General features: G+C 33.7%; 1 protein-coding gene across 1 annotated transcript; it reads right to left on the bottom strand.

Moving 5' to 3' along the window:
• Positions 1 to 16,581: 16,581 nt before the first annotated feature.
• LOC127850003 (gem-associated protein 6-like) lies at positions 16,582 to 62,654 on the bottom strand. Its single transcript, XM_052382737.1, has 2 exons — positions 62,607 to 62,654; positions 16,582 to 17,127 (listed from the first exon to the last, which is right to left on the bottom strand). The coding sequence occupies exons 1-2, from the start codon at positions 62,652 to 62,654 to the stop codon at positions 16,645 to 16,647; spliced, it is 531 nt and encodes a 176-aa protein (XP_052238697.1). The 3' UTR covers positions 16,582 to 16,644.
• Between the last annotated feature and the right edge of the window lie 9,435 nt (positions 62,655 to 72,089).

Below are 72,089 nucleotides of genomic sequence, written 5' to 3'. Positions count from 1 at the left end.
ATAAAATATGGAAGTATAATAGTACAAAGTATGCTGGGCATGGTGTTAGTAGTATAAAACGTACGGAATAACGCAACATTTACTGCAACCCGTGCCATAAATCATCGCGCCACTGATACTCCTCCCATTACCAATTATAAATAAGCGAACGATGCTCTTCTAAAATATTTTACCGTTGTTTTCACGCAAAAGTGTGTACATAGACAGAACATTAACAGAACGTATTATTGTCATCGCTACGATTTATTGAAAAACAAGAGCAGTCATCTTAAATACCGAATCTCCCAATTTCGTACATATAACGTTAGTTTATTGTCTATACTCATAAGTACCAGCCCTTACTTCACTAGTGATAGTTGGAAATAGGAAAAGTAGTTTTTTTATATCGAGTAAAGCAACATCTGAACTTTTCCGCTACACCAGGCGACGGCCAGGACTGGTACACTTCGGGGTTTCGTGATACCAGGGTTTATACCATCTATCCGAGCCCGGGATTAACATTACAGGTAAGTCACAAATTAATAAATGTTGTTTAAACGCCTGACAATATCTACCATTTACTTACTGGTAATGAAAGGATGAACGCAAAAGAAGAATGTTTAAAGCAAGAGCCTAGGAACTGCCGACAGTAAGACTGTACGCGGGCATATGCATGTTTGTATATATGAATTAACATGTTTAATTTATCTTGCATATATAAACGGATCTGACGCGGGACATACATGCCTCAAACTAAATTGCCAGTATTGTACATAGTGAATAAACTTTGTTCCATGAGTCCATTTAACGTGTTTATGCATCTCGTGTACGCACAGGTCAGGTGTGACATGGAGACGGATGGAGGAGGGTGGACGGTAATACACAGACGGGTGTCCGACAGCGACTTCTACAAATCTTGGGCCGAATACAAGGCCGGGTTCGGCGATGAACAGAACTTCTGGCTCGGCAATGAGAATATCTTTGCACAGGCTCAGGGGGTTACAGACTACGAGTTGATTTAACAAGAGTAGGAGGAGAAACCAGGTTTGCGTCATATCAACAGTTTGCAGTTGCAGGGGAGAATGATATGTACAGATTGTCTTTCGCACATTATAGTGGAACTGCGGGCGATAGTCTGTCAATTTCGAACAACATGGCGTTCACAGTTAAAGATCGTGATAATGATTTGTATTCTGATAACTGCGTTGCGTTTAATCGAAGCGCGCGGTGGTTCAACTATTGCAGCGACGCAGATTTAAATGGGCCTTATGGGCCCTTTACAGGATGGCGTAGGGGACTAATTTTGGTTCATTGGCTTGGCTATTCGAAGACGTGAGCAAGTACGGAAATAAAAATACGGAGAAGATAACTGATTGAGAAGGAATATATTGCATCATACTTGTAAAGCCCGAACCGTCAACTTAATTGAAATAGTATACTAAACATAAGATGTTTAATTTATTTGTTCAAAAGCATAATTAGTGACAGTGTACAGCTACTAACTGAATTTACGAATCTTAAATTTGTAATCGTTGTGGTTGCTTGTGTACATTTTATACTTTGCTCAGTGAGTTAATCGTAGGTTGGTGTTCCTTTATTGATTGTACTGTGAAATATCATATGTCTTATTATATCCAGTTATCTTGGTAATTGCAATGCTGTTCGGTGTTCTATAAGACACACATTAAGTTGCGTACAGCTAAATGAAACTTTAACTGGTGTGGAGCGCATATGAGTTTTACTGAACAAACAAACTGGATTAGTTGAAAAGAAAAATTTATGAATGAATGAATGTATATTTATATAATAAAGCACGTAATACAAGTTGAATATAACCTAGGCATAGGCGTAAAGAGGTTGCACTTTTCGCAGAAATTCAAACTCGGTAAATTAGACAAGCCCTTTTAAATGTAATATATTTTTTTTTGAAAACTTATATGCTTTATCGCACACGACTTGTAACACATTTGCCGGTCTATGAGTATTTGTAAATACCATATTCATAATTAACTCAAGTTCATTTAAACTCTGGAAAAATTCAGAGCATAGGGTATTCTTAAGACATTTTTGCCGCCAGTGTATTAAAATTTTAGGAATCTTATTAATCGGGCTGGTTGCATTTTACTCGAACTGGATTCATTAAACTAGGAATGTCAGCGTTATACTCGGACTGGGTGCATCATACTCGGACTGGATTTATTAAACTAGGAATGTCAGCGTTATACTCGGACTGGGTGCATCATACTCGGACTGGGTGCATCATACTCGGACTGGGTGCATCATACTCGGACTGGGTGCATCATACTCGGACTGGGTGCATCATACTCGGACTGGGTGCATCATACTCGGACTGGGTGCATCATACTCGGACTGGATGCATCATACTCGGACTGGGTGCATCATACTCGGACTGAGTGCATCATACTCGGACTGGGTGCATCATACTCGGACTGGGTGCATCATACTCGGACTGGATTTATTAAACTAGGAATGTCAGCGTTATACTCGGACTGGGTGCATCATACTCGGACTGGGTGCATCATACTCGGACTGGGTGCATCATACTCGGACTGGGTGCATCATACTCGGACTGGGTGCATCATACTCAGACTGGGTACATCATACTCGGACTGAGTGCATCATACTCGGACTGGGTGCATCATACTCGGACTGGGTGCATCATACTCGGACTGGATTCATTAAACTAGGAATGTCAGCGTTATACTCGAACTGGGTGCATCGTACTCGGATTGGGTGCATCATACTCGGACTGGGTGCATCATACACGGACTGGGTGCATCATACTCGGACTGGGTGCATCATACTCGGACTGGATTCATTAAACTAGGAATGTCAGCGTTATACTCGGACTGGGTGCATCATACTCGGACTGGGTGCATCATACTCAAACTGGGTGCATCATACTCGGACTGGGTGCATCATACTCGGACTGGGTGCGTCATACTCGGACTTGGTGCATCATACTCGGACTGGGTGCATCATACTCGGACTGGGTGCATCATACTCGGACTGGGTGCATCATACTCGGACTGGGTGCATCATTCTCGGACTGGGTACATCACACTCGGACTAAGTGCATTATACTCGGACTGGGTGCATCATACTCGGACTGGGTGCATCATACTCGGACTTGGTGCATCATACTCGGACTGGGTGCATCATACTCGGACTGGGTGCGTCATACTCGAACTGGGTGCATCATACTCGGACTGGGTGCATCATACTCTGACTGGGTGCATCATACTCGGCTTGGGTACGTCATACTTGGACTGGGTGCATCATACTCGGACTGGGTGCATCATACTCTGACTGGGTGCATCATACTCGGCTTGGGTACGTCATACTCGGACTGGGTGCATCATACTCGGACTGGGTGCATCATTCTCGGACTTGGTGCATCATATTCGGACTGGGTGCATCATTCTCGGACTGGGTGCATCATACTCGGACTGGGTGCATCATACTCGGACTGGGTGCATCATACTCGGACTGGGTGCATCATACTCGGACGCGCATCATCATACTAGGACACACGGCCGTTAATCATGCGCGCCACCTCTTTTTTTAGATGTTTTTAAATGTCATTGATAATTTTACGGGGTGATAAGGTTTTATATATTTTTTAAACATATTTCGCATTATTTTTTTAAACATACATTCTTAATTCACGAAATAAAGATAATATAATACTTCTTCTTATAACGATGATTTGTGTCCCTTAATCCAAATGCATAATTTACTAAAAGGCCAAGGTCAACGAATCTTAATTAGGCGCATATATGTTGTTATTCCCAACTTTTATCAACTCCAAAAAATGAAGATAACTCGGTATTTTAATGTTAACCTTTTTATATAATACATGTTAAATGTTCTTTTCTTACAAAGACGAACGTTTAAATCCGTCAAAACGTTATTATAAAACTACTTTTTCTAATTAAAAAACGCACGTGACTCAAATGTGCTGAAGTAGTCAACTCACACAAAATCATGTAAGTCTTGTAAACATAATAGAAACCATTACATAAAATATTTAACTTTAATTTAGCTATAAATGTACATTTGTGCCACCTCTTAAACTGAGCGCTTCCTCCTTGGCATTGGCCCAATCTCTTTTTGAAAAATGCAAATTTATCCATTAGAGCGTCTAGAAGCCGATGTTTTTGTGCACGCATTAACTAGTACAGGTTTAAAACAATCGTTTTATGAAATGAGCCATTTAATTGGCTGGGAACTTGCTCGTCACAAAGACATCGATTTGATTTTACGAATTTTACCATGCCACAACATTGAATTGTGATCGTGTGTTTATGTACACCTTTGGGTGAATTTATAATCGCTGGATCGCACTACATTGGCCGATTTAAAAAAAAAATCGAAACATGTTGAAAAAACATATAAAACCTAATCACCCTGTAAAATTATCCGTTAAATTTCAAAACATCCGGGTCTGAGCGCCACCTCGGAAGTAGCATTGACTCATTTAGTAATGCATCTCCAAAAGGATGTGACACGCAAGATTCACGGCCGTGCACATCATGTAGAGTACAGTTGACTCTCATTATGCCGAAGTCAGATATATCGAGCTAATGGAAATTTCGAAAATAAAAGTGCATGCCCTTCTCAGATTTGGGACACAAGGTTTTGATTAATTGAAAACGCATGAATGCATTTACAAACTTAAAGACAGCTACATGCACGTTAAAGGTAATGCTGGAATCTCCTACTGGAGACCTGTAATCATCGTTTTTCACCTGTATCTTGTTATAACTAGTCAAAAGTGTACATAATATAAATCGGGTTAATCGAATATCTTTTATCTCGAAATTATATGCATGGTTTATGAACTTTGACATTTCGAGATTTCACTGTACATTGAAGGAGGTTGTCAAATGTGTGTGACATGCGTTGTACTTTATTATTATCTTCTACCCTTTTCTTTAATAGCGATGATTATGTCAATACTCTTATTACGAGCTAACTTTTGATCCATATCGGTTGCGGCTTTCTTTCAAGGTAGTTATATTTGGAATTTAAGGAACATGGATAATGCATATGTGATTTGTCGTCGTATGACTGAAAATAGTTGAAACTGTATAAAACTCACACATTTAAATAAATTAACAAGTTAAACATTAAATTATCACGCAGCTGTCTCCTTTCAAACAAAGTACAAATCTCTCGTCGATATCTCTTGTATGATATACTGCTTAAGCTATTTAAAAATACAACACATGATGTATTTCAGGTACACTATTAACTTATAATGGACCCCTTTAAGTGCTACTATTGCATCGCTACAGCTGCATTGTTCCCAGATATTATAACCCATTTAGTTGAACATCACAATTCACTGTGTCTTAAATACAGAGAATATGAACTTGACAGTACAACTGGGGTATTTGGTTATCGGACAAAGGCATATCCGAACATAATTCCGGATGACGGAGAAATCTATGTCACCGGCGACAACAAATTTGGTATATTTAGAGAGCGAAATCTAAATTTGTTTAAAGACCAAAATAAATACTCCAGTAAAATGATTCGTTTATACCACACACAGCATGTACTGATAAGAACAAGAGGGCCTGAAAGGCCCTAAGTCGCTTACCTGAGATTCAAAAGAACTGACCTGTTCTGTGCAGCCCAAGATGTCATTAGAACAAATGTTCTAACCAACTTTCATGATTAGTCAACACCCTGGCAGCCACGTTTTTCAACAGACCAGAACCAATTTCATACACATCCAAAATATCTTTTCAACAAATATTCTGACAATGTTTCATGAAGATACATGAAGTCATATAAGGAAAAAATCTCCCATTCCTGGTGGCCATGTTTTTCAAGCAACTAGAACCATTTTCGAACTTGTCCAAGATGTCACTTGGACAAATCTTCTGATCAAGTTCCGTGATGATCGGACAATAAATGTGGCTTCTAGAGTGTTAACAAGGTTAAACTATAGGAAAATAAGGAAAAATGCCACGCCCCCTTGGCGACCATGTTTTTCCACCAACCGAAACCATTTTCGAACTCACCCAAGATATAATTGGGATAAATCGTCTGACCAAGTTTCATGATGATCGGACAGTAAATGTGGCCTCTAGAGTGTTAATAAAGTTTTACTAAAGCCATATATAGCAATATAAGGAAAAATGCTCCGCCCCCTGGTGGCCATGTTTTTAAAGCAACCGAAACCATTTTCGAACTCATCCAAGATAACATTGGGACAAATCTTCTGACCAAGTTTCATGAAGATCGGAAAATAAATGTGGCACCTATCTTCAGAGTGTTAACAAGGTTTAATATAGCCATATAAGGAAAAATGCCCGCCCCCTGGCGGCCATGTTTTTCAACAAACCGGCATCATTTTTTAACTCGTCCAAGATGTTATTAGGATAAATCTTCCGACCAAGTTTCATGAAGATCGGACAATAAATGTGGCCTCTAGAGTGTTAACAAGATTTTACTATAGCCATATATCCATAAAAGGAAAAATGCCCCGCCCCTTAGCAGCCATGTTTTTCAAGCAACCGAAACCAATTTCGAAGTCGTCCAAGATATCATTGGGAAAATCTTCTGACCCAGTTTCATGAACATCGGAAAATAAATGCTGCCTCTAGAGTGTTAACAAGGTTTTACTATAGCCATATAAGGAAAAATGCCCCGCCCCCTGGCGGCCATGTTTTTCAACCAACCCGCATCATTTTTGAACTCGTCCAAGATATTATTAGGATGGATCTTTTGACCAAGTTGAATGAAGATCGGACAATAAAAGTGGCATCTAGAGTGTTAACAATATTTTACTATAGCCATATATTAATATAGCCCAATTAGGAAAAATGCCCCGGCCCTTGGCAGCCATTTTTTTTCAAGCAAACGAAACCATTTTAGAAGTCATCCACGATATCATTGAGACAAATCATCTGACCAAATTTCATGAAGATTGGACATTAAATGTGACCTCTAGCGCGTTAACAAGGTTTTACTAAAGCCATATATAGCCCCGCACAGTGGTGGCCATGTTTTTAAAGCAACCGAAACCATTATCGAACTCGTCCAAGATGTTATTGGGACAAATCTTCTGACCAAGTTTAATGAAGATCGGAAAATAAATGTGGCCTCCAGAGTGTTATTAAGGTATTACTATAGCTATATAAGGAAAAACTGCCCAGCCCCCTGGCGGCCATGTTTTTCAACCAAACCGCATCATTTTTGAACTCTTCCAAGATATTATTGGGATGAATTGTCCGACCAAGTTTCATGAAGATTGGACAATAAATGTGGCCTCTAGAGTGTAAACAACAAGTAACCATTTATATGACGTTCATTTCAGTTATGTGATTGTATATGCCAGACCCATGTCGTACAAAAGACTTAAACTAGAATTAAACCCCTGCTTAATAATAACTGGTATTTGTCCCTTTTTTCAGAAACATATATCGCATTGAAGAATTTTTTAATATTGATCGTATATTTTAATCGGATCAATTTGCTAAAATCGTGCGACCCTCCACCTCTCAGTTTTCAGTTGAGTCTAATTTAAGAAAAAGCGAACAACTGCGTTGTCCTCGGCGCTTTTAATTTTAGGTAGTAACAGAGTGTAGTGTGTTTCTTTCAATCTTAAAGTCCGGTACAAAGTAAAAGGGGAAAAGGTTATACAATATCAGAAAATATAGACAAATATTAAGAAAACGCGGACAGTATGACAAGCAAGTCATATATAAATAGCACAAACAGCATACGATATGAATAATACAAATAGAAGGAAGCGAAGACGATTTAAAAAAAAAGAGTAGAAATACGCAGGAAATAAGAACAAGAGGGCCTGAAAGTCGCTCACCTTAGATAACAAGATATGATTGGGACAATAAATGTGACCTCTAGACAAATCTTCTGACCAAGTTTCATGAAGATCGGAAAATAAATGTGGCCTCTAGAGTGTAAACAAGGTTTTACTATAGCCATAGAAGGAAAAATGCCCCGCCCCCTGGCGGCCATGTTTTTCAACCAACCGGCATCATTTTTTTAACTCATCCAAGATATTATCATGATGAATCTTCTGTTCAAGTTTCATGAAGATAGGACAGTAAATGTGGCCTCTAGAGTGTTTAAACAATTTTAATATAGCCATATAAGAAAAAAGGCCCCGCCCCTTGGAAGCCATGTTTTTCAAGCAAACATAATTATTTTCGAAGTCATCCAAGATATCATTGGGATAAATCGTCTGACCAAATTTTATGAAGATTGGACAATAAGTGTGGCCTCTAGAGTGTAAACACTCTAAAGCCATATATAGCAATATAAGGAAAAATGCCCCGCCCCTGGTGGCCATGTTTTTAAAGCTACCAAAACCATTTTCGAACTCATCCAAGATATCATAAGAACAAATCTTCTGACCAAGTTTCACGATGATCGGAAAATAAATGTAACCTCTAGAGTGTTAACAAGGTTTTGCTATAGCCATATAAGTAAAAATGCCCCGCCCCCGTGGTGACCGTGTTTTTCAACCAACCGGCATCATTTTTTAACTCTTCCAAGATACTATTGTGATGAATCTTCTGACCGAGTTCCATGAAGATCAGACTATAAATGTGGCCTCCAGAGTTTTAACAAGATTTTACAAAAGCCATATATTACCCTTTAAGGAAAAATGCCCCGCCCCTTGGCAGCCATGTTTTTCAAGCAAAGGCTACCATTTTCGAACTCATCTAAGATATCGTTGGGACAAATCTTCTGACCAAGTTTCATGAAGATAGAAAATAAATGTGGCCTCTAGAGTGTTAACAAGGTTTTACTATAGCCATATAGGGAAAAATGCCCCGCCCCCTGGCGGCCATGTTTTTCAACCAACCGGCATCATTTTCGAACTCGTCCAAGATATTATTGGGATAAATCTTCTGATAAAGTTTTATGAAGATAAGACAATAAATGTGGCCTCTAGAGTGTTAACAAGATTTTTACTATAGCCATATATAGTCATTTAAGGAAAAATGCCCCGCCCCTTGGCAGCCATGTTTTTCAAGCAAACGTTTCCATTTCCGAACTCATCCAAGATACCATTGAGACCAATCTTCTGACCATTTCATGAAGATTGGACAATAAATGTGGCCTCTAGAGAGTTTACAAGGCAAATGTTGACGCCGCACAACGCACGACGCACAACAGACGACGGACAAAAGGCGTTCATAAAAGCTCACCAAGAGCACGTTGTGCTCAGGTGTGATTAAAACAGAAGAAAACGCCGACACTATGACATATTTAAAAAAGGAGAAAATTCAAACGCAAAACTTTGCAAACGGATATGGTATTGAAAGAACACGCAGACAAAAAATGAAAAACTGTTCCACAACCTGACAGCTATGTTTTAAAGGGATTTTAACCATTTTCGAATTCCACATAAATATCAAGACAACGAAGGAACCTCCTTGGCAAGTCCCATGATGATTAGGAATAAATGTCACATGTAAAGTGTGTGCAAGCTTTTGAAGTTCAAGTACTGAAAAAAATAAACCTGTATTGAACTCAGTAAGTTAGTAGTCATATAAAAACCAAATTGTATGTTCTAACCAAGTTACAAAATAATCGGCATATATTGTGGTATTGAACCAATAACTAGACGTGTTCTGGAATCATTCTTAAAATGTTCTACAATGATTACAGAACAGTTGTTGAACAAATAAATGACAATAATTTCTTGAACAATTGTTCTAAAACAGTTCTAAAGGTTTGTTCTAGAACAATTCTTCAACCATTGTTCTAAAACTATTCCATAATTGTTCTTGAATAAATTTTCAGAACTGTTTTAGAACATTTGTTCTAGAGTTTTTTCTCATTCAATTTTAACCTTCTGCATCTGTTCCTTAATAATTCTAGAACACTTTCAGAATGATAACAGAAGTTCAGTTCTAGTTGATGTGTTCCAGTACAATTCTAGAAAAGTTCCGAAGGTTAACTTCAAATATTAAAGACTGAAACCAACTTTCTAGAAACCAAATCCCATGCAGACAGCCAGTATCCAAGTACTGAGCATAGTTAATAATAATACATAACAAATTAACAACTGTTGTAAATTTGTTATTTATTATACTATGCTCAGTACTGTTGAACATGGACTTTATTCAATTATCCAAGTTTCAAATTCCTTAATTAAAAAAAATTAAATTAAGACAAAAAACAAACACAAAATACAATTCACAAAATAAATAACTGGTCTTTTTTATACAAGAAGTAACCAAAATAAAACATGTCACCAGCCACAGACTGCCAGGCTTAACACAGAGGCTAGTTTTAAAAATGTTTGTCCAAGTCTTCCACTGCCATTTTCCTTTTTTTCTGAGAATATTGATCACCAGTCACTACCTCCGGGTCCTTTTTGGTATGAGGTACATTATATACTGCTCACATGTGCTCTACAGAATAAAAAATCATAAAAATGTCTAAAGTAAAGTGTTATTTACATTCAAACTATAACAAGAGATTGCCAAGCAATATGGTCCCCTACCTGTGAAACTCCACTATTTTAAGTTTTTTTAAATATATTTGTTGCCATAGCAACCAGAATTCTTGCATTATAAACAAAATGAAATGACGTGCAAAATGTCTTTATTGTCATCTGTTCATGTTTCAAGTTTCATGAAAAAATATTTAGAACTTTTAAAGTTATCCCAGGATCCAGAAAAGTGTAGCTGACTTAGACCAATATATTGAATTCCAAAAAGACAAAATACTTTCAGGTGGTTAACATTAAATAACTTATCTAGCTCAGGGCATGACAATATTTACCATGAATTTGTGGCCCTGTAAGTCCTCTAGGTAAATGCGCCTAAAGAGCCGCTTTGCTGTCTTGGATTATTTCCCTGCCAAACTCTGCAGTATCTTCCATTAACTGGTCAATGGTAATTAAAGCACACAATGAAAATGTATAGGGAACGTTATTCATGTATTGTTTTAAATATTTAGTTGTTAAATGGTCTTTAGAAAGAGAACTAAAAACGAAGTGAATACATCGCAAAGCACTAAGCATAACTTAATTTGTTGGTATGATTAGTACAAATTTATTATTGCTATAATTAGAATGATGTGTAATTCTATTGGTATGAAAATGCACACTCAGATACCTAAAAACAAATTCTATTGGTTTAATTTTTTATTTAAAAGCAAATTAGTTGAATTGATATCCCCCGCCAAGATGCTTCTGGACACAAAAGTATTATATTTGACACTCAAACAAGCATTTTTTAAAGATACAAAGGGCCATAACCCCGTTTTTAACAGATGGTGTACAATGCAATTTGGCGTGCATCATCCTCTTATCCATATATATATACTCGTACCAGGTTTCAATGAAATCCGCCAAAGCACTTCCAGGATATGGCCTTGGACACACAAAAAGCATTTTTTTTTCAAGATACAAAGGGCCATAACTCTGTTATTAACTAATGGTGTACAATGTCATTTTGCATTCATCATCCTCTTATTGATATACATACTCATACCAAGTTTCAGTGAAATCTGCCAAAGCACTTCCAAGATATGGCTGCGGACGAATGGAAAGACGGACAGACGGAAGGATGAAAGGACGGACGGGCAACGCCAAAACAATATCCCTCCGCCTATGGCGGGGGATAATAATAAACATTAACACCATTAATTAGCATTGAGTGCTCAACATGCACAGTACAAAACTCCCTTAGCCTCAGTTCCATAACCTTGCATGATGAAATTCCGATACTACATTCAACGTTATTAATTTCTCCACATAGGTCTTATTACTTCCTTTTTCAAGCAACAAACTCCACTTAGTGAAAATTTGGGTGACAGCTGCTTTTAAACTAATATTTGCCATACTAAAACCTTAAATATCACATAAAAAGGTCTACAGTAATGTCATAAGAAGATTAAATTTAAAGGAATATTTAGAAATAATATAAATCACAAACCTTCAGTTATTGTTCTATTCCTAGACAGACTGCTCAAACACTGTATGCATCACTCTTTAACAATATTTCATGTCATTTTCCAAATGATATAAATACATAAGTATTTTCAGAACGTGTTTTTAATGGAAAAACTAATTAACTCTTCTGTTTGTTCAATTTCTTTAACTTTATTTTAACAAGTTAAACCAGTACATTGTCCACCATGTCTTAACTCCAGTGTTTCAAACTAACAGGTAAACTTTCTGTATTTGAATTCAGCCAATTAGAAAAGGCTGTTATATCTTATAACCAATAGATTTGCAGCAAACATACCCAACATCTGATGCACAGCACATGCTGGGCTTATCAGATAGATTGTTATTTGACAACCTGGACCGGCTGAGTTTGATATTGAGAAAAAACAGTGTGTATACCACTTGGACAGGGTTAAGGAATTTAAACTTGTAGAAATTGCTTTGAAAGTAACTACTACTATTACTTCTGCAGAACTACTACTTTGTTTACTACAGCAACAACAACACCACCACCAACAACAACAGCAACAATAACAGCAGCAACAACAACAGCAACAGCAGCAACAACAACAACAACAGCAGCAACAACAACAGCAGCAACAACAACAGCAGCAGCAACAACTGCTACTACTGCAACAACTGCTACTACTGCTACTTCTATTGCTACTACTATTGCTACAGCAACTGTTAATGCTATTACTTCTACTACTACTACTACCACCACCACCTCTACTGATCTAAAAAAACACAACTGCTACTGTTACTACATCAATTACTACAACAACAACACCTACTACAACAACAACAACTACTACTACTACTTATACAGCTACTACATCTACAACTACTGCTACTACTGCTGCTGCTGCTGCTGTCGCTACTATGAAGTCTATTTGGCTAGTTGTAATTGTAAGGTGTTCTATATGTGTTCTTATTCCCCGTTAGAACTTTTGTAGAACTTTCTGGTTCTTAAAGCGTTCTAGATGTGTTCTAGAACTACATTTTAAAACATTTTTAGAAATTTCTTGACCTTATTTTGTCCTTGAAATGTTCTAAAAAAGTTCTTGAATATTATTGGAACAGTTTCAGTCATAAGCCATTTTCCACAAATGTTCTTGATTTATTCGAAAAAACTGTTTTGGAACAATGCCAGAACATACGTTTAAGAACACAAATATGGAACAGTTCCAGAACTGTTCCAATTTCTAGAACAAAATTTTCTTTTAGATACAATATACATAATGCAAATAAATTCATACATGTATTAAACTACAAATACATTTCAGACAACCAGCAAAATTTATTCAAAGTTATTTTCCATTGATTTCCATCCAAGAAAATGTCTATGTTATTTTCCATTTGATTTCCATTGAAATAAATGGCTAAGTCCAACTTTCTATAGTGTTTTCCATGTACTAGTATTCCGTAGAAAAGCATGGAATTTTAGGAGAGATTCCATGGAATTCCATAACAGCTTCAGATGGAAAATTGGCCAATGGATGGAATCCATCAAATTTCATAGATTTCCATCGATTTCCATAGAATTCCATATCATGTTCTATAGAATGTCATAAAAAAGTGCTAATCACTATGGCAGATCTACAGACGGGTCAACAGATCAGAAACATTTATTAACTGACCTGAGATAAAATGAAAGTACATTTTTAAATACAAAGTTCTGAACAAGTTTCAAGCAGATTAGAAAAACCAGAGAGTTCACACGTGTTCACAATAGCCATACACAGAAAACTACCCAGACACCTGGTTGACATGTTTTTCAATGTTCTCGAACCATTTCCAAACATTTTCGAGATATCAAATGTACAAACATTCTTACCCTATTGAATGATGATTGACCAGAAATGTGACTTTTCAAGTGTTAATAAGGTTTTAACTATACATATAGTTATATGAAGAAATCTGATCTACCATTTGGCCACCAGGTTTTTCATTGTCAAATCATCATCAGAACAAAAGTTTTGAGCAAGTTTCATAAAGATTTCACTTAACATGTGACTTCTATACACTTTGTGTTTCAGTGAGCCAAAACACATGAGATAACTGGGGCTTATATACAGAATAACCTATGAGCAAGAGGTACCTTCAGTTACCACTTTCTAACCAAACATCTCATTTTAATCCCATTACGGGTAACATTTTATATGAAGCCGATCAAATAAATTACTAGAATATTGTGTCTTAAATACAGCTTGTAACAACTTTGAAGATTAAAGCTAACAGTCATTAATTGTAAAGAAAACCAGGGATGTTTGTATAACATGCATTCCCCCTATATGGGCTTTCAGTTGTAGTGGCAGCCATTATGTGAATATGGTTTTTGTCACTGTGACCTTGACCTTTGACTAGTGACATGAAAATCAATATGGGTCATTTGCCAGTGATGATCAATGTACCTATGAAGTTTCATGATCCTAGGCCTAATTATTATTGAGTTATCATCAGTAAACCATTTTACTGTTTTGAGTCACTGTCACCTTGACCTTTGACCTAGTGACCTGAAAATTAATTAGGGTCATCTGCAAGCCATGATCAATGTTCCTATATATTCTCATGATCCTAGGCGAAAGCATTCTTGAGTTATCATTCGCAAACCATTTTACTGTTTTGAGTCACTGTGACCTTGACCTTTGACCTAGTGACCTGAAAATCAATAGGGGTCATCAGCCAGTCATGCTCAATGTACCTATGAAGTTTCATGATCCTAGGCGTAAGCATACTCGAGTTATCATCCGGAAATTATTTTACTGTTTCGAGTCACTGTGACCTAGACCTTTGACCTAGGGACCTGAAAATCAAGAGGGGTCATCTGCCAGTCATGATCAATGTACCTATAAAGTTTCATGATCTTAGGCGTAAGCATTCTTGAGTTATCATCCAGAAACCATTTTACTATTTTCAGTCACTGTGACCTTGACCTTTGACCTAGTGACCAGAAAATCAATAGGGGTCATCTGCCAGTCATGATCAATCTTCCTATGAAGTTTCATGATCCTAGGCCTAAGCATTCATGAGTTATCATTCAGAAAACATTTTACTATTTTGAGTCACTGTGACCTTGACCTTTGACTTAGTGATCTGAAAATCAATAGGAGTTATTTGCCAGTCATGATCAATATTCCTAGGAAGTTTCATGATCCTAGGCCTAAGCGTTCTTGAGTTAACATCCGGAAACCATTCTACTATTTCGAGTCACTTTGACCTTGACCTTTGACCTAGTGACCTGAAAATCAATAGGGGTCATCTGCGAGTCATGATCAATGTACCTATGAAGTTTCATGATCCTAGGCGTAAGCGTTCTAGAGTTATTATCCGGAAACCATTCGGTGGACGGACGGACCGACGTGCAAAAAAATATTCCCCCTCTTCTTCGAAGTGGAGCATAATCAGGTTATAGAAATGCTAAGTTATACCTTGAGAAATTTGTATAATAGGATAATAATTGCAAAAGCACACCTTCAAATCATAAGGAAAAAACGCATATACATTAAAAATTGTATCATTGCTTCCAACAAGTTTGTGCTTAGGGACGGACGAATAGACGGACGGACAGACAGACACTGTGAATCCTGTAAAGCCTCTCCATTTGTCTGCATGGAGTAATAATACTCCATGTTCAGAGGGCAGCATAATCTTCCAAAGGTACAAGCGTGCAATCTTTAAATGAACTATCAGACCAGAAAATATGCACAGACAGATGTTTATTTTTTTAATGGAATCAATCAAGTTGTATTCACATTTATTTGTGACATTATCTACAACACATACGGAGCACACTTAAAACTAACGTTAAGAAAATTTTCAATGAACGGGTATTGTTATTGAAGATTGTTGTTACTGAAAGAAAAGTAGCAAACCTGACAACCCCCGATTCCTTATCAGTTCAATGGGAGAAAAGCAGAAAAAACAATACCACTCTCACTTATTGACTTAATGATCAGTTTAACAATTATTTTATTATGTAAAGCAAACTGTTTAATCGCTCCATGCATATACATTTCATTGTTATTTCAAAATGATAAGCAAATATGCTGTTAATTGAGAAATATTTGGGCAGAAATATCCTAATCGCATTTTAACGATTTTCAGACTACATGTACTTGCATAAACATGTGTGTGTTTACAATACAACTGCAGATATATCCAACATTACGAGTATTTACAAGATTGAAGTCATCTTGTTCACTATAAATGAACTTTTTCAAAATTATCATAGGGCCACACTTAACCAAGAAAATTGTACCCAACTTTGACGTTAAATAAAATGACTAACAAAAGATTGAACAAAATGTTGAACCTAGTTCTAACAACTTGAAAGTCTAAATTTAAACGTTGTTCCTTAATATCAATAAAGCAGACTGTCTTTGTTACTCCTTGAAAGCCAAATATATGTCTAACACATAATTAATGAAATGATTCTTACACTGCATACATGATACACATCTTCATTTTATAACAAGCTCTGTCTTTATGTGCAACCTTCACGTTATAAGAAACTTAAAGCCCATGTCCACATATCCAAAACAGCTCACATACACTCAGATATTCTCAATAAAACTTAACACTACCAATCAGCAAATGACTATTGAAAAGTATTTTTGCACAATCTTCACATTCTTGACACACCATTACTTCAATCCAGAGTTCAACAACTTTAGTTGAAAGACTCACACCTAAAGTCCAACTTTATAAACTTCACTCAGCAATCTACCATTCTTGCTGGTCAGCAGGCATGTTTTAATGAGACCCTGAATCTTTCCTAAGATGATTTCATTCGTGCTGACACAGTTCCCTGCCCCATACGGAGGCTGAATAACAAGAGCATCAGCAATGGTCAAGAACTCCTCATTGGCGCCAGTAATTTCCACCGGCAGCCTGTTCTTTAGAAGCCACATCCTGACAATGTTCTGTCGTTGCTTCATTTCCTCGAATGTCAACTCTTTCCCACTCTTTGGTCGAAAAAGAATGTCCAACTGTGACTTGTACGTCTCAATATCTTCGCTAAGTATTCTTACGGCTGAGATACAGTGGTTGGTAATGAGGTCCACCGTGGTTTTGCTGTCGTCAAAGTTCACGAGCACAAACGTTTCAGAGACTGGATCGACTGTGAAGACAAGACCAACATGTTGAACGTCATCGTCTGTGAGAATGCTCACCTAAAAAATATCCATAGATTATTTTTGTATGTCATTATGAAAACATCTATAAAATATCTAACCTGAAAAGTGGATACCTGCTTGATTAGCTTTATTGATTATTGGCAACTTACAAATTTCAAACAAGGATTGAGTACACTAATAAATGACTCCCATTTATATAACAATGGTTAGTAAGCAAAAGCATATCATGTGTGCATACTGTAAAATTAAATATCATTAACATTTGTGGGACATTAAATTTGTTTGATTCTTAAGGTTGACCAATCCACTAATATAACATAAAACCTAAGAAAATGACTGAGACAAGTTCACCATTTTTTCCATAGTCAGAATTGTATACAATTATTTACAAGTCCACACAAGTTATTTTTGACAAATTTCATTCAGATGACAATAAATAATTTTGTAGTAATAAATTTACTTAAAATCCTTAAGATTCTACCTTATAAACACAGAACAGACAAAGTCAATAATGTTTTTGGATCTAGTTAATTGTATTTTTTGGTTTATATTATGAGTCTGAAAAAAATAATTATCTGTACAAAATTTTGTTTAATTAGCATTAATTTCAAGATATTCAATACCACTCAATCAAGAATACTTCATTATTTGATGATAAACAATGAACAAAAGGTGAACTACTCTCAACACAAAGAAATATTTTCCATACAAATTATCTCCCTTAAAAATGCATTTAAATTAAACTAGAAATGTGTCACAGACAAATCCACCAGAGATTCTACAGTGTGAAAAAGCCTACTGGTTGCATTGAAAATTCCTTACAGTATTGCCATCTGCGCATATAAGTCAATGAGCCTTGAAAATTTGAGCAAGACCCACCCAGTCATAAAAGAGGAGTTATATAAACACTGTTTCCTGGACTATATATTCCACAGCCTGGAATAAAAATAAACAAATGGCCATGATTAATAAAAAACTTATTAGTGCAAAAATTTCATTCTTGACCATCATCATTACATCAGGTTCATTCGGACAGCTCTCAATATTTGAGGGAAATATACAAACAGCAATCTTTTTTTAAGATTATAGAAATGATGAACCATCATGTAACATTTGTCTGTTAGTTATACCTTTTTATACACATACTGAATCTATTCATCTGGGTCTTTGGTAAATATGGGGTGAAGCTCTTCCATTTCACGGTAGATGTCTTTAATTCAGTGGATGTAATACTGTCTCAAAATCACCTAGTTCTACCTTCTTAATAAATAATGAACATATTTTGTATTAAACAGTTTTACTCGACAACACGAAAATTATGCACCGTGTCCAATGTCTACTGATGCATTGGCGTTTCAACTTGCTCTTGGAAAGGCTGGAGTGATTTGTATTTTTGGATCAACTGAGTTTTCTGCGTCAGCTGTTTTTGTAAGATTTCGATCTGTTTTCTCTGATCTTGACGACTGTATTGTATTCCGGGCATCTTTTCAACACATTCTCGTGCTTTCAGAAGCTGGTTCCAAAAATCTATGATCTTTTGGTTAACGTCCCTATCAATGCTGTGAACAAAATATTTACAGTATGATTTTTTTATAACTACATAAATGTGTGAAAAAGTCTAAAAGAAGCTTCAGTGAAGTATATTTCAAAGGACTTTTTCAGGCCAAATTACTTGTAATTGTTAATATAAAAATCAGGACATTTTATTAAAATTTTGGCGACATTTGACCTTGAAATATTATGACACTAAAAATATTTCAATTCATTTGGTAATGCATGATTACCACAAACAACATACAGTTTTAACAGCAATTCTCAAAAGGAATAGAGTTAATTTGTTAACAAATGTCCTAGACACAAACATGGTCATTTTTCGGAAGTAAGCAACGCAAGAACACTGAGCGATAGTCATTATAAAATGAAGTTTCGTATGTGTTTTAATTTGACGTCAATACTGAGGATATTTCCACTGAATATTGGCAAATCAGGTAATGCATGGGGCAGTGTTGTTATTAAGTAATTTAATAACAACGACCCATTCTAAAAAAAATAGATATTACATGTAAAAATCTGGTTAAAATAGTGCTCTCCAATGTCAACAATTAGAGAATAGCTAAATGAGCAGTCAGCCTAAAAACTCAGCTATGAAATACATTTTTGTTTTGTAAGGTTTCACAAAATATATAAAACACTACATTTTTTTAAATCTATCTATCCCGTGAAAGCAGAGAAAAAGGCATGGGAAATAAACTGCATGTTGTTATTTTTTCTTTTTCATGTTGTTATTTATAACAAGAGCTTGTCACAGTAGTGCCAAATCACCACGGAAGTGTGTTTGCTTTTATGACAACATTTGTTTAAGAGAGTAGAATAATATTTGTAAAACATGGAACCTGTGTCATTTATTTATATTTCAATGATCAATTAGTTATACAGTATTGGAGTTATGCTGTAGAGAATAAAATATATGGAAATGAAACAAAGAGAGGTAATTAAAAAAGAAGTCTATAAACAGTTACTGTTTTTGATCACTTCATTTTTCCTTAAACTCATCTATTCATTTTACAGTGAATACTTCAGTGTTCAACTTAAATATTATTGAAAAATAAGATAAAGGGAGATATTAAAAATTGAAAAGCTTAAATATTTACTATGAAATTAAATGTAATATCATTTATTATAATAAATAAATAAAATATAAATAAAAACAAGAGCACCACATAACGGCGCCACGCTCGGCTGCGGGTGCAGTTTTGAATAAATGAAAGGTTGTCAGAGGTCACAGTGACCTTCACCTTTGACCTAGTGACCTAAACATGGGTGTGGCATGTAGAACTCATCAAGGTGCAGCTAGCCTACATATGAAGTTTCAAAGTTGTAGGTTGAAGCACTTTGATAATTTCGAGCCAATGTTCAAAACCTTGACAAAATGTTAAGGTTTTAGCACGACGCGAACGGCGGACACGACAGACTGGCTATGACAATACCTTGGGTTTTCTCCGAAAACAGCCTAGCTAAAAAATAAACAAGAGCACCGCCTTGCGGGTGCAGACCGGTCATCTATTGTCTTTTTAAAGGTGAAGGGACTCTCAATTAAAATCACAAAGGAGGGAGAGGTGGAGTGAAGAGGGGTGTATAGTTTGGGGGTGTGGACATTTATAACATTATCTTCCAAAAAAATAAAATGCAAAAAAATGCAAAAAAAAATCGAGGGTAGGGGGATTCTTGGGTGCGATGGTTGGACGGTTTTTAAAAAAAAATAAAATAATAAAAATAAATATTTGTGTTTTTTAACCGTTTCAAAAAAAAATTTGGTGGGGTGGGGTGGGGGGTATAGTGTGAGGGTGTGGTGGTCATTTGTGAGATGATCTTAAAAAAAATAAAAGGGGGGGATTCGGGGGGGAGGGGGGGGAGGGCACGGGGGATGGTTTGGGTGGAGTCTATTTTGGTATGTCAGGTAAAAGTATTTTGTCAAAGTATCAATCAAATCTAATCATAAATAAAGAAATAATGGCAATTTTAGCAAAATTTAATAATTTTACCTTGAGAGTCAAGGTCATTCAAAGGTCAAGGTAAAATTCAACTTGCCAGGTACAGTAACCTCATGATAGCATGAAAGTATTTGAAGTTTGAAAGCAATAGCCTTGATACTATAGAAGTAAAGTCGATCGAAACACAAAATTTAACCATATATTCAAAGTTACTAAGTCAAAAAAGGGCCATAATTCCGTAAAAATGACAACCAGAGTGTTCCAAGTATGAAAGCAATATCTATGATACGTTAGGGGTAAAGTGGACCAAAACACAAAACTTAACAAAATTTTCAATTTTCTAAGTATAAAGGGCCCATAATTCCGTCCAAATGCCAGTCAGATTTACATAACTTTGCCTACACAGTCCCCTTATGATAGTTAATAAGTGTTGCAAGTATGAAAGCAATAGCTTTGATACTATAGGAATAAAGTGGACCTAAACACAAAACTTAACCAAATTTTCAATTTTCTAAGTATAAAAAGGACACATAATTCTGTCAAAATGCCAGTCAGAGTTACATAACTTTGCCTGCACAGTCCCCTTATGATAGTTAGTAAGTGTTGCAAGTATGAAAGCAATAGCTTTGATACTTAAGGAATAAAATGGACCTAAACACAAAACTTAACCAAAATTTTCAATTTTCTAAGTATAAAAAGTGCACATTATTCTGTCAAAATGCACGCCAGAGTTATCTAACTTTGCCTGCCCAGTCACCTCATGATAGTAAGTAAGTGTACCAAGTTTGAATGCAATAGCATTGATACTTTCTGAGAAAAGTGGACCTAAACGCAAAACTGAACCGGACGCCGACGCCAACGCCGACGCCAACGCCGACGCCAACGCCGACGCCAACGCCGACGCCAACGCCGACGCCAAGGTGATGACAATAGCTCATAATTTGTTTTCAAAAAATAGATGAGCTAAAAATTAAATTAAAAATAACAAGGGCTGTTTGTAAAACATGCATGCCCCCCATATGTGCTGTCAGTTGTAGTGGCAGCCATTGTGTGAATATGTTTTGTGTCACTGTGACCTTGACTTTGGCCTAGTGAACTGAAAATCAATAGGGGTCGGCCATAACTCTGTTATTATCCAATTGTGTACAATGCCACTTGGTGTGCATCATCTTCTTATCCATATATATACTCATACCAAGTTTTAATGAAATCTGCCAAAGCACTTCCAAGTTATCATCCGGAAACCATTTTACTGGTTCGAGTCACTGTGACCTTGACCTTTCACCTAGTGACCTGAAAGTCAATAGGGGTCATCTGCCAGTCATGACCAATGTACCTATGAAGTTTCATGATCCTAGGTTTAAGCTTTCTTTAGTTATCATCCGGAAACCATTTTACTGTGTCGAGTCACCGTGACCTTGACCTTTTACCTAATGACCTGAAAATCAATAGGGGTCATCTGCGTGTCATGATCAATATACCTATGAAGTTTCATGATCCTAGGCGTAAGCGTTCTTGAGTAATCATCCAGAAACCATTTTTCTGTGTCGCGTCACCGTGACCTTGACCTTTGACCTAGTGACCTGAAAATCAACAGGGGTCATCTGCGAGTCATGATCAATGTACCTATAAAGTTTCATGATCCTATGCGTAAGTGTTCTTGAGTTGTCATTCGGAAACCATTTTACTGGTTCAAGTCATCGTTACCGTGACCTTTGACCTAGTGACCTGAAAATCAATAGGGGTCATCTGCAAGTCATGACCAATGTACCTATGAAGTTGCATGATCCTAGGCCTAAGCATTCTTGAGTTATCATCCGGAAACCATCTGGTAGACGGAGCGACCGACGGACCGACCAACATGTGCAACACAATTTACCCCTCATCTTCGAAGGGGGGCATAATAAAGGGAGATTATTAAAAAACTATGGCCGAAAGAGTTATGGTTCATGTTCACTTCACTTCTCGTTCTTGCCATCTGTTTATATTTCTAGTTTCAAGTAAATCCCTTCAGTAGATTTAGAGTAATGCTCCGGACAAAAATTTACTTTGAAAATAAATAAAGGGAGATAATTCAAAAAATAAGGTAGATAGAGTTATGGTTCTTAGTCACTGCGCTTCTCCTACTTGCCAAATGTTTATATTTCAAGTTTCAAGTAAATCTCTCCAGCAGATTTAGAGTTATGCTCCGGAAAAAAAATTACTTTGAAATTAAATAAAGGGAAATAATTCAACAAGAGGGCCAAGATGGCCCTAGTTCGCTCACCTGAGAGGAGTCGGTTCATTCAATCTTTACCAAACGTCAAACTCGACCTAGATAATGTCCAGACAAACATCCTGGTCAAGTTTCAATATTATTGAACCAAAGTTCTGGCAAATGGAGTGTTTTTGTTTTTGTAAGATTTGACCTGGTGACCTATATTTTGAGTTGACTCCCCTTACCAAACATCAAACTTTGCTTACAAAATTAAATATCATGACCAAGATTCATAAAATCTGAAACAAAATTGTGACCTCTAGAGTGTTTACAAGGATTTTGTATAATAAAATGAAAATTTGGACAATCTAAGGGCAATCACTATGGCATTAATTATGTGATATATATAAAACCAATCTTTTCACCAAGTTACATGATGATTGGGCAAAAAATGTGACTTCTAGAGTGTTCACAAGCTTTTTTTACTATATGTTTTAAATATAAGAAAACTGCCCCCCCCCCCCCCCCCCCCTGGAAGCCATGTTATTAAACTGACCGGAACAATTTTTGAACTCAACTCTCATATCAAGGACACAAATGTTCTGACCAAATTTCATGAAAATTGGGCCAAAAAATGTGACTTCTAGAGTGTTCACATGTTTTCACTATATACATATAGAGAAAAATGACCCGCCCACTGGGGGCCATGTTTTTTCACTGATCTGGACCATTTTCAAACTCGACCGAGATATCAATAAAACCAATGTTTTGACAAACTTTCATGATGATGTGGCAAAAATTGTGACTTTTAGAGTGTTTACAAGGTTACTCTATAGCCAAATAAGAAAAACTACCCCCCCCCCGGCAGCCATGTTATACAACTGACCTGAAACATTTTCGAACTCAACTCTCATATCAAGAAAACAAATGTTCTGACCAAATTTCATGAAAATTGGGCTAAAAATATGACTTCTAGAGTATTCACATGTTTTCACAATAAACATATAGAGAAATATGTTTTCACCGATCTGGACCATTTTCAAACTCGTCAGAGATATCAATAAAACCAATGTTTTGACCAACTTTCATGATAATTGGGCAAAAATTGTGACTTCTTGAGTGTTTAAAAGGTTTATCTATAGCCAAATTAGGAAAACTGCCCCCCCCCCGGCAGCCATGTTATTCAACTAACCGGAACCTTTTTCAAACTCAACCCTCATATCAAGGAAACAAATGTTCTGACCAAATTTCATAAAATTGGGCCAAAAATGTGACTTCTAGAGTGTTCACATGTTTTCACTATAAATATATAGAGAAAAATGCCCCACCCACTGGCGGCCATGTTTTTTCACCGATCTGGACCATTTTCAAACTCGTCCGAGATATCAATAAAACCAATGTTCTGACCAACTTTCATGATGATAGAGCAAAAATTGTTACTTCTAGAGTGCTAACAAGGTTTCTCTATAGCCAAATTAGGAAAACTGCCCCTTCCCCCGGCAGCCATTTTATTCAACTGACCGGAACCATTTTCGAACTCAAGTCTCATATCAAGAAACAAATGTTCTGACCAAATTTCATGAAAATTTGGCAAAAAATGTGACTTCTAGAGTGTTCACATGTTTTCACTATATACATATAGAGAAAAATGCCCCGCCCACTGGCGGCCATGTTTTTTCACCGATCTGGACCATTTTCAAACTGTCCGTAATATCAATAAAACCAATGTTTTGACCAACTTTCATGATGATTGGACAAAAATTGTGACTTCTAGAGTGTTTACAAGGTTTCTCTATAGCCAAATAAGAAAAACTGGCGGCCATGTTTTTCAACGGACCGGAACCACTTTTGAACTCAACCAACATATCATTAAGACAAACATTTTGACAAAGTTACATGAAGATTGGGCATGAAATGTGACTTCTATAGTGTTAACAAGTATTTTCCTTTTTTTGACCTAGTGACCTAGTTTTTGACCAGGCACGACCCAGTTTCGAACTCGACCGAAATTTCATTGGGATGAAGCTTCTGACTAAGTTTCATGAAGATCGGAAAAATAAATGTGGCCTCTAGAGTGTTTACGAACAAATGTGGACGGCCGGCCGGACAGACGACGGACAAAGACCGGTCACAAAAGCTCACCTGAGCAATCAGGTGAGCTAAAAACTAAGGTAGATAGAGTAATGGTTCTTGGTCACTGCACTTCTCCTAGTTGCCATCTGTATATATTCTTAGATTAAAGTAAATCCATTGGATAGATTTGGAATTATGCTCTGGACAAAGTTTCGGACGGACGCACAGACTGGACCAATTACTATTATCCTCTCCGAAAAACAAAATTGGCGGGGATAAAAAAATGGTTTTGGGAACCTTAAATTGGGAACTAACATTTTAAGTCAGTCATTGGAGAAAAATATAGCATGTCTATCCGTAGTATCAGCCTTCTTAATGAATACACACAAATTTTGGAAGTGAATAAATTCAAACACACGCATGTGTTACATGTCAATTTATAGTAAAATGTGTATTTTTGGACATGACAACGAAAACTGCATTTAAATCTGAATTGTTTTGACAAAATACTGGCTAGACTGAGCTCCCTGTAGTAATCTGTATCATGTACAATGGTTCTCATTATATCGGTCCTTCTGATTGGTTGCTTTATAGGTTTGTTACACATGTGCTTGTTCTAAAAATAGTATCTTAATGAAAAACGAAGCTCTAGCTAATGTTGATCTTGAAATATTTTTTTATTTAAAAATAAGAGGCATATAAAACATTTGATCAAGCTTCTAATTAACCATAAACAAACTAACATAATTGTGTGTTATGTAATATAAAAATAATAGAATCACCCTGAAAAAAAAATGACCTACTTTCCAATGAACAACCAAAATCATGAGAATGATCGTCTTACAGTCGGGGATCTTGCCCGATTGGGAAAGTTGGGGAATCCCCTTTTGACTTTCCCGATCGGAAAATATTGATTGAAAAATTACCCGATCAGGCAAGAAATCAACCATTGTTCATATACCTTGGCAAAACGTGTCCGAGCATCACACAACTCACCCAAGGATCAACTAAAATAACAGAATCCAATCTTTAAACAATTATCTTAAATTTGACCGTAGTTATTTTTTTTTAATGTCGTTGTTCGGCAGATATTTAAGCCCAAAGATGAGCAACTTTTAGCATCTATCAACATTTCCCGCACTTGCTTGTTTTGAACACAAACTTGCCAGAAGGAGCAAGTCGTCGAGGTTACATTATTTAATCACTTGCCTATTTTGAATTTGAATTTCCCGAACCATTCAATAATCTGATAAATCATCGACAAAAGAAGATCTGATGAATTAATGGTTTGTATGCGATCAATGTTTTTTTTATGTTTTGTATAAAATCGTCATATCCACATATCATCTAGAGAAAGAAACATAGAAAGTTTAGTCTCTAGTTTATAAGGATTTGATGCGTTTTAAGATCAAGTGGTCTTGCTATGTCACTGTAAGCAGTAAAACTGACAAGACTGATAATACTTATCCAGCATTTTTCATATTAAATGTCATCAAAGTAGGGTCAATAGTTCGCTAGAATACTTAATTCATTGGGCCGGGAATAGGACATCGATTGATGGAGAAATTTCATTATCGCACATCTTGGGGCGTATCTGATAAAAAATCAATGTATACGATCAGCACTGAAGATATGGTAGGTGTAACTTAAGCGACTCGTGTATTACATTTCTGAGGACATGTATATCTACTAGTTTATGACAGTCTAATCGACCATATGAATAGTCTTCGAAGTAAATGGGGAATAGTTGAAAAGGCTGACAAAACATTATCTACATCTGATGTTCTCTTTCTATTAAAATTTTAAATCTTATACATTCTAGTGCGATGCTCAGCATAGCAATTCTTGTACGAAAACAGTATTGCAAAATTATTCGTTTTGTCGTTTTATTGTATTTGTTTTTTTTTTACTTTTTTGCAATAATGTTCAAGCATGTGAAAAACTAAAAAAGAGAAAAACAAGATTGACATACTTTAATTACTGAATCTAGAAATATAAAACTTATATAACACATAATCGGATGTAGTTTTATGATATTTCATTGAACATATAAAAAAGGAACACACATACAAATAACAATTTACGGAATCATCATGAACACGCGCCAAGGTGACAGATGCTAATTGAAGCTTGGTGTTGCCAAAGAAAATTGCGAGATAGGAATTCGAGTATTCCGCCAAAGTCGTAAGTTAGCTGAAAGTTGGAGACATAACAAGAATGTGTTTTTGCTTTCTTATTTTATTAAAATGGTGTTTTATTTAATAAGGGCTTCTAGTATACAAATTGAATTACCATATTTAAATCCAAGTTCGTACAAAAAGAGATTTTTAAGAAAATTATCTTTATTCAACTTTATTTGTCAAAATTAAATTAATTGTGAACTGCAATAGTATGTTGACAATTTATGTTATAAATAAAGTACTTTATTGCAAAAAAAACATGAATTAACACAGCAATAGCAACCGCTTGAATAAAAACTGAAACAAAGCGAAAAAATCTCTTGCCATGGAATTTTCAGTTACCGGTATTACCCGTTAAAACTACAGTCGGAAGTCTTTGTTAGGAAAATCTTCAATTGATCGAATCTCGCTTTTTGTGCTTTATTAGAAGCAAAGACCTATAGATAACATTATCTATAGGTCTTTGTTAGAAGCAAACATGACATCGAACAAGTTTCACTCTTTCTTGATAAAGTTCGCCTTCATAGGCTTTTTCATAGTGTGCTTTTACAAATTGGCTATATTTTCTTTATTTTACTCCACAAGTTGTTACGGACTATAGGATCAAGGAATCGCAAACTTAAGTACATTGAAATGTAAACGTCATTGGTGCACTTTAATTTTTAAATGGTGCAGGCTTTGAACTTTTTTTTCACATTAAAACAGAACAGTGGACTTTAGTACAAAATGCAAGGCAAAATGTAGCAAGCCGAGATTTCAAATGAAAGACCTTTTAAATGAAAGATTCCAGTTGGGGACGGTTTCCGTTTTCTTTCTTGAATTCTATTCTTGTTATAATATTTCAGATATTCGGTTCTGGATCTTAAACCTTTCAATTTAAGGCATTTTTTGACAATTTAAAATATTGAAAACTTCTTTGAAGCAGTCATTAAATGATGCAACAAAACAGAAGCAACGCTGTAAAAACGTAAGAGGGTCGCAGACGCGCTTAAGTTTCTTTGCAGCTGCACATAACTGGTTCATTAACCACACGGGTCTCTACGGCGAACTTACGTTCTATATGCCATTATGGTGCAGAATACAGCATATTGTTGCATATTAAGTTCTATAGTGCCGATTGGGTTCTTGTCACAAACTATCATGCATAAAAGGTTCTTGCTATGGCATCAGCGCGGTTATTTTTGAAAGTGTAACTCTTGTGGAATGTTGACCACACTAGGGTCGCTAGGGACGACCGAGAAAGTTCATTCCGTTTCTTCGGCGTTACTTTTGCATAGGTGTTTCTTACTACCGATAGTTAACGGCGATTCATTAGTCTGACCCTAATCTTCTCAGTATCAATAGGAAAGTAAAAAAATCAGTAATACACAGAGAACATGGTCAAGCCGATGCGGGCTCGCCGGTCGTGTGCACAGAACACAACAATATCTCTGTCTGAAGAATGTCCTTACTTTGGAAGAAAAAAGTTTCTTTTTAATTACTGATTCAGTCTCAGTAAGCACCTCAGTTTGGTGAGACGAGGGTCTTACGCATTTCATGGCTGATTATTGTTGAGTTCCATTGAAAAGTTTTGAGGAGCATATATCAAAGCGAAACCAATGAACCTGCGTCTTTCTCGGTTGAACGTTTCCGCTTTACGAATATATTTACTATGATAGTGTTTGTTGTGAAATGAATCTACGTTCGCATTGGAAAGCGCTGACAAGCAAATATTAAATACACCAATTCGATTATTCTTAAATGGTACTGCGCACATTTACTTTATCCATTTTGCTTCTAAGAAAATCTTTCAGTAAAGAAGATATTGGCATTATAACGACATATGGCTTACAAATAATTAGTTTTTGGTCTTCATACTCAAGCCGATGTAGCTACCTCATTGTGCCTCAGCGTGGCTACGGCGCATGAGCATACTATATACTAGTAAGTTCTTGAAAAGAGCCATCAATATTGAGAAGTATTTTAATTAGGAATGTATTAACATACAAATACAATTAACAGTGGTAGAAGTGTGATGCATCAAACAATGACATATTTATACGATCCGCGTCATGCGAAAAATGGGTCGTAGGTCAAATGCGACCGCACACTCTTGACAGGAGCTACGCTGTCCGCTACGAAATCACGCAATATTGTGTGTTTTCATAAGCAGACAATGCAGCTCCTGACCGGAATGCGCGGATGATCAGGTTTGTCTGGAGCTCCGCCTGCGGCATATCGCATAAGACTATTTTCATGGTAAAATGCAATGCAAATGGACAAGACGTATTATACTATTATGACTTCCTTAATCGATATTGATATGTTATACTGTTTTATCGTAAAATATTGATTGTTAAATTTTTCCTGTCATCTGACGTCTGATTTTCATTTGGAATACCGTTAATTGAACTAACACCTAATGATAATCGGCAATCGATGCTCTTTCGTCCATGCATATTTTATTCTCAGTATCCGTACAATGCCTTGCGATTGGTAATGAAAATTGATAACAATAGGTACCCATACACACACATGTGAAACTACTGTTAATGCTATAATATATGGACCGTGCGCTGTGAAAAGGGGTTTAATGCATGTGCGTAAAGTGTCGTCCCAGATTAGCCTGTGCAGGGAAGACACTCTCCGCTTTTATGATATTTTCTGTATAAAGAAAGTCTCTTCTTATCAACAATCCGTCGAAACTGTCGTCCCTGATTAGCCTGTGCCGTCTTCACATGCTAATTTTGGACGACACTTTACGCACAGGCATTCAACCCCCTTTTCACGGCTAATATGTATATGTTATAAAGTGCAATGAAGTGGTTCATACCTTTTTATCACCAGCAACAGCACAGCGGTTGAACTACAGCATGGTGTAGAATATGCACCCACTTGAGGTTCATTAATAATTAACCAATCCATTTTTGAGTGATTGACAAACAGATGTGTAATAATATGTGTAATATGTGTGAAAAAGGGTGATATGTTCAAGAAATAGTTTTGTACAGTATCCACCTGCGTGGATAAACAAATTTTGATCTCACTTGGGTGGGATGGTCTCAAAATACTGTGTATGAGATAAGACACGTGTTCTTCGGTGACTTGCTCCTTCTGGCAAGTTTGTGTTCAAAACAGGCAAATGCGGAAAATGTTGATAGATGCTAAAAGTTGCTCAACTTTGGGCTTAAATGTCTGACGAACAACGACATTTAAAAAAATCTCTACGGTTAAAAATTTAAGATAATTGTTTTAAGATTAGATTCAGTTATTTAAGTAGTTCCTTGGATGAATTGTGTGATGCCCGGACACGTTTTGCCAAGGTATATGAAAAATGGTTGTTTTCTTGCCTGATCGGGCGATTTTTCGATCAATATTTCCCGATCGGGAAAGTCAAAAGGGGATTCCCCAATTTTCCCAATCGGGCAAGATCCCCGACTGGTAAAGAGGCGATGAATGCACATTAATTATTTAACAGTTTATTATATAGTTTTAAAATAATGTGCAAACTCGGGTTCAAAGAGCCGTTTGCACATTATTGTATCTCTTAACTATAGCGTTAAGAGACTTTGAACTGCGTTTCAATGTCTTAAACTGCGGTTCAAAGTCTTAAACTGGGGTTAGGACGCGCAGTATTCACATTAATTATTTAACAGTTAACTATAGCGTTAAGAGACTTTGATTCCGAGTTCAAAGTGCCGTTTGCACATTTATTCCTTAAACCCGAGTTCAAGATTTTGAACCGCGGTTCAATGTGTGTCTTAAAATAGATACAAATCTCATATATACATAATTCAGAGACAACCAACCAGCGGAGCTTAAACCACAATTCGAAGGCGAATGTCACGATTTCATTGGTCGTTTCTTAACTAAAGAGTTAAGAGACTTTGAACTGCAGTCCAAAGTATTGAACCCGGGTTTAAGGAATTATTACCAAGTATAACGTCATATTGCACTCTTATATCGATTTTCATGTATAGACTAATTTCACAGTATGAAATTATCTTTCGTTGAGTTCATTATTTAATGATGTAAAATTCAAGGTCTGGTGCTGACATATCAGAAAGCGAATTAGAATTTATAATCGTCTTAGCAATCGTCTGACTCCCACGCACTATACGTAATTTGTCATATATTAATGCGATTGTAATTAGAAAATACATAAAGACTTATAATGTTTATATCTAAATATTAATTTGTGTTAAATTTGGATATAACCGATTCTACAAAAATACGTTGAGAAAACATGTATGCATACATCGCATCAAAAATAATGCCTGACACTATAACCAAATACAAGATTATGCTGTTGTAAGGATTTATTGAAAATCCATAAAATTATCTACTCACAAAACGATAGTTACCGGACATGCCAAAAATCACAATTTCAGTAACGTTGTTGAGCTCTCATTGCAAATCCCTAACGGCCATGTTTAAACGCTTAGGCAAATTTTGCACAAATCACATCTACTTAAGAAATCAAGATTCAATATACTAACAAGACGTAAATGAATAATGACAACAATGTTTGCATATTTTTTTTATTGCGCAGGCAAATAGCAAAATGAAAATAAATATTTAACAACTTTAGTTAAAGAAATATTGTTAACGTGCGACAGATTAATCGATGTTTTTTTAATTGCATGGCTACCGACGATGTTGCAAAACGTACGTGATGATAATGGCGCTTAAAAAATCAAATTTACTAAAGTTTAAAAAAAATCGTATTTTTTTGTTATCAATTGCATGCAATTTTCACACTGTGGTTTAATGCTACGTAAGAAACATTTATGTTGCTCGTGTATATTTATCGCAATTAGAGGAAGGTCTTTAAATGGAATCATCAAAGAGCACATGACATTTTTTATTATTAATATGTTTGACTTTGTTTATTAATTACTCGCTTTTAGTGCGTGTATGGACGATTAATTGGAAAAGAAAGGCAAATGTTACAATGATTGTAGGGAAATGTGGAGTATGAAAATGCATAAACAAAGTACACGAAGATGTTGTTTTCGAGAGCGATACAACTATGTTTATATTGCCAAAACAACGACATGATATGCATGAATCAAATATAACAGTTATACTCATGTTACTTAGTTAAACGTTTTCTGAGACCTTATCATTAGTATGATGGTATTGTACCATGCAATACTTATTTTCGATAATATTACCATTTATGAAAACGGATCAATAATAATGATGTTAATTTGCTTTTCAAAAGTATGAAAAGTGTACAAGATATAAGAAGTTCATAAGAACTAACAAAACTAGTCGTTGCTATATACGGCGCGCTTAACATTATGACCGATATACGATGACTGAATCATTGTCTTTCTAAATCATCAGACAGCAACATTAACTCGACTGTGATGGTTACATTGACACTATAATTAACGATAACAAAAGACAAAAGGTTTAATTGACGTCTGATTAGAAGAACATTTTGGATTAAATGGTTCAAATAGTACTATCCTTGTAAACATCGTTAGTTTAGAAATGAATGCAACAGGTGCTTGCACTTTTTTAATGAAGAGCCAAATCGTATATGAAACACATCTGAAAAATGGATAGTCAAATTTTTCTCATAAAAGGTCTGGCAATTATGTCATTTCAATCAACCAACGATTTTAAAAATATTCAAAGCGCATATGGAATCTGTGTGTTTGCTTTGTATTGATTACATGTATATTGAGTATATTATATATTATTATGTATATTATCAACGGCCATAAACATTCAGAATTATATGGCTGGGCGTTGGTATAATATATTGTAATAAAAACAATTAATATACATACCAATGGAAATAAAAGAAACTTAAGAAGAATGTGCGATGAAAATTGTAAGGCATATGATTTCAATGTGAGACATTAACACTTATCCGTTTTATAAAACACCAATACCGTATTTATTCTAAGTTTTCGGACACTTGTTTCCGAAAATTAATATTCAAACATGTTTTCACAAAAACAGCTGTTGGAAAATTTAGAAAGACTCTAAAGTATTGTTTTGACAATCGGATACGGGTCTGCAATGTACATAGCGTCTATTGTTTCAACGAACAATATCACGCGCTTGAAAACTAGCATAATACCCAGCAATATGGTATACATGACTTTTATATATGTGTCACTTTTGACTGTTTACAAAAACCATTGTCTTTTACCGGTATACATAGTTATTAACCCAATAAGAAAAGAAAACGTTTTATGAACTGAATCCGCTTGTAAAAACGAATAGCTGTCCAGTAATTGCATTGGTTGGTACAATCTTGTCTCACCCACGCGTCTAAAGTTATATACCCGTTCCCGGAGGCTTGTCAGTTTGGTTGGTGGTCACCATACCGGTTACTTCGGCTTTCCCCCTACATCACATTTAAAAACAAATCTGTAAGTTGCAACCAAATAGCTGGACATTGCAGATATACATCCAATTCGCCCACGTTCGTGGTTCTGCTGCGGCAAACAGGTAGCGGTACTGGGGCAAACTACGTTTCAAAACATACTCATGAAACGCATGAACGAAGTGTCATCAGATAAAAGTAACATTAATTTGCAGAATTCTTGTAAAAATAGCAATATAGAATAAACTCTTCAAAGCGTAGAGACGTTAATTTTGGACGAAAACTTAACAGTTAATATTTCTGATATTACTATTAGTTTATATTATACTAATTATATTACTCGCGATACAGACTGGATCATCACTTCAAACGTTATTAAAATCTCATTTTAGAAGAAGACGAGTGTTTTATGTTGAGAAAGAATACTGAAATGATGAACACATGTCCAATAACTTACCGATTAACCTTAAGCAACCTGGAATGCACCAGTCCATGGACGATTTACGTGCTTGTAACAGAACGACGCATACATGTATAAACTTTACAAAATTTAACAAACCAAAAAAAGGAACAGCCGAACATTAAACCATTGGTCTCAATTTCATACGTTTAAACTTAGGCATTGCTGTAAAAATGTATGTAGTCAAATAGGCAGACATTGGGAACGATATCGTCTTACTACCCGTCGAAATTTGAGTCTTTCGAGTGATTGTGATTACATTCAAGCTAAAATGAGATTAGAGCCCTAATTGAGTCATTCAAACGCTCTAGGCAATTCAAAAATGAGGCACACACGATAAAATTGATTATCGTTGGGAAATTATTCACATCATAACATCTGCAAATCTAATTTCAATATATCAAAAGACGCCTACCATTACGGAGGCAGACAATCTGCCATGTGTGCAGTTTCTCTTGTACATTATAATAGACTCAAAAGTATGCTTAATTTATAGAAGCTTACTGAGTTGGGTCAATTGTATGCAAACCATTGTCCTTTAAAGACTTATTGGCGTGTATATTATTGAGAATGATTGCAATTTCTTGCATAATATTAATCTTCCATTTAAATGGTATGGCCGTCGTCGTGATGTTGTTAAATCGTTCTCGCTGTACTCATAGAAGCTTATAAAAAAGTGCATGTAACATTCACATGAACCATATCATCACGCTTCATTAATAAATGACATTCATTCCACTTAGTTGGAAATTTTCTCAAGACACACTTAATCGGTCAAATATTGCATGTTTAATGTTCCAATTATGAAAAGAAGACTGAATTTAGTTCTATCGAAAAATCTTACGAAATAGCGTTGTTTTATCACCCTGTGTTTTTATTGTAAACATGCACCATGTTTGCTTAAATTATGTAAGAGCCTTACCATCTCCTTAAATGTATTGTACAAAATGCAACTTTCAATTTAGTAATGTTAATTATATTGATCTTCATTTGTCGAAATTATTTTCTGAAACAATGTTAAAACATTTGATGATATTTTTTCAAGCAAGGCAAAGGGACTTTTTCTGAGCTAGTTGTACTTATCCTTCAAGGATAAGAATCAGTCGATGACAAGGTAAGATCGATGCTACTGCTTGAAACATGGTATTTGTTTTATAATTACTCTTTTGTGGACCGCATTTGCATAATGCGTAATACAAGTCGTCTCAATATTTTCCTTGTCTGGAGTTGTTATTGAGCCAGAAAATAATTACACTTACTTCTAATGGATTGTATTGTTGTTTTAGTTCCATGAAATTTCTCGTTATCCAATATTTCGTTAGATGTATTTACGTGTTCATTTAAAGTCAATTACATATCAATCTTTTATATAATATGAGATTTATAATTTATCATTAAAGAGCCAAGCACATGTAATGTTTAATTTTCATTCCCTTGTCTGCCTGCCCTAGTCATTTATATTGTATAGCTAGAAACAATAAAATACAGCGATAATATAGTTCACTAGTGTTTCATATTAATGATATTTTAAACAATATTGGCTCTTTAAACGTCTTAACTGCTGTACATGAACAGTCTCGGTCTAGTAAAGATTGTGAGGCTTCAATTTGCTAGGAAAGGAATCGATGTAACACTGCTTAAAAATTGACATCGTATTACGGAATCGACACAGTCATGTGGGTTTGAATAATATTGGTAAATATTTAATCTTGTTAATTTCAAAAGTTGGACTTTCTAATTTTTAATAATTAAAACACCAGAAGATGGATCTTTTAGTTTTTAGATAGCAACCTTTTTGTGTGAGTGGGTACATTTAATTTAATTTTTGTCAGTATTAATATTATAAAATGTTGGAACACCTTCGCTAATGCGCAAATAAACAGCAAAGTCTGAAAAGTTGAAATGTTCATGTTTTATTAGGCATACTTCGCCTTTATATTTATAAGAAAGACAAAATGACAGAAATATTTGCATTTTTCAAATTACAGTTATTAATTTTAATGTTATATAATGCCGAAATGTGTGGTGAATCGGAACCTTAGTGTATTGATAATGGCCTGCGGACTTCGATTCTCTACATGCTGTTCATTAGTATAATAGAGCTTTTCAATGTCAGGCTGCTCTATTGGTTGGGCCGCATTCGCCTTGTTTCATTTACATTCTTTTTTTGACTTTTTTCATTCAGACTTGAAGACGTTGTGAAAATTAGGCAACCTTCAATCATTCTGAATGTCAAAATTATACAATTTTTGTGCTATTAATTTAGTTGATATATTGTCAGTTTAACAAACATTTTGTTTTTAATTTTTCTCCCAAAAGCACACAATTTTAAGAAGTTTATCATTTGTGTTTATCATTTTTACAGCAAGTGTTTCCTTGAACATTTGGGATCCTGGGCGCTAATCCTTAGCGTTGGTGAATTGATAGGTATTCATTTGAAGTTCCTTGTCAATACTAGATACAACGGATCTGAGTGAGGTTGTTTCGCACCATTTCCGTTCCTTATGGACAAAATGAACATGCATACATTCTTTCATTTCAATTTTAGTTATATCGGTAGGTAATTGCTGTTGCTTTAAAAATGTTTTCAATATTTTTCGAATTTGAGTCATGTTTTCTGATTTTGTTTTTGCTGTGCTTTTTATTTGTCAATGTCTCTAAGGCTTATTGGCACAAATTCTTTTCTTTTTTTCGATTCACGATTATTTTATTCTAGCCCATTTTAGACTAGACTTTGCACCTCTGTTGGTGTTTTTAAATGATCTTTAAAAGGATGGCTCTTCCATGACATCATCGAAAAAAGAAGGGTCGATATTAAATTCTGACATTACAATGGAGTCGACTTCCGTCACATTAAAATTTACCTGTTTACTTTCATATTCATTTCACCATCACACTCAATGATAAAAGTTTGAAAATCAGACATGTTAATTGATTAAACAAAACACGTGTTTAGAATTGTGTTGTTAGTTATACATAGTTATTGTGACTTTATTCATATTTTGTGTTAATGTTGGTTTGTATTGTGCTGTATTGTGCTGTTTTGTACTGTTTGGGCAATCGGTCACTTGCCTTAAATAAAGGACCAACTAATTGTTTTTGTTGAAAATTCAATACTGCTCCAGCAGCTGGAGTTTCACTTCTTTATATTGTTATCATTTTTAACCATTGTGTTCGTTAGAATCAAATGATGGTAGCGGCCCAAATTAGTATTTGTTGATTTTTTTAATTACTTACTGCTTATTTAATTCATATTGTTATTTTGTTTTTATTTAAATAACTGTGTGTTTTCTTGCTGTAAATACTACATGTCTACTTCGTTTGTGAATAACATATGAATGGATTAGTTTGTTTACATTTTAATCAACTAAGCGACATTCGACGCCTACACAAACTAGTTCTCCGAGTGGGCGGGACTAAGTAAACATGGAACGCTACAAATAAGCATGATGATTCAAATGTGGGCGGAGTTAAACAATGTTATTGACTGACGTAGCTTAAAAGCGTTATCGGATGGGGTATCCAATAATACTTTCAAAATATCATGACAGCGCCTCCAATGTAAATATGCACTAGTGGCATAATACAATCATATCTTGTTATCCTATAATTTTCTTGAACGGCCTTTAGGGAGAGATCCAGACGCTTGATCAATGTTACGATTGTACGAATAATGATATTATCCAGTTAAATACACAAACAAATAGTTCTGGAAATGCGATATTTTGTTCAAATATTTAATTGTTTGGTTCATTGACGTCATGGAATTTCATACGTGTACGTTTTTTATGAAATATAGACGGAAAATTATTAATCGGACAGACGATTAAAATATAAGTTGGTGGCTGAATCCAAATCATTTCCGGTTAAGTTTTGGTTTTTGCGGTAATAACCAACTTATGTCATTTAGGTGCTCATTTAGAAACTCCAGTAAACTCGTGGTTTTATTATTACTCATTGGAACTCAAAACCGTTGGTTAATACCGACATTATAACCAATTGTATCTTGCATGTTATTTGTATTAACATTTTACTCAAACTCATATTATAAGTAAACATTAAGGTAAGAGTGTCAACATTGTATTTAAATGGTATTTAAAAAAAAAAGTTATGAATTTCATACATTGAAAAGCCAACGTATTCAGAAGGAAACACACAATTTGATGTCCACACATGCGAAGAAAATATAAATATCGCCTTGGTAAAGCTTATGTTTTCCCATACCGCTATATTATACTTATTAACTGATACGTGCGCTAAATGCACCAAACAGAAAAAAAAGTTTACATATTCTTTAATAATTATTTAAGTAAGATTGTCAACATTGCATATAAATTGTATTTTACGTCATCTTTAAATTATTTCATACATTTAATATCCCACGTATTCAGAAGAAAACATGCATTTTCATGTCAATACTTGTGAAGAAAATTTTAATATAACCTTCGTAAAGCTTATGTTTAGCTATACCGCTATTTTATAATATTTAATGCACACATAAGTGAATTTCAACGAAGTATCGTATCAATTTAATCTGTTAATTTAGAATTGTGTTTGTATAATAATAATTCGAACAGCAATTATTTGAATTAAAACGTTTGACAAGAATTATTATTTTTAATATGTTTCCAAAGTATCAGTATGCTGTTGATAGCAAATAAGCTCTATTCTCTAAATTGTTTCAGCCCACACATTTGACGTTACTTAATTCTCCAGTCCTCCGATGTTTCCCACGCATTGTTCAACACTCATTTGTGTTATTATGTTTGGTGTCCGAAAGCTTCCCATTTATAATGGTCTGTGTCCGCGACATAACGATGAAGCAATAAACAAACACATTGAAGTCTCTAAAAACGGTAATTAACGATTTAAATGTTTAAATGCCATAAAAACAATCCCGGATGGGCAAGTTTGAAAAACTGAATGCTTCGTAATAAAATCTGCTTGTTGATAATTAGCGTATGAGCCTAAAAAAGAGTGCGAGCCTTTGCGAAATATTGCACTCCACATTCACACACACTGTATACTAGTATATCGCTATGGTGCTTTAATTATAACTTATATGACCCCATTAACTTCCTCATAACCTTTCATGGAGGTTAAACTTAACAAAGGACTGCGCGACGATTCTCTTATCACTAAATACATTGTCATCACCTGCTCTCTAATCAGAAGAACACTCATAAACAGTTAGTTTGCTTGCTCAAATAATCTTCTCTGAGCAATATATATATAGTTTGATGGTCACCATCATGATGATGGTTCTTAAGAGTAAACAATCACAGGCGTGCTGAGATACGAATTATTCTAATAGTCAATTAACAGGTGCACACTTCTTTTACATGCAAGTGCTGAACTTTGAGTGCAATGCTCTATCACAAAATATAAACATAAACCTCCTCCAAAAATATATACTACTGATAAATTGAAAGGTGTTCTGAATACATGATTTATAAACTAATTGAAAAATTACATGAACGAACACGGTATCGTTTGTTAACCGCTATTTTAACTTGATGTAATTTGTTTTGCATATGATATTTATGATTTTCAATAAAAAAATAAACATGTTAAAGGATACAAGTATAACTTTTATTAACTAGACAGACGTGAGATTTCAACAAAGCAGCGCTCCTGTCAGATCTTAGGTGTAGATTATGCGCACGTTCTATTATTATTTCCCAATGAGTCGCAACTTTCAATTGTTAACGCGGGTTTATTCTTCTTTCCACCAACAACGGTTTTTAAAGCACAATATATGAATTCATTATAAAGTATGCACATAATGTCTTAATATGTAACATAAAGGTTGATAATATGGTAGAAATAAATAGAAATAAATAGTCGCGTGCTTTGTAATGTTATCTCAAAGTATTGAAATTAACGTGTGAAGAATATTATCTTCATTTATTGCCGAGAGAAGCAATATTATATTTCAATTCTAATTAAAATAGTGCGTGTGATAAGGTATTTTTGGACTTCTATATACTTAATATGAATATAATTCGTTATGAACGAATCAAAAGACAATATCAGAAAAACGGCATTTTAGAATTGTTACATTTTATAAATGTGTCTTATTCAATCACAATGGACAGCATAATGAATATTTTGTAAGCCGCTTTTCGTGTCTAACTGTGAATATTATGATAGAAATGGTAAAACAGAAACAAAACATTTGTTATAATATATTCTTTATAAAGTTGTGTTAATTGACATCCCTTACTTATTAACACAAAACATTCGTTTCCTATTTCTACTAGGATTTATTGAAATCACACTTATACCGGTAACAAACAACATAGATTCATTCGAGATTTGACATTGGGAAAATATAGACGTACCAATATCACCTACTTGCAGGGTTGTTGACGCGTCTGTCATTCAAGACGAAACAAATTGGCATATAAGAAACTTAGGTCGATGTAACAAAAAGGCCCAGCCGCCAAGTCTTTTGTTTTGCAAAATGCCGACGAAAATTAAGTTGGTTTCAATTGTTTTATTAATATTCATACACAGATCAATTTCTATGGTTATGTACAAAAATTAAGTTAGTTTCAGTTGTTTTATCCATATTCATAAAAAGATCAACGTCTATGGTTTTATCTCAAAATTAACTGAGAAAAAACATATAATTGCAAAATTATACTATTGATGGTCTTTATTATAGCGTTAACCAAATCGATTACACATTTCTATTGTCATGAAAATGCAAAGCCCGGAACAACGGGGATGGGCCGTGGAAATAAACAATTCGCTGAACAAAAAAATGGTGATGTGAGATGTAGGATCATGTAAATGAATATGTGCATATTTAAACGTAATAAAATATAATAAAAGCGACGTTCCTTAATATACAAACTATAATTTGAGAATATATGCGTAAAGATATTGCATTGTGTTATTTTATGTTGTGTGTATTCTGTGTGTATTGGGTCAACATACTGTAAATGATGAAACAACGACTGGGACTAATAGCGCATCACCCATTGTTCAATAACGTGAAAAGTAGTTAAACGAGTCCGTTATATTTTGATAGTTTGTAACTTATTGTACATGTATATGGTTTTAAAAGGTGATGACTCCTTCCTTTAAATAACATCCAAATGATATTAGAAAACAAATATCCTATACATTTTAATTTTCACATGCATATTGAAATAATAAAGAGAATGCATTTTGCACATGAAAAGCATGTCAGCGAAATGTTTTAGGCTATAACTATTTACGTAGAATCTTAAAATGATGATTAATAAAACATAATAATACTTGTTTTTAATTGATTAAGGTTAGGTGTTTAAAAACTTAATATACATTTCATCAAGATTATATAATATGTGTTTTGGAGAATATTATGAAAGTGTAAATAAAATATTCTAGTTATCATTTAAATTCTGGTTATTGGTATGAATGTTCAGAGTTGCAACCATACGTTATGAATTAGTTTATAATTGTATTTTTAGTTATTGTATATGTCTTCACTTTATGACATAAATTAACATTATAAAGATACCTCTTCAGAGTGAAATTAAAATGTATTAATCCGAGAACAAATACTGTATTGTTTTCTTTAAAAAAACGATTATACCGAATTTTTTCATGCTAAAATGGTGAATTAAGGTTACGGTTTTTGGGATTACTTGAGTTATAAAGTCACAAATGAATGAGTGAACAAACAAAACACACACATATAGTGTAACAACTAGAGGACTATATTTATTTATAAAATCTTTATTAACAGGCTAATCTAGGACGACATTTTTCGCAAATGCATTAAACCCCGTTTTCAAAGAGCAATGCCCGTATAAACATTATTTTAATGCTGAAGTGGATAAAACAATAATTTACCTTTACCTGTTTAAATGGTGCAGTAACCAAGTGTACGCAAATAATTTGTGTAACATTGGCAATATTCTTTTAAAACTTTACTTGATACTATATTTCCACTAAAATTGTCTTTTAGAGTGTGGCAAAAAAAAATATTTGTTCAAAAAACAAACAAACACAAATCACTTTTGTTCGCAAAAAGGAAATCTATCCGAAATTCAATTTAATTGTCATAAACTAGTTGCCCGTAAATAAGCATCGTTATTTGGAAAATGCAATCTCATATTGACTTCAAACTTACTTTTAAATCTGAACTTATTTGCTGGAAATAAAGAATAGCGTTTTTAAAATGTATATGCGATTTAAAAATAAAAATTCACATTTAACACGCACTCAATTTTTTCTCAACAAAAAAGGTGCTCAAGACATATAGGTCTAGAAGTTTGCGAAAATCATAATCAGCTTTATAGATTTCAAGTCCTCGAAATACGTTGAGTCTAAAGCTAATAACGTTTGTTTTTGGTGTGAATAATACGACCGATCAAAACCTTATTTTACATGTAATACACGAACATTGTTAACTTAGTTGAAAGATATGTCAACAACGACCATACCAATACCATTGACATACTGACCTTCAGTTGTCTCTAATAGGGTACTTAGATTGCTTCAGCATAGCGTTATGAGGAGATGTCATAAATGTTTACTGAGCACTTCGAATTCTTCGAAATGTCAAGACCCTAGAACGATCGCCAACGTAAAGTGCTTACGCTATTGAGGTTTGTACTGACAGGACAAGTGCTATTCACTACGGTAATACTTTCCTTTTCTGAAATGTGCGTATATTGTCACAATATCGACATGATATGTATGCATTAAGTATAGCAGTTAAACTTCTTATAAAAGATAAATACAAAATCTGCACAAAATATTGTTTCGCCAACCAAATTTTATCCATATTCGTGTTTGCAATATGTAGTAATATAGTCTTATTACGCAAGTAATTGGTATTTTATACGTCCCATTGTTTATTTGTTTATCTTATTTAAGTCGCTGCTTACCATTTAATTATCATATAGCAGCGCAGATTAAGATACTAATTATATTCACATGCCTATCAATGGTATAAACAGTGAAGGTATCTTTAAAGCTCTATATACTGAATTGTTCGACTGTTAATCAAAACAGACAAAATAATTTCATAGGAATTTTCAGAACTTATTGTTGTCATATGCATCATACTTAACACAAATTACCATAAAAGAATGACTAAAAACTCTTTATTTTCATAAAGAGAACACACAGCATCATTACATCAACATGAAACCAAAACATCTATATATGCGAATGAATGGGCTTATGTGTTATCCATAACATACCAATAACATGCAAATCTGCAGCTCTGAACAAATATTCTTGCAAATGTTAATGAGGTAACTATTATGCATACAAAGCGATTTTGTTCTTAGTTTGTTACGCATTATAATATAAATATGTAGTTATGAAGCGTCATACAAGGATGTGTATATGTGATGTTCATTTACAAATCGCACACTGGTTGCAAACGTTATAAGTTGATCAATTATTGCAGTAGGTGAATTAAAATAATTTTATGCGGTATGAAGCAATGTGTGGGATGAATTTGATAAAAAAAACGGGTAGTCGTTTGCATGAAGGTAGTCAGAAAACATTTTAATTCAGATTATTTCATTTCAATTCATGTCGATATTAATTATTGATAATTCACTCCAGTATAACAACGCACAAATAGACAATATACACTGCTAAAAGGGTATGGCTTGTGATATTATTCTAAATAGCAAACATGTATATAAAACAAAGCAAAAACGTAAATTGTTTCTTTAAAGTATCTGCATTGATGCATTAAAACGATGTAAATTCTGCATCTCGCATTATGGGCAGAGTGTGGAAACATATTTTTACAAAAACTATATCTAAAAGAGATTTATTCAATCATATCATATGTTTTTCATGTAATTATAATGTCAAAATGTTCGCAAAACAAAAACGCATCAGAATGTGAACATTGATTCTGTGTTGTATCATCAATCGTACGCGTAAAATACACAAACACAATTTAAATGCATGCATACAATGGCGCCTATTCTTTTAATATTTATTTACCGTTGTCTTTAGAAAACGATTGCAAAACATGTAAATAATTATCATTTGCAGACATCTAAGTGTGTAGATTTATATAGCATATTATATTCCAAATCATTTTATAACAGCGGCAAGGTTTTATCTACAATTTCAAATCATCTCAGCTTGTCCTGTTTCAGACAACGTAAACATGTGTACTTTTCCTTTCTTTGCATTTCAATCAATTTCAGTTATTTTGTTCTTCTTTTCTGTATCTTAAGACATCTACATGTGTATGCCTTTTATTTATGCTTTCAATCATTACAACAACAGAAGCAATACCAAAGTTACTACATTAAGAGTAATACAATGAGATGACAGTTATCAGAAAATATGACACGGGTTTGATTTATTACATTAGATGTCATCTAGTAATCTTCTTCAAGATATACGTTGCAAAAATGCGTAAGAGGTTCTTGGCTTTAAAGTGCTATTTGTAAAGAAATATATTTGAATATATGTTATTAAGAATAATTGTTATATATCGCTTAAAGTATGTCTTATAAAATCACATTGATGTAATACTGATATGTTTTAATATAAATCATGTAACTGTTATATAGTAAACTTTATTTGTTTATCTAATACAAAAGCTGATTACAAGTTTAAATTATACCGTGATTGCATTGACTTAAATATTAAGTTAAGAAACAAGTATATTGCTTATCTTTTAGTACCTAACAATTACCAAATTCCTATGTATGTCTTTCAAACTTCATTGATGTTTCTCTTATAAGCTCTCGTTCGGAATGAAAAACGTATGCCTCGCGATTTTGACTGGTTCATCATCCTTAACGTAAAAACAAATGTCTAATTATAGTGGAACAATTGTTGTTTTCAATTTTGAAATCATATTTAAATGATCAACACGAGTAAAACCAAACTGACGTACGGACTTCCAGTTAACAGAAAAATACCAGCCTATTGCTAATTTACGTTACATTACTCTGACCTACATTTACTTATCCTCTGAGGATTTAAATTATTCGACGACTATGAATGATCAACGTCACTACTTCGAAGGTTGTACTTGTCTTATATTGAAGCGTGTGTGGCTTTTTTTTTAAATGCGTCATACCAATCGTCTAAACATCGTCCTTTGTCTAAACATAAAATTGTATTAAAGCCAAAAACAAAATTATAAATGTATTGCATTTTTGTTTTAGTTTATTGAACTTTTGAGTTATACCAATATACCGTTATAGATATTCACATTTATATTTTGAGGTAATATTATATTTTGAATATAATATGGGATTAATTTGTACACTAAACCTTAAGGATTTTTTGCAATACCTTATATTAGTTCGGTTGTCTGTGTGGTCGTTTCATGTTAATGTAAAAACTACAAATATAACGTCCTTCAATTCTTTTAAAAAACATTAAATTAAATTGTTTGTTGTATAACAATATAGAATCCGTTTTGTTTACAAATTTGCTTAATATAATATATCTTCTCTTTTCTTAAAAATATGAACCTAGACATCTGTTCTCAGACAGTATTATTAGTGATTGTGGGTTGCGCACATGTAAAACACTGCTATATTACATCAGGCATTTTGACACATTAATCAGGTGGGGGAAGATACATAGTTTGATATTTGTCCGTTTATTATCAATTTGCAATATATGTGATTCTCTTTACATTTGTAAAAGTTATTAACGCGGACATAATTGTTTTATTGATATTGATGGAGAAAAAAAACGTGTATTGTCATTCCATTCATGTGTAATGATGAACATCCGCTCCTACCGAATACTGTAAACTCTTTAATCAACAACAACAGCAATAGTAATATACACACAACTTTTCCTACACAAAACTTTATTGAAATAACCAGAATATACAATAACAGTAATGATCAATTAAGGTCATTACTTTTATGTTGATGATGTCTGCAAACAGACATTCAGCGCTTTATGCACTTCTAATTTTCTATGAGGGTTATATAATGCTCGATACTTGGAGTATAGCAAAAAAACAACAACAAAAAACAAACGATTACGTTCAAATTAAGATGATGCACTTCCATTATATCTTGATTAGGTAAAAGCATGACGTTGATACATGTATGTTTCCTTTAATCTGCGAAAGATACTGCTTACAACCATAATACAACAGCGTTTGCATTTGGAGTATATAATAATAGTGTTTACATTTTTTATTTTTTAAAAGATTGTATTTATTTGAATATACAGAGTTGAACTAGTCAATATCAATTTTTAGTGTTTGTATCCATATTGACTGCATGGCAAATTATAATAAACTTATGAGCTTGCAATTGCATGTTATAAATCGGATAAATAATATGAAATTGAACATTTTGACCAAATAACAATATATACTCTGTTATGCTAAATTGGCAAATTTAGTTCTGCATTTTGGGACAGTTGAGTTACATTTTTGAAATAATAAATAAATGATTAAACATGATTAATTCCAATATTAAATAAACTCACAACAAGAGAGTCATTACTATTAATGCATATTTTAGATTTATAAAATACATGCCTAAATTTTATAAAACTTAGAAAACATTCTCACAAATGTGTCGTTAAAATGTCAAGATATAATTTAGTTTCTTATTTTACAATTCATCGAACCAATCGTGTTTAAAACATACATACTAAACGCATAAAGGCTTTGCCTTTTTTTTTAAACACGTCTGCCTTATGGAGGGTTACTTGCCGAAAAAAAAAGTTTTTACGTATATGTCTTTAAGAATATTGTTTAATTTAGCTTCATATATATATATATATAGGTAATCACAACATTATTAACTTACTTTCTAATGACAAATATGATATGACTTTTAGGAACAAGGCGTGGTTGTGCCTCGCCATGTTATGTCTGCATAATGTCTGTCATCAATGCTTTATTGTATATAAAAAATTACTGATTTGACAAAAAGTTATTTAACGTCATTTCTTCCATTTTTGCTTAAATAAATTATTGTAATACAATACAAAATGTATGGATTTACTTTTGGCTATATTTATACCATATTAATTCAAACGAAAGCACACTAACACATGAAGAAAAATTCAAAATTTCGACTTGATTGTTCTCCTCTGCCGATTGCAGACATAAGGTTTCTACGCTATTAACTTCTCTAATTAGGGTTTCGTTTAGCTTTGTATTGACAGTTCGAGTGCACTTCAGTAGATCAACACTTACCTCTTGTTTCAGTTCAGCCCGAGAAGTTCAAGGCAACTGAGAATTCTGACGGTTTTACGTTGAACCAAACATCATGGTAATCCAGAATACTGTAATGCAACTGTAAGTATGGCAATGTGTTTACCAAGAAACGAAAGTCTAACAATAATTACTGTTTGCCATGCATAACAAATGAATCATTCGTGATTGTATGTGCCATTCAATGTTCTTGAATATATTCAAAATGGTATGTTTAATATGACCGACTCAACTGGTTAACGATAACAAAGGTAATCGCCATTAGTCATTTAGTAAAGGATATTTTGAAAATAACGCAGATTGCCATACATTAATACAGTTTCAAAAGTATGAAAAGTGTAGGACTCCTGTACTCGCAATAGTTCGACTGTACATCAACACACAAAAAATTCTTTCAAAGACAAAAAACAGAAATAATTTATGCCATGAATGGTACGCAAAACAAATACTGGCCATCATAAAAATAAAAATAAAATATGTTTAAACTAAATAATTACCATAAAACGATAACCAAATAATTGTCCTACTCAAGTTAACACACAGCACTATATACTATACTTTTTAAGTCTAAACTATAATTTACGATACAGTTTGTAATATCCAAAGGTGTTCAAATAATTCCTTGTCGACAGTCTTCGGGCAATAAATGGATTTAAAGCATGAAACCAAAACATCGATATGCCGATGAGTAGGGTTTTCTATCGTTATTATTTAATGAGACACCGTTAATGTGTTTATAACATTTTTTTCCATCTCGCTAAAAAAAACTATCCCGATTATCATTAACATTATTATGACTTTAGTGTGATATAAGTTAACTACGTTTGTGTGTATGTGTAGGTTTCAAAGTTGGTAAGGTCATTCAGCCTCTGAAGCTGCATTATTTGAGGATCCGATGTCTAAGGACCCATAACTCTTCTGCCTATTAAACTTACTACAATCAGATAAGTTATACAGGTCAAGACGTACGTACATTACGTAACAATTAATTGAGCATCTCTGGACACATATATCTTCAAAGGTAAATGATGACATGTGTGCTTTATTGGAAACTTATACTTATGTATATCTATATCGATAATTGGTCTGATTCGCAATATAAACTAAATATGTAGAAATAAAGTACAAGTTACTCAGGAATATATATATATATACATGTAGGGAACAATATAAGATCAACGTTTGCATTCATACATATACAATTCACATGTGCATCGAATTATAAGAAAACGCAAAAGGGCTTACCGACGTGCGAAATCCAAAATTACTATTTATAATCGGTCCAAGTTTCATATAATTAGAAACCTGACAATAACATAAATACGTCGAGCGAAAACAGAACTACTACAGTTTAAATGGAAAATTAAAAAAAAAATGATTAAAACATATCAGGTACGGTGAACATTTCTCATGCGTTTTATCAACAAACCTAATAATAACATAAGCACTGCACTAATAATCCAGTAGTTTGTTTTAATGAAATTGTTGAAATACGGTTAAGTTTTGACATAAACCATGAATGTAAAAGCTCAAACATCTATATATATATGTTTAAAACTGACTCCGTCGAACTTCCAGAAAAGTGGAATGTACCAGTCCATGGAAGATTTACCTGCTTTAAACTTTACAACGCATACATTTTTAAACGATGCAAAAACATACAATAAAACACAAAATACAAAACAGAAACAGCCGAGCATCAAAATAGTTTCAATTTTATATATTTTACCTTTACTGCATTCTTGTTTATATTATATTCGCCAGAAATATGGGAACACTTTGGTAAAAAGAGACACGAAATGTCGAGTCTTTGAGGTAAATATGATGTAATTTAGTTGAAATGAGTTTCAAGTCCCAAAAGAGCCATTAAAACGCTCTCTACAAAATGAGACGCAAACCATCTAACTGATTATCACGTCAAGTAATTACAAATGCATATCTAATTTCAAAACAAATGCAGATCTAATTTCAAAACTTCAAATTGCGCATTATCATTCATTCTATTTAGAAAATGCAAACAGCCAATGTAATGCAGGCACAATTGATCAGGCAACTATTTCATGTTTAATTTTCAACAAGCATTTCAAGAAGATTGATTTTCTTTCCATTGAATGATAATAACATCCAACCTTTCTTATGCTTAAATGTGTTTTTATTGCAAACATTCTTCATGTTCTTTTTATCATTTTTGCAAGCATAAATTGTAATAATGCCCATTATATTTTCTTCACTCCAGCATACCTGGTAAAAAATGTAAAGGTTTCCCCTTTAGACATGTGTAACTTTGAAAATATTGATAGTGGTCCCTTGAATCGTTTATTTAATTGTTTCAATTTTCCAAATGCCTCAAAACGACGCGTCTCCCATTATTATGTAAATACACAAACAACATTTACATACATGCATTGAATGGCGTCTGTTATTTTAATATTTATTCAACATTGTGTGTGGAAATCAATTTCAAAAATGTATTACAATTTCGAATATCAGCAATATTGCAGTTAAATCATATACGACCGGTAACACAAATTTGATAAACAAATCATGCTTACTACCACACAGACATTTATTGAGAAGCATTTCAACTCCTTATATATGATCATATATTTCAGTGGTATCGGCGTGTGCATGACGTTAAAATATCATCCGTGCTGCACCTATAAAAGATTCTGTACTTAACTCAATATTATGACGGCACGCACCATCAGTGTTTTTCATATCATAGTTATTTATTAATAAATGAAATTCATTCTACTTACAGAAAGTTTATATCCAATTTACTACAGACACACTTTATCAGTCAACTAGTGCATGTTTAATGTTCAATGAGCGTTCAAAAGACGCGTTAAATAATGAAAACTACCAAGCGTTCTCGTATAAAACTGTGTCTTAATTGTAAACAGTCACCATGTTCTCTGTTTGCTTAAACTCTTCTAGTGAGTGCGCATGCCTAAAAAATTAATTTAAACAAAATCAATGTTAAATTGTGTAACCTTCATTTCGGTTTTGTTTCATTGTCTTCATGTTCCTATATATTTCTTAACAGTGCTTAAATATTTAGTGATACTTGCAAAAGACGTTTTGTCCGACACACTTGTATAAATACATTAAGGATTTGAATTAGTCGAAGGCATGGAAGGATTGATGCCACTGCTTAAAAAACTTTACTTGTCTGATAATGACGGGTGTGTTACGCGTATTCCCACACTGCGTAATGCTAGTCCTCAAAGCATTACCTTTTCCGAATATTGACTAGTAAATGACCAATAAACGTCCTACCGTTACTGATACTTTGATTTAATTTGTTTAGATCCGGAAGCACTTGATTAATACCAATATCATAATTCCGTTGTATATATTTACGTTTAAATGTGAAGTTAATTACAAATATATGTTTATTATAATATACGGTTAAGTTTGTTACACTCTTAAACATAAAGGAAACCTTTTACGTGCAATGTTTAATGTTCAGTCGGTTGTCGATGTGTTCGTTTTATTTAAATGTAAATAAAAAAAAATACAAACATATCGCAAGTTTTTAACCTTGTAAAATTAGTATTATTTTAAAGTCTTCGAATAGGGTTTAATATACATAATATTAAGTAATCATATAAACTCTTCCAGCGTAAAAGAATATTAACTAAAATGCAAATGACCAGTAAAACACATCAGCTTTCATGCGTAAATCAAAATTGTGATATATTGGAACAGATTTTAATTTTAAAACCGTAGAAATAAATATCCGTTGAAACGAATATATTCTTTTTAACATGTTTTAACATGTTGGCATCAAAAAACGAATCATCGGTCTAGTAAAGACTGTGAGGCTCACAAATGATGGTAATGTTATCAATATTAAATTGACATCGTAATAGCGAATCGACATTATGAGAGTTGATTGCACCATATTTATAAGCATTCAGTCTTGCTATTTACAAACGTTTGACATCTCAAGATTCAGTAATTACCAAATGATGGACTGTCTAGGTAACAGAGCGCAAATTCTTTGTCTGCATGCATACAGCTATTAACATATGCTTTAATATAAACAGTAACAAATGTAAGAATGTGTTTTATAACGCGCCAATATACAGTAAATTGACGCGTGGTTGTGATACGAGTTTGACATTTTGGTTACGATAAGGGCGAACGGGCCCATTATGTTCAACATGCACTATTGTTATTGCAAACATTAACAATACACGGCTATGTTGAGGATTATGTATTGAAAACGTTTGAATTTTAGTACTGATATGTCATTTCGGCATCGTTTGAATTGTACGCCCACATAATCTATATAACGCATAATCATTATGCTCAAATCAAGGTTTTGTGATGACAAATCACAAGACGAATTATACTGTATAACAGTGTTTCCAATCTTGAACATGATGGTCTGACTCCCGCGCGCTAGAAGTATTATAACAAACATTTATTATAATAAGAAAATACATTTTATATTCAAAGTATTATGTTTATATGTAAATATCCTTTGGTGTAACTTTTGTATATAACTAATTGTACAAAACATATGATGTCAAAACATGTAGTATAACAGTACATCTTGAATTAGATAGAATGCTTTAAACTTTAGTACAAAAAGTATATATTGAAAGCATATTTAGCATAAGCAAAACGTAAATTTAATACATTTTCAGAAGACTTAAACATTGTTACCGGAATATAAAATACATAAATTTAAGCAACGCTGTTTAACTCTTCTTGAATTTTCCAAATTATAATGGGCTAAGGCAATTGTATACAAATTGCATTAATTATGTGCTTTGTGCTGTTCAAGGAACTGATACGTTCAAATAACACGTTCCATCCCTCGTGAAATTATTATGCAGCACAATCATTTTTATTTTAACAATATACATTTTCGTCTGCGGTTTTGCAGTTCAATACGAAAAAAACGTTAATTTATAATGATAAATCACTTATATTGCGCGGGCCCATAGCCAACTACAGGAGTTACATTCGGAAAAGATAACAGCGTCAAATAACAATGTGCGTTTAAAGCATACTGTTAACGTACTTTAGATGATTTTGTATGATTACTGACGATGTTGCATAACGTAAAAGATGAAAAAAGCAAAAAAATAAAGTTAAGGTATCCAATAAGAATTAACAGACTAATGTTTATAACACATTTTTCTACTTATACGCAGCGTAAATGTTGTCATACAAAGCTTTAATCCATACGTGAATAACCTTTATGTTCCAACGTGAATTTATATCAATTAGAGGGTATTTTATGACTGGCATTGACAAGGAACATAGGGTATTGTATGTGTTTGTTTCTTTGTTAATATTAATCAATATATATGTTCTTTTCCTCCCTATATAGCATGTTTGGAAGATTAATCGAAACAGTAAGTCAAACGAAAAGCTTAATGGATAAAATATTATACCAATGTCTTTTCCGAAAGCGATATAATTATGTGTATATTGCCTAAACATCTATATTATATGCATGAATCTAGAATAAAAACTATACTATCAAAAAGTAAAACATTAAAGTACACAATCTGCAAAATGCTGTTTTTCCAACTCAATGACATCTATATTGTCATTCTTGTTAAAACATTTTAATATTCTGACTTAGCATTAAATGTGATATTTTGTATCGCAATATGGTAAATATGGTTATCTAATTTAGGATTTGACTATAATGATATACTATTATGTTACCGTATAGCAGAACGGATTTATACGCGTCAAATTACCTTCCAATAGTATAAAATAAGAGTAGGTTTCTACTCTATATTCGCAATAGCTCAACTGTGAATTCAAGCCGTCAAAATAATTGTATATGAAATAACAGATCTATTTGTTGCCAGATACATATCGCTAAACAATATTTATCATTTAACGATGACCCATTTAGTGTCTATCTAATTTTAACACGCAACAATATTTACTCTACTGTTATGCTTAAATCAAAATTATGAGCGCAGATTCAATTTCCAAAGCTGTTTAAAGAATTCTCTGTCTAAATGTATCGGGAACTGAATGTCAGCATGAAGCCGAAACATCGATACGCCGATGACTGGGCTTTTTTTCTGGTAATCTTTTGATGAGGTAAAGTCAATATAGATGCATTGTATTATATAACAATGTTTCTCTTTTGTTCAAAATAATATATCAATTATCATAACACTTGTAAGTACACAGTCACAGACCCACTTCCTTTTTCACGCTATATAATTAAGTATCAGACTTATTGTAAGTACGCAACTTGTGCATACGCTTGTGTGGCTCAAAGTTAATGAGGCTGCATTAGTATATTTGAGTACCCGGTGTGTACCCCAGTTTTCCTACCTAATGTTCATATAAGAATAAGTCAAGAATTTTAAGAGATCTAGACAAGTGTTAGCAATGTGTCCATGACTTAAAAATGTCGTGTGGCTCTACAAATATGTATTCAAGATTATTGATTTATGTGTGTTTTAATAGTAACTTATATACATACACAGACATAGTGCTCCTGGGCGATGTAATTATTATTATTAAGTAGTAGTAGTAGTAGCAGCAGTAGTAGTAGTAGTAGTAGTAGTAGTAGTAGTAGTAGTAGCAGTAGTAGTACTAGTAATAGTAGTAGTAGTAGTAGTAGTAGTAGTAGTAGTAGTAGTAGTAGTAGTAGTAGTAGTAGTAGTAGTAGTAGTAGTAGTAGTAGTAGTAGTAGTAGTAGTAGTAGTAGTAGTAGTAGTAGTAGTAGTAGTAGTAGTAGTAGTAGTAGTAGTAGTAGTAGTAGTAGTAGTAGTAGTAGTAGTAGTAGTAGTAGTAGTAGTAGTAGTAGTAGTAGTCGTAGTAGTAGTAGTAGTAGAGTAGTCGTAGTAGTAGTAGTAGTAGTAGTAGTAGTAGTAGTAGTCGTAGTAGTAGTAGTAGTCGTCGTAGTAGTCGTAGTCGTAGTAGTAGTCGTAGTAGTAGTCGTAGTCGTAGTCGTAGTAGTAGTAGTAGTCGTCGTAGTAGTAGTCGTAGTAGTAGTAGTAGTCGTCGTAGTAGTCGTAGTCGTCGTAGTCGCGTCGTTGTCGTCGTCGTAGCGTCGTCGTTGTAGTAGTCGTCGTAGTAGTAGTCGTCTAGTAGTAGTCGTCGTCGTAGTCGTCGTCGTCGTAGTAGTAGTAGTAGTAGTAGTCGTCGTAGTCGTCGTAGTCGTTGTAGAAGTAGGCGTAGTCGTAGTAGTAGTCGTCGTCGTCGTCGTCGTCGTCGTCGTCGTCGTAGTCGTAGTAGTCGTCGTAGTAGTAGTCGTCGTAGTCGTAGTCGTCGTAGTCGTAGTCGTAGCCGTAGTCGCCGTCGTCGTAGTCGTCGTCGTAGTAGTCCTCGTCGTCGTAGAAGTCGTAGTCGTAGTAGTAGTCGTAGTAGCCGTCGTCGCCGTCGTCGTCGTCGTCGTAGTCGTCGTCGCCGTCGTAGTCGTCGTCGTCGTCGTCGTCGTAGTCGTAGTCGTCGTCGTCGTCGTAGTCGTCGTCGTAGTCGTCGTCGTCGTCGTCGTAGTAGTCCTCGTCGTCGTAGTCGTAGTCGTAGTCGTCGTCCTCGCCGTCGTAGTCTGTCGTCGTCGTAGTAGTAGTAGTAGTCGCCGTAGTAGTCGTGTGTAGTCGTCGTAGTCGTAGTAGTCGTCGTAGTAGTCGTAGTAGTCGTAGTCGTCGTCGTAGTAGTCGTCGTAGTAGTCGTAGTAGTCGTCGTAGTCGTCGTAGTCGTCGTCGTCGTCGTCGTCGTCGTAGTCGTCGTCGTAGTCGGTCGTGTGTCGTCGTTCGTGTCGTCGTCGGTTTCCCGTTCGTGTGTGTACGTCGTCGTAGTCGTCTGCGTGAATCGTCTGTGCCGTGTAGTAGTGTGGTGTAGTGGTAGTAGTAGTTGTTGTCTTAGTATAGTAGTAGTAGTAAAAAATCGGCAGTGTAGTCGTAGAGTAGTCGTAGTAGTAGTAGTCGTGTCGTAGTCGTCGTCGTAGTCGTAGTAGTGTCGTCGTAGTAGTAGTAGTAGTGTAGTAGTAGTAGTAGTAGTGTATAGTAGAATTAGTAGTAGTCGTACTAGTCTATTGTTAAGTGTCTGTACACATTGTATGCAATACATCTGATTAAATATATTGTCTTTTAATTAATATACGTCGTCAAACAATCGTCTTTAATGGAACAGTATAAAACTAATAGATACTAAACTAGAGATAATACCGGCGCAAAATTAAACAATGCGTAAAGAGTATGACATGGGATACAAGTATCACATACCAATCAAAATGTAGATTGTTTCTAAAAAGTATCACAATTACTTAGAAACATTAAAACTATGCCTATTCAGTATCTCAATGTACATTGCATCTTGAATAACATAAATTAAAATTCTATCTGTTTCATAATTATTAATTATTCGTTCCTCAAAATGGAAAAGGTCACGCTTCTGGGGTTATAGTATTACTTCAGGTTATAGTGCTAAAAATATAGGCACGTAAGGCCGAACTAATAGCTTTGCGTATCGCACACAAAAAAACAATTATTGTTAAAGTCTTTTTTGTCCGACTATATTTATCTGCCTGTAATCGTTGATAATAATAATTTATAAAATAATAATATAATAACATATTGAAAATAAATATTGTATAGTTCGTGATATAAATTTATATAAAAGGGGGTGAACAATGTTATACTGAAAATAAACTTATAAGTGTGTTCTAATAAAGTATATTTGTTTAAAAAATATATGTTTTTCTCGTTTTTCATCAATTAATAATGTCAAAATGGCATGTTTACAAACCAAATATCAAAACAAAAGCACGTGCACATAGATTTGTTGTTTTATCAGTATGCTTAAAGGGTAGCAATTAAACATATTATCTATTTGCGACCAATACAGGGTGCAGAATCAACGGCGTTTTCAAGAGTTAACACACGGGCTTTACAGAATGTAAACAAACCGGTAAGAACTTTAGTTTTGCAAATATCTCCAAGTATCGAAATTCATTTGCAAAAATCTTAAGCGCATAAAAGACAGTTTTTCATGCAGTTTGTGCCGATATCTTAAGGTATAAAAACGAATCATTCAATACGTCTGAAATCGGTGACAAAATTTCACGTTGCGTGAAATTTAATCGTATAAATGAATGCAGTACTCATATAATTTTTGAAAATGAATGCCATAAGCAGCATAAACATCTGTCTTGTATGCACTAGTTGAAATTCTTAATAAAAATTGTTATAAAAAGTATTCTGAAAATGATCACCACTTACCGTTTTCCACAAAGTCACGTGATCCTGCACCCGAAAAATGTATCATATAACTAAAGAGATGCATTTTGTCGTAAGTGTTGATAGTTTCAGTTATTAAATCGTTTTAACTGCTGAAAACGCTTATCGGGACATTTTGCCCATATGTAAATGCACAGACAATGCCCATATGCATATACACAGACAATGCCCATATATAAAAGCACAGACAAAATGTACATACACGCCTAAAATGGCATCTGTTCTGCTTATATGTTTTCACAATTGTCTGTGAAAAACAATTGCAAAAGTACATCGAATTCTAAACAGCAGTAACCGTACTGTTACAATATATACTTAATGTTATTCCAATAGCTTTTATTACAGCGGCATGGCTTTATTTACAGTTTGATACCATCTAAGCAAGGCCGCTGCTAGTTAGCGTAAACAAGTGTACTTTTCATTACTTTTCATTATGATCAATTACATTAATGTTGTTCTTATTTTCTGTATAAACACCATCTTTGTATTTTATCATTGCAAACAATCATACCAACAACAGAAGCAATACCAATTGAGCTGTATTAAGCACATAACGTTAGAAGACCGTTGTCAGACAATGTGATACGGGTTTGATTTATTTCACGCGATATTATAGAGGTTCGAGTTTTTGGGGTGATTATGATAACATTCAGGTTGAAATAAGGTTCAAGTTGCAATCGAGTTATTACTACGCCGTCCATAATTTGAAAAAATAGACACTCACGATATCACTGATTATCACTGAACAAATTGGCCCAAATAGATACATATACAAATCAAATTTTAATGTATGAACGGACGCCTATAATCAGGCAAACACCAATTGGCGCCTTGCACTAAATTTACTCGTTGAAAGCTTAATTTGGACAGCATTACATAAGTTGTTTCCTGTTTAACAGTATAATGTGCATTTTGCAAATTATTTGAGGATTTTGACAAAATAACTTGTTGTTTAAATATACTGATATGTGTTAAGTACCCCTAAAACGAGAAATATTTCCGCATGAAAATGCATAAACTGCATACACAGTGCTTAATATATTGACAGGGTATTGTAAATGTGAACTTTTGTTTTGCTTTAGTGTTGATTTTTAATCGAAACATAATACAATCATATTGTATTTGTCCGAAGCGAAGATCTTAAACAAGAGCTGTCAAGTACATGGATATAATCGATGTAAATTCTCGACTGATTAAAAGGTATTGTCACTGTTTCTTTGTTTAGAAAACTCAATGCCTCTTTTTAGGTCATTGTCAAGGTGTAGTTAACAAAACATAGGCAAATGATATAGTTACTTAAAGTATTGTGATGGGTTTGTTGAGTAAATTATATGACAATTGATGTTTGGTGAACAGTATTGATCTTAATTTCAGTGATATCGCCCGCTACATTATATTTATGTAGCATTCTAGCTGCAATTGTAAAAGGCTCTGTACTAAACTCAAAACATGACTGCACGCAACATTCTTGTGAGCTAAATGATTACGTTTTATTAATTAATAAATGCATCCAATGTATAGCAATCTAATAGCCAAAATGACCCAGGCACACTTTTTAAGTCCGCTTTTGTATGTTTAGTGTTCCAACGAGCATTGAAGGAATACTGAATTTCTCTTCATTGTATAACGACGGCATAACGCGTTCTTATGCAATGCGGTATTTTAATTGCAAACATGCACTATGTTCTATGTTATTCTGCTAGTGCAAACACATTCTTTTTTTAAGTCTTTGTACAAATGCCTAGTTAAAATTGTGTTAAGTTCATTACATTTTTGTTAATTTTCCTTCACGTTTTCTGGCTGAAACAATTCTAAAATATTTTGTGATACGTTCTCAAGCAAAACAAACGACATTTGTCTGAGCCACTTGTACTTAACCTTCAAGGATCTGAATAAGTCGAGGACAAGGAAAGATCGATGATAGATTGTACGTGTCGAATAATTACTGGTTTGTAGACCGTATTTCCATTACAAGACGTAAAGTGAGTCGTCTTAACATTGCCTTTTTATGAATATAGACTTGTTAGTGCGCTAGAAACTAACTACATTAACTGCTTAATCGATTGTATTGCTGTTTAAGTTTCATGAACACTTGATTATTACAAACAGCCTGTTATATATATTCACATTTTATTTTAAGTCGTTATATAAACATATATATCTTGAATATAATAATTTGTTGAATTGCACAATTTTCATTCCGTTGTCTGTTTGCGCGTTTCATTTATATATTAAACAATACAAATATAAAATTGTAAAATAAAATATAAACACAAATAATGTTGTTTCATATACATTATATTAAATAACTATCTTTACTCATCAAACGTTATAAATGATGTAGAAAAATACAAGCAACAGTAACAGACAACAGAACGAAAGCTGTGAACACAAAATCGAAATTGTGATATATCTCTCAAAACTGTGGAAATAATTCCCCGTACAACTACGTCGGAGAAACAATCCATTTGTAGAAATATGCTGACATCTGAGACGAAAGCCTCAGTCTCGTAAGGACTGGCATGTTTCCAATTGCTTGAGAGGACTCAATGTAACAGTGGTTGAAATTAACATTATTATAGCGAATCGACAACATACGTATTGTTTGAACGATATTGATAAGCATCCAGCCATGTTAATAACACATTTTTTTCACTTATCTATTTTCAACTTTTAAAACACCAGGTGATGGAGTTTCTAGTCCGCAGATTGCCACGTCTGTGTGAATAAGCATACCATTATTAATATTTGATTTAATTTTACCTTTTATAATGTTAGAACATATGTGCAATACGCAAAAAAGCCAATTGACGCCTGTTTCTGAGTTTTGATTTATTTTTAGTTTTAACAAGTCTTTCAACTTGCACTGTTTTAAAGCCAATCACAAACAATATACTGTTATGTTGAGGATTACTGATTGAAAACGCTTGCAATACCAGTACCGATACTTTTCAAGTGATAACATGATTGCGTCTTTGTATTAATTACAAATGCAGATAAAATTATAACGCATAATCATCGAGGGTACTGACAATGTATTACAATTTAATATCGGAAATGTTTTTAACAAGCAACCATAGTATAGGTCTTTATATTAAGGCAATGGCGGTGCTTATCGCGTATTAATATATGGTTTATGCATTTCACTTTGTATCTTGCCTATAACCACGTCTCATAATATTTCGGTCGCGGATTGTATTCCCTAAATATATTTAATTATGAGGCCTGATAACGAGAAACGCAGAGACTTAATAAATAAAACTTCTGAATAGCACGGTTTTGATCCTTTGATGTATAGCTTGAAATTATTCAATTTCTGGACTATAAAAACTGTAATTACAAAGCTTGTTCATCTCTTTAAAAAGGACGTATACAAACACGGATATCCGCCCTCAGACTGTGTTAATTTGTTATGTTCTTTAGCAAAACTTATATCCGTTATATGTAAAAGAAGCCTTATCGGTGGACTGTGTAGCATATGCAAGCAATGTCATGACAGATATTGAATGAATCATGGCCAGACATTAAACTGACGTACATTGATGAATAATTCAAGGACATTTTAATATTTGGAATTGCATTTTCAATTTTAATGTAGATACCATTGAGTGGTATAAAGATCGATATCGTGTTTCGTTTGTACAAATCGCTCTTGTAATACATATATTTTGAAAGGTGTTTAAATGAATGAGTAGATAACGATCTTTGTTCGACAAATAAGTTTGCTTGTTGTCAACGGTTTCACTTTTCCGTTATATAAATCGTTGATTAAAAAATATATCAATATATAACAAGCGCGCGCATTTTTTTTGTCAACCGATATCATTAACTGTGCCATTCATTTCCATTGTATAGTGATGTGGTTTCGCTAAATGTTTAAGCCGTTTCGTCAAGCAATTCGCTAAACATATGTTAAATACAAACCGTAACATTTGTTCTTAAGCAGTATTATTCGTGTTTGTGGGATGTGTACATGAAACATATTAATATATTAGATCAATCATTTGACATTTTAATTACTTGGAGACAGAATCATATTGCGATCTTTGTCCGTTTATCATAAATAATCCACATCTGCATTTCGTTATAACTTTCCCCTAAAATGGTTGTTAACAATTACATCGTTGTTTCATTGATATAGATAAATTTGAAACACGGACTTGTCGTGCAGGAATAATAGCGAACAACAATTTCTACAGAATAAACCTGTTTTTCAACAACAACAACAATTATATTAAATAAATCTCTTCGCCTTCCCGAAACTTACACGAAATTGAAAAAATCAATTAAGCTATAACACATTAATAGTAATTCTTGTAAATTTGATTAAATGTTGAGGATGTATGTAAAGACACAATTAGCGCTGTATTCACTTCATATTTGTTGTTAAGCTCATATATTTGCAAGACTCGGAATATAGCAAAAGAAGCTACGAAGTAGAACAATAAGGATAATGCACTTCCATAATATCGTGGTTAGTATATATCATGAGGTTTTACGTGTGTTATAAGTGTTTACAATCATAACCTTAACATTTGTATTTGCATTCCAAATTATAATATTATTTACATGTTCTGTGTTGTAATAATCATAGTTATGATAAAAAAACACCATATATGTCGTATTGCATGGTGTTAATAACATCTGCTCCAGAATACCAATCCATAACGTGGAGAATAATATATATCTCTGATTAATTCCTAGTTATTGTTATGCAACAAATGTTATTATTTTCTACTAAAAACATGTATCTTTAAAGGCTCTATAAAGGTGAAGATACGTTATTATTTACAGATTTTTAAATATTTTTTTATTATTGTATTTATAAAGGTTATCAAAAAATAATATATATATATATATATATGCTATTGGACATAATAATAAACAAAATGAGCAATACAAATTGTTTTGAGCTCAAAATAAAGTGTCCTCCAAGTCAATTGTGTTTACAAACAATCAGTTTATTAACATCGCTTTTTACTCGTGAAAGAGAAAGTGAAAGTGACACAGGTCACCAAAAATATAACGTTCCGATATCACTCACAAAGTAGGTCTCTTCTAAATGGTTAAAACGGTTGTAGTGATCTAATAAGTTACTTTCTGCTGGTAAAAAGTTGTTAAAATAGAATTAAAATTGAATTTTCTTTCGGCTATTTTTAGCATATGTCAACGCTCTGAGGCTACACATCACGTTAGTTGCAAAAATGTAAACATTTCTTCCAATTATGAAACGGGTTTATCTTCCATAATTCTTGACAACGTTGTACCTAAGCTGTGTTATTAGCAGTTTTTATGCAAGAGTAACTGAAATCCGGTAAAAATTAGACCAGTTGATATGCATAATAATTGGATTTGTGACCTTTATAGAGCCTTTAATGTCACGTAAAGGTTTTGGTAGTTTTTAAGAAAATAAATTTAATTAATTGTTCCCATCGCAACTATTTGCAGGAAAAAAAACATCGCAAAGCTGGTATGTTCTGTTGGGTGTTATTCTGTCGAAGGCTTTGCATAACGTATGCGAGGTTTGCTTTCGCCATTAACAACAAAAACACAAAAACCATAAACCGAATTTGAGAAACTTCAATACAAACCTGGGGTAGCATAATTAAATATCCCTCTAAACAGTGTCGTAATAATAACTACGCGATACATATGATTACAAAATTAATTCTCGTGAGGCGTTTCGCTCACCGTCGGTATGCTAAATTTTTAGAATTGAAAAAAATCACTAGATATTAATCTCATGTGTGATAACTTGTTTGAGAAACAACATTAATTTAAAAATTTGCTGGTTTTGGGAGGAATTTTGAATGAGTCGATTGCAATTATTTGATTGTATATGTAGACGTTGATAACCATAGAGTTAAGATTTTGTATATGTAGACGTTGATAACCATAGAGTTAAGATTTTGTTTCTCCAAATGTGTTTTTAATTGTTAAAGTATATTATAAATAGTATATTATTTAAATAACTTGCACGTAGATGTCCATACAATAATTGTAAATTATTGATAGGTTCCCGCCAACAGAAATTATATAGGTTGTTAAGTGGTCGCAGGTGTCATACATGACAGGTCGGCCTACCCCCGGTTAATCCGGTTTTCCACAAAGCCCAAGACAACACACACACATTTAACATTTTTTTCAGTAAAAATAAAATAGCTGAACATTGCAGCTATAATTTAACTTCGTCCAAAACTTCGAAAGTGTTGAAACAGGTGAGTAGGTAGAAGTTCTGGGAGACACTCTTGATCCTAATATAATGCAGCATGAAGCTCAGAATGACCTCATTAACTTCGAAACGCACACATGTGACTACTAAAATAAAGTAAGTAACGTCGCATTTATCATAAAAATGACTCACTTCAAAGAATCTTGATGCAAAGCTGTAGTGTATAAGCTTCTGAAGCATGTTTTCGACCTAGTTTTACTTATCCTCGTACGATCTCACGGTGTAGATGCATATCGGTGGCCTTTCTGTGAAAATGCTGCCTCTCTGTTCATTCTTCGCAACATCTCTGTTATAAACATGAAAAATTGATGCTCGTAATTCACAAAACAGATAAAAAAATATAAAATTAAAACCCGTAAACACATTTGTGCATAAACAGAGGTGGTCAATGAGTTGAAGCATATATCCAGCTACATGTTCACAGTATTCCGCAGGTCCAGACACTTATCACAAACTCTATCAAAGATGGAATGATGACGAGGGTGGTGGAACAATTGTGCATACATGCCACTTTGATGACTTTTAAACATAGCTTTTCCGTAATTTGTCAACTATCTAATGTCATTGATATCATCTTTATGATCAAAACTTTACGTTCAATGTACGCTATATAGTAATTTTCGGATCTAATTTTGCAAGCACAAAGAACGGATCGATGCCGCCGACTGAATGATTGTAATACCGGTAGCCTTAGCATCGCCTATTGTACTGGTTTTGAGCCAGAAATGACCTAAATAATAACATGTAATTCGCTTATATCGGATATATTTCTAATACCTGATTACATTTGTAATATCAATATTATTCCGTTATAAAGCCAAAGATCACTGAACTATAATAATATTGAAGATATATGTACAGTTCTACGTTCCACTGCACCCACACAGTGCAAATCAAGCGATGAATATCGTCGCAAACAATGACACTATAGCCACGCTTTAAGTCTTGTTTCATCCACTTTATTGATTTATTTTAACAGAATACCAAATATATTCATACCATGTTTCAAACTGGGATAGCTGCCTCAGAAATTTAAATGCAAAGCAAATGGGGTTGAAAATGACTTGATATATTTCCAAAATACGTTGAGATTTATAATCCATTTATTTAAGCATTCTATCCGGCACCAGAGAACAAATTACTGAATTACTGGTATGAATTCAATGTAGCAATTATTCATTATGTACAAAACAATTCTATAAAGAAATATTCAGATTATATATCCGTGTCGTAAATAGGTGTAATTAGTTACTTTTAAATGCATACACAAGTCGATTATAATACGACATTGCAGGTACATATATTTTAATGATAGATGTGCGACTTTTTACAAATGTGAATGCTAATGGTATCGAGCAAATAATCACCGCAGTATGAAATATACGAATTGATTATTGGTTCTTATTAAAGTTTTAAATTACTTTATCAAATTCCAAATCCATTTTCAACTTCCTCACATAATTGTTGTGGATTATTGAAATAACTATTTACAATTAAAATTCCGAAACTTCGCAATGATTATGTTATTTGAAAGTTCTCTTTTTGCAGTATTCAAACAAGATCTTTTGTTCCAATGTTTCCATTTGACTCTTATGCCATCTCGTAATTAATCAATCGTAGATTTTTATCGTTAATATATTTAATTATGTTGCCTGTTAAGCAGCCTGAGCTACCCGGAGTTCAACTCAGGCAAACGAATATAGAGTGTATTTGTTGTTCCCTTTGTTGTTAAACTTGCAACGAGGAAGTTTCTGAAATACAGTTATTGTTTAGCTGTTGATACACGTGCATCGGCGAAAACACTGATTTCACACAAGCTTAATTTATTTCTTTTAATCGAACCTTTATCTGGTGGCAATCTAGTATTTTGCAAACACATTCTTTAATGGTGATGATTTTTTTTTCTAAATGGGTTTAAATCGCTTACAAAATTATACAAAAGTAGATAATGTTGTCTTTTTCTTGCAATTTACTAAACATAACAATTGCTTGCTTATATGGTCGGTGTAATAGTTTTCGTTGGCCAGAATCGTTGCAGGAAAAATTAAAAACAAATATTCGATTGATACGTTTTTTTTAACAACGACACGTGTGCTCAGGAGTTCCACTTTAAATTTGGTCATTGTTTTCATATGAGTTTGTCCGATATACTTATAATGTATGATGTCGAAATTCTGTCAAGCACAAAATTTTTATTTCAAATTTTAAGTAAAAAAATGTCTTACTTTGGGATACATAAATGTTACATTATTGCTCTTGAACCTCTCTGCCCAAAAGGCAACATGCCAAAGTATTCTTTTTCTTCAGAGACAAAACACTCATTTTTATATTTGTCATATCAAATGCCTAGTGTGACGCTATTCGTTTTAATTGTATAGTGATGTGGTTTCGCTGTATCTACTACTCTGTTGTGACCCGTATCAGCTGTATATATTATATTAACTCCTTACAACACAAATCGAATGATCGAGTCTAAAACAAATGTTTGTGAGTGCATGTTTCAAACAAGTGAAACAATAACAATTTGACTGTATAATCTTTAATTAATTAAATATGTTCTCAAGCAGCATACATATTTTCCTTTCGGCAGGAGACTTGTATTACGATAAAAACGTTCGTGGTCAATTGCCCAGATCTGTAGTTCTCTGTGTATAGTTCCGAAGTTGCTTAATAGCCCTGACATAATCTTCATCGATGTTCATGAATATCGGGCACGATTTACATTCATGTCAGTAACTGCGACAACGGTTGCAGAAAATACCGTGTATTCAATATAAAATATTTAAATAAATAAAACACATTCCTACGAATACATAATTACACAGAAACTATATATCGATAGCACAAAAAAAAGAAAGAACAAAGTGTTTGTTCCAATATGTAGTTGAAGTCATAAACTATGTACAACAAATGCCATTAACTATCTGGTCATAATCTAATCTAAGCACTTTCACGGATATGTGGGATGCTTTTCTGTTAAGCTAGATAAAATGTAGGAACCATAAAAAGCTCATACATCTATCTACCTTTCTTAGACAGAAAGAGTCACATGAATTGTTAAAGAAAATCGCTCTGTTATCCATTTTTCACGAACCTCTTTAGATCATTCATCAAAGCGACACTTTTACAATTATCATGATGACGAAAATCTTATATATAATCATAGTCTGAGTTTAGGGACAGTTTGCTACATATAAATATTACCGAATAAAATGATATAATAAAAATGAAAATATAATGATATAAACTACACTGAATTGTGTTGCCCTGTGTATAAAAGGAATCGAATGAAGCAATATGTACTAATGCAAAATGTGTTGTTAATCGTCTCGCCACTGTTACACATGTCTTCATCTGTTATGAATAAGCAAACGGTTTTCTTCTTCAAAATATTATTATTGTTGATATGCACAATATTGGTATATAAAACAAAATTCAACATAATCGTGTAATGCCGCATCTTGTTTTAACACCAAGTTCAGTAACTGCAAGTACCAAATGCCAACAAAGTGTCTATTTCACCAAAACGTTTGACCTTCAAATTTGTGGAAAACAGATATCAATATCGTCTATCGATATTATAATCAAATTTATTCTCTAGCAACCTATGCAAAAGACAAATAATCAACATAACATGAGATCCAGTAACTTTTGAAATTAACAATACTTCGCCAGATTTGATCGGACCTCGTAATTTTCTAACAAACCAAAAGAAATACATTTGATTCAATTTATTTTATTTACGTTAACAATGTTTCAACAATATTAATACAGCAAAATGATAATAATATTTAGACGTGTTTTGTAATTAAATATGGTACAACCTCCAGTTATAACTGAATGCAATTTTGTCTTTTCCTTTATAAATAACAGGTTTTTCTAAACAGACAATGTAAACCGTATAGTAATCGGTGACACTTTGCAGCCGTTTAAAATACGGTTTTCGCATCATATATTGACAAGGTGAAGGCAAATGGGATGTACGTATGCACGTATCATACCCCACTTTCGCTTAACAATCATAACAAGGATTGAATTCAGTAAACTTCATTGCAATTAATGAAAAAAACTGTTGTGTTTCGCTTACGTCACGAAAATCCGCGAAGCATAAGACTGGATCTAAGAATATCACTTAAGGTTTGTTATATTAACAGCACGGATAGCAATTCAACGCGACTGGTTGGAAATGAACCGTATTTTATTTTCGTAAAACCATATATCGAAGTACAATATACCTATACCAGTCTTTATTTTAACTGATTCGAAATTGCGTGTTCATTTCCAACCAAAATCAAGTTATCATATATTTTTTGTCGGACACAACTACCGACAGTTTCGGAATTTTTATCGGAAATTCCGAGGTCCGACGTCTTTCGTATGTGTTTCTCTAGCTACTATTACGTTTACGGAGATCCGAGAAATATGACTATATGAAAATAAGACTAGGTCTATATGAATTTTTCTGCTGAACAAAATGTGAGTGTCTCATTGTAACAACTAATGCGAAATGAAGAACGAGTTTGGGCTAAATAATAGGGACCACAGAAAGCAATCACCGAAATTGAAGCGGCTCATACAAAACAAAACGCTCGTAAAATAGTTGTTAACTCTGAGAGAATGTTAACCCACGACGATTGTATAATGCAAATTAACCTCTGGTGGGACATTATTTATTTCAGAAATCATATTGTCGAAATTAAGTTATGTGTTCATAATATAACAAATCAACAAACACGAACATTGTTGAAGGGATATCGACGCTATACTACAAAAAAGCATATTTATTTTCAAACACATATACCATTCAAGTTATAATGATATAATCGCTAAGAACAAAACACAAACTAGCAAAGAACCTATTTAAATACAAAACTCGTTTGGGACATTGGGAAGGTATATGGCACGTTTTACTCGCACAAATAATGATGTTAAGTCCTAATTATGTACTCTTAGTCTGAGGCGCCGGTAAAGTCTCAGATGACAACCCACACTCTTCAGACGATACGGAGACAAAACCAACCTAATATTTAGCGTTATAAAAGTTCCGGGACACGCGTTATAATGATTGAAATATTACGTTGTTCTCATTAATTACCACCAAACAACGATTTCAACCGCCTTCAGTTAAAAAGTAACTGACAATGCAAAACCCTATTTACCACAAACGCAATTTTAATGATCAATGTATTTTGTATTGGACAGATATGTGACATGTGAATGTGTAAATTGACGTCGTTACTAGGGATAAAAATAAATCGATCGCAACGCAATAGAAGTAAACGATCAGTTATTTCTATTTCCAATTTCATACACGTAATGATAGCTCATTATTTATATTCATAGGTACTAGGTATGCCTACAACAGAAATACTTTGATATAATTTGTAAGTGAAGGGTTATATATAACGTAAAGACATAAAAAGCGTTTCTAACACACTGGTGAAATAAAATAGATGATATTCCGTTTAAACGACGAGTGCTTGACGATGAAACGTATGTTCAACATGGTACCACACGCGACATTCAAAACCGGAAATTATGTATAACACTTAACAGTCCACTCAACATTATTTATTGACGGGGCCAATCTATGAACAAACGGATCTGGTATTGCAAGTGCGTCGTTCAAACAACGACTCCTGAAGATTTATATTTTCTGTCAGTACATGTAACAATCGATTGAATATATATATATTCAATCGATTGTTGCATTATTATTATTATTAATCTCGGCGTAGAAAATGTATTACTTTAAACAGATTTATCTTATATATATATATATATATATATATATATATATATATATATATATATATATATATATATATATATATATATATTTATTTATTTATTTATTTATTTATTTATTTATTTGTATATATATATTATAAGATAAATCTGTTTAAAGTAATACATTTTCTACGCCGAGATTCGATTCTCATTTACAAACTTTGCAAGCTATCCGACATTCCAGACGGCAAATGGTGTAGACATGCTGTTTCTTTTACCATATGGTTGAGTGTGCGTTCTGCGAACAACCCGTCACAGTAACACAAAGTTGTACAGAAAAAACCACTGCGAATCTGGGTACACATTTCTTGTTCGGTCTGAAGATGTGGCGGAAGCAATGAAGGAAGTGACGTCATCCTTAAACTTGGAGTATAAACGCCGAAAGATTCCTTATTCGATCTAATAAGCACCTTACTTAAAGTGAGCTTTTGTGATTACATTTTGCACATTTTTAATCATCGTTCCTACATTTTCCGTTATCAAAATATACATTGTTAACACTAGAGATAATATTTATTTCCAATTTATAAAAAACTTTGTTGGTCTAAATGACAATTGGGTAAATTACAAAACTGCATTAAAAACTTGGATAACATGTCAAATTAACTGAAAAATGTCTTAACATTCCCGTAATAACATGTTTACCTAATCCTGATCTGATCCGTTATGGGCCGGTATACATCAACGTTTTAAGTCTATACAATACTTATATTTTCCAAGCTTAACAATCAGTTTTCTAGAGGTAGTTAACCATGTTAAATTAATGAAAAAAGATCTTTGTGTAGTTCTCAATTGAATGTGAACGTTTTGTGATCAGACTCATAGGTAAATCGTTTGTCGATTCCTTTCTTAAGTTTGAGTGTTATAATTTAGACTTAAACGTTGGTGAATACAGACCCTGATCTTTTAATTAATGATTTTTATGAAAAAACTTTATGTTCTTTAAAGAACGCTTCTGCGATGTGGTCTCTGTAACTGGTTCCAGACCCATCTCGTTCATACACAGCATGTGGCTGATCCTTGTCATCCTCACATGCCCGTGAAAACATGTCTTGCCTCTCTAATCCAATGTTATGGAGAATGACACACGCGACTGTTATTTTGGCCGCTCAGTCAGGTTTCACTCTAAGTCCATAATGTAGACATGGAAACCTACGCTTGAGAACGCCAAAAGCTTGTTCGATCACAACTCTTGTTCGACATAAGGATATGTTAAATCGTTCCTGTAGGCCAAACACCATACTAATAATATTGCAATGTTTAAGCATTCAACTTAATGTTAAGAACTGAATCTATTTAGGTGACATTGCTTTATGTCTGTAAGTAAATATTAAACGTTTTAATGAAGATCAGCATTTATATATGTTATGAATTTTAGAATTGTGTTTATTTTCCATAAGTTTAGCTTGAAAATACTGGTAAAAGAAATTAAAATGATAGATTAATATCTATAATTGTTTGATAGTAAATATTGAAATGTTCTGCATATTTTTATAACCAAAAAATACCTTTATTTATTATATTTTTTTAATCTACGGGAAACAACATTTAATTCTGAATACATGTTGCATTGATTTAAATATCCATTTTATAACCATACCTTACAAGGACTGTCGGTATTTTGATATGGTGTCATAAGATACCTCTTGCATCCATTGCCCGAGTCACCAAACAGAAGACCGTCGATTTCACCTGTTATAATAAAAAGAATGATAATTTTGCAGCACTGTTACGTTTAACAACAATATAAAGCACTGTGTTGTTTCATGCACGCATGTTTATGACATAGTCATAACGTTATTGTTTCAATATGTTGTTGTTTATTTTTCATTTATATAATTGTGATATTAGAAACTGTGATCGTTTCGAATGATTTGATATAAATGAAGTTCAATCTTTGTTGTTGGTATGAACTATTTATTGGGCTGCTAAGACTCTTATTCAATTGTGTCATTGCGTAAAAAAGTGGTGTTTTAAGTAACTTTCATTTGTCAAATGTGATAATAATACATGTGATCGTTTTAAAAGCTGTTATATAAATGAAAAAAAAATTATATATACATATATATATATATATATATATATATATATATATATATATATATATATATATATATATATATATATATCTATATATATATCTATATATATATATATATATATATATATATATATATATATACTCATACTGGGTTAACTATAGGGTCTGTGATATATTTCCGGAGTGTTGGGTACTTCCCTTTCCCATGCTAGTATCCAACTGAAAAATAGCGTGTTTTATGCGAATTACCTTCAACAACCTATATATAACTCGAAACTTAATATATCTAGTTATTTCTGCAGACAAATAACATATACATTTTTTTACTTTAAACCTCGTATCTGGGTCCCCATGACCCAATTATTTTTTTATATATGTATACTCTGTGATACTTGATACCGACATACCGGGTCCCTGAGATAGTGTCACTTGAAATACGAAACATTGTTTGCTAAAAAATGAGTTGGCCTTGAGCATAGTTATATCTTGCGACACTCGCATTAGAATTGTGGTTAAGATCTTCTCGACCTCAAACTTTATATATTAAATCCTCACGATCAGATGTGTTTGTATTTGTGTGGCCTATGCATGAATCGCTCTGCATGGTTTCCTTGCATTATACATTTAATAACATTTTGAGTCGAATTCATTTTACAGAGGGAATGACACAATGGTGAACTAAATATGTGTTTAATGTTATTTTAATATTTTTTTGAATTTTTGCATTATTTGACTACGTATCGTGTTATTTTCTCCTGTTGCGTGATTTTGTAGTCGCCGGAACTTTTAAAAGCACAATGTCCTTGGTTAAACAATTGAGATAATGTAGGATAGAATCATCCTTGTAGAAATCATTGAATTATATAACAGTGGTGTCCGTGTGATGCAAGCAGCTATAATGAAACAGTTGTCGCTATAACAGTTTCATTGCAAAGATACGTAAAGGTAAAACAGTTGCGGATCGTTAATGGTAAATAGATATGACAACCAAAAACAAAACATTTATAGGATTATTAAATTGAAATGAAAAATAGAAGTCAAACGAATATTTAAACGTTATAACAATATGTATTTACTTATTGTGTTTAAACCTGACGTGATGTCACCCTGGCGTGACACGAGTATAAATGTTTTTTATGATAGCTTCGAAAAGGATTTCAAAGATAATGACTAAAACACGCAGCGATTCCTAGTACAAGAAGAGTACCGCTATTAAGACCACATTGAACACTGTAAATTGCAATTTTTCAAGATTGCATGGTCCCAAAGTATTGAATAAAGAACAAAATACCCTGTTAATTATGAAGTCCGACATGCTATTAAGACCAAGCTGAAAGTAGCGGAACTTTACTGTAGTTTTATGTGCCTTCGTGGAAAATGATCCAGTCATCGATATTCGGTCCACTTCCTCATGTCCAACAGAAAGATATTCATTTCGTGCTTTGAACTATTCTGAAGATTTTAGTCATAGTTATGTCATAAATATCGAATAGGGACTTGTAAAACCAGTTCTTTAACTTGCATTATTGCTTCGCAAGAATGGACCTGTAAAAATGCTTTCAAATTAGTTAAAAGGAAGGTATTTTGAAAAAAAATCTGATTTTGTCTTATAAACAAAAAAAAACAACATTGAATGTGATACATAACCCATCACAGTATCCAATAACAGACGGACGAAAAGATTTGAGTATAGCCTATACCACTTGCGACTGGGTATAATACATAAGAACCTCCAATAACTAAAGGCAGTGGCTAGTCGTACAGTCCCGTACGGCTAGACAAGA

This window comes from Dreissena polymorpha, chromosome 11 (assembly GCF_020536995.1).
Source record: "Dreissena polymorpha isolate Duluth1 chromosome 11, UMN_Dpol_1.0, whole genome shotgun sequence".
Lineage (NCBI taxonomy): Eukaryota > Metazoa > Mollusca > Bivalvia > Myida > Dreissenidae > Dreissena > Dreissena polymorpha.
Note: the sequence above shows the minus strand (reverse complement) of the source record. Positions and strands in the feature narration are given on the sequence as shown.

Bases quoted from the DNA above. Each gene is read 5' to 3' on its own strand.
- LOC127850003 (XM_052382737.1), bottom strand. From the start codon at position 62,654: ATGCTTCAGAAGCTTATACACTACAGCTTTGCATCAAGATTCTTTGAA. The intron at 17,128-62,606 runs GTGAGTCATTTT...GATATTTTTTAG, and splicing joins TTGCATCAAGATTCTTTGAA to GTGAGCATTCTCACAGACGA.